General features: G+C 42.5%; 1 protein-coding gene across 4 annotated transcripts; it reads right to left on the bottom strand.

Moving 5' to 3' along the window:
* Window positions 1-3,328: 3,328 nt before the first annotated feature.
* PDP1 (pyruvate dehydrogenase phosphatase catalytic subunit 1) lies at window positions 3,329-12,038 on the bottom strand. 4 transcript variants are annotated; one of them, XM_019925139.3, is made up of 3 exons: window positions 11,887-11,991; window positions 11,073-11,107; window positions 3,329-7,463 (listed from the first exon to the last, which is right to left on the bottom strand). In XM_019925139.3, the coding sequence occupies exons 2-3, from the start codon at window positions 11,101-11,103 to the stop codon at window positions 5,803-5,805; spliced, it is 1,692 nt and encodes a 563-aa protein (XP_019780698.1). In that variant the 5' UTR covers window positions 11,104-11,107; window positions 11,887-11,991; the 3' UTR covers window positions 3,329-5,802. The 4 variants fall into 4 exon arrangements, with proteins under 4 accessions (XP_019780698.1, XP_073650693.1, XP_019780697.2 ...); XM_073794592.1 differs by lacking the exon at window positions 11,887-11,991 and adding an exon at window positions 11,749-11,853; XM_019925138.3 differs by lacking the exon at window positions 11,073-11,107 and having other exon boundaries at window positions 11,887-12,038.
* Window positions 12,039-60,948: the final 48,910 nt, after the last annotated feature.

Here is a 60,948-nt window from a genome sequence, read left to right as displayed (position 1 = left end):
CCTGGGAGGTGCAGCCTGGAGGAGCTTCCAGGCACACAGGGCAGGGCAGAGATGGCTTAGAGAAGGGGTTGAGGGGCCAAACAGAGACTAGCAGCACAAGTATTAAATGAGAAAACACAGAGTATATTTTCCACAGGACCTGGCACACAGTAAGTGCTCGAGAAACAGTAATCGTGGTTACCGTTAGCATTACTAAGGCTGCGAGGTCACTGGACTTTCCCGTTATACCTGAAGCCATCTTTGCCCGTCTAAGCAAGAGCCATAGGTGTGTGACCCCACAGTCATGAGGCTTGGTTTAGTAACATACTCTCTCTGGTCTGCTCAGTCTCACAGCTCTGTTTCTACTGACACCAGGGCTTTAATGCTCTAGTCTCTGTTTTCATCTGGTGAAATTAGGCTTTTTAACTTGTCCCCAGATTTGGAGCAAGAAAAAATAATGTCTAAGCAACGTTCCTTTGAGAAAACTGTCCATCTGGTCAGTTTCCCTTTCCATGTGGTCAAAGACTTTCTTTTTTCCCTCTTATCTAATGAGCCAAGACAAAATGGTCACGCTAATGGAAACTGCCTTGCATTCCAACTGCTGCTGCCCTAGCATAAAATCCATGATTTCATAAGGGCTTAAAAGTGTTTTTTTCAATCCTTTATGTCACCACTATTCAGCTGGCTGCTGTTTTTCCTCTGCTTTGCTTTCATCCCTGTCACTGGTCCAAGGAGTCAGAGGATCTGATGCTCCCTGCCCCCATTACTGCCTCTAATCACACCACTCTCTTCCTTCTCTCGCCTTTTCTTTTTTCTTTCCCTTAGATCTGTCACGTTTCCCATTCTCAGCTTTTATGCTTGAAGGCTCGCCTCTTAGTCAACACTGCCAGCCAATCAAATTGGTCTTGTCCTTCAAGGAGACAGATTGATTCAATCACCGCAGGTGAGATAAAATCTTTGGTTCTTTGACTCTTCTTGGCTGCTGGTGGTGGCTCAGTGCTCCAGGTCTGAGGTTTCTGAAAGGCTGAATAGGATCACTAACCTCCTTGCACTGTAGTAAAATCTGATTGTTTGGGTTGGTTGGGCATGTGATGCAGGCAGGAAGTACGTCAGTGAACTGGGTATGGCTTAGAAGAGAGGAGAGGTGTGACTCTAGGGCAGGGTCTTACGGCTCCCTTGGGGTAGGAAGGTGACGTGAATTACTGAGCTCTTTTGGAGCTGGGTGCCAGGTGCTTCCAAACAACAGCTAAAGTTCTTCGCAGGCCCTCAGAGGGCACGCCTCCCACCGTGTGTACAAAAGGAGCTGGGGAAGAGGGCAAGGGTTAGATGGGGACCAGTTAGCAAAGTTTTACTGGGGGAAATGAACTGACTTTTGGGGTCCGATTGACTCGCTTGACTATTGAGTCTTTGAGGTCTCTCCCAATGAACACAAGAAGCATTCTCCCGTCGAGGCCTAAAGGTGTGATGGACCAATTTGTATAGTGATACTTTTTTTTCTTCTGAATATTCTTTGCAACAGGAAACTAGTTCAATTTTTAGAAATCATTGACTTTTAACTATAAAAATGAAACTAAATTTCAGGAATAAATTATTTCTCTGCATCTAGATTGATGTTAACTTCTGACGAATGAAGAATTTCTTAAAGTTCACTTAGGTTTTTTTTTTTACTTGATGATATGTCTCTAATGTACAATAAAGTGGATGCAGAACATTTTTTATTCAACATTGTGTTGGCTCAGAGAGAGAAACAAAATCCACGGGCCCTGACCTTAAAGAACTGAAAATCTTGATGGACAAACAAGGTAAAGTTAAAAATTAGAACAATTTTAAACCAGATATGTGCATATTTTACGAACCTAAATATTGGCTACATAACTGAGTCTAAATTGTGTGGTCCTTAAAATATGTGCATTGGATAATCGTTATTAATGGCACATGAAATGCATGAATTTCATCATTCTTAATATATTTACTTTGAAGACTTATAATTTGAAAGCTATTTAGAAGACAATACTGTGTATTGTTAGGATTCAATCCAAGGTATAAATTTTGTCATAAGAACCGGGCTGACTGGATTTAATAAGATTAAGCTTGGCTTTCAAAGTAAACTCTGAATGGAACAAAGGAAGTGACCTTCATACTGTAACAAGTTAACTCAGATACCATTAACGTCTTCATTTACCCAGCTTGCCCAGGCCTCAGCTTTTGACGATCTGAAAAATTCTATAGTGAATAGCAATTGTTTTATTTATGATAAAGATCATAATTAAGGTATGTTCACCTACAGACTAAGGATAGCAGTTACCTAGACCCTCTTGCTATACCCAAAGACAGAGCTAACAATAACCCATATTCAGGCACGTGTTTGACTAGTGAGCAGGAAAGCTTGTTCTAGGAAGTATTAATTTCGTTTAATAAAAGCAGAGATGTTCAAGTCAGCTACACCATCCCAGTCCTAACTTAACAGTCAGCATTTAAGCCACTTCCTTCCCCAACCCTAATCACAGCAATGGCCGATGGAGTGATAAAACAGGACCATCAAAAACCGAGGTATTATTTGTCTTTTTCTTATAGGACGGTCATTAGCTCAATCACTTAATGAACTAAATCAACTCAACAAGATTATCAGTGGGAGAGGTACAGAGAGGTCATTAGCAAAGGACCACTCCCTAATCCCTCCAAATTTTTCACCATGAAACATTTTCATCACTTGTTTAAAGGGCATTTTTTAAAAAGTCCTAGCATTAAGGTATGGAACATAAAACTCACCTGTAATCAATCACATCTGCAATGTTAAATCTATACTTCAACCAAATAATATCCCTGGGAATTGCTAACCTAAAAGTTAGCTCTAAAAGGGGAGAGGAAGGGGGCTAATAATGCCCATCAACAATGGATAAATTGTGATATATTCATACTATGGAATGCTACTTGGTAATAAGGAAGAGACTATGAATACACTCAACATAAATGAACCTCAAAAAAATGAACAACCGTCAGATACAAAAGAGTACATATTATATGATTTCATTTGTATGAATTTCTAGAACAAGTAACACCGATCTATGGTGATAGAAGTCAGAACAATAGTTTTGTGGGGAAGGATTAACTGGAAGGTGGCATGAGGGAATTTTCTGCTGGAGTAATGGAAAAGTTCTGTTATCTTTATTGGGGTTGTGGTTACCAAAACTCAAACTACACATTTAAAACCTGTGCATTTTACTGAATGTAAACTATACCCTCGTTTTTTTTTTTTAAGTACTATCTATCTAGAGGATCCTAAAGTTAAGTATAATCTACCCCCACAGAAAGCATCTAATGAATCTTAATTAAAAACCAACACAGGTCATTCAGAAAGCAGATATGAAGATTTAATTCACTGTGGGCATTTCTCTGACCATTCTCTATATTATATATGAACTTTTCACATTTCTTCACGCAGATACAAGACAGTTGTTTTCCCCAAGTACTGTGTACCATACCACCATCCCATTTAACTAGCTAAGGACGTATTATAAATACCATGAGCCACTGACTAAATACAGAAGTTGATACATATGTTAGAAAGTATAAATTAAAAAAAGTTTAAGGCTAAATACCATGAAAGTTTACACATATTCTTTAATTCTAGATATCAAATCACAGTGACAACCAATTATAATAAAATCTCAACTTTTTTTAGATGATAATATTCATATTTCTAACATCCAATCATTTTCATTTTCATTATTTTCATTTCCATACTGTTAACTCCACACTGCATTTTCACTTCTATAGAGAGTAGACAGGCTTTTGGACTGCAGACCAAGTTTCTTGTGTAATAATAAGAATTACTATCTTGATCATGACCATGGGAAACCAAATTTATATATACTGTACTATATAGAGACGAGACTTTACTAAGTATAAGATAATGTGGAACTCTTTAGTGGTGGTGTTCAAGAGAAATTCAAATAGTAGCCTGAAAATTAGTTTTAACTGCTACTGCATTCTACATATATTTCATTAAAAGATGAAGTCTCTGTCAAAACATTTATAAATAAGTATATAGTACAATAGCTTTTCCCCCTCCAAAATACTGCCTGGGAGGAAAGTTCCAAGCTGACTCAAGGGAAAAAAAAAAAAGGAAAAAAAAAAAAGGAAAAAAAATAGACCTCAGAAAACAAACATATGGTCTTCTGAGCTGCAATCTTCCTGAGTCTATTTTCAATTGGAACAAATTTTGCAGCCAATTCTACCTTGCTTCAGTGTCCACAGTCCAGAGGGAGTCCTTGGATATCTAGTTCATATTCTACAGAAATCCGAAAAGACCTAAACACCCCTCAGCTAATTACACAAGGGAAAACTGATCATGTTTTGTATTAAAATCTATGTGAAAATCAAACATAGTCATAGCCATTCTTTTATCAGTGATGCTACAATAAGTGATGAAAATATATGCACAGCTGTACATGGATCACCATTAAACACGGGAACAAAATGCCATTTGATGCATATTAAATAAGCTCCCAAAAAGCCAATTTGAATATATTTATTTTCATTTACTTTGATACAGCATTGGAAGAGACTGCATATAATTATGGCGACTGCTGCAAACAATACTTGATGCTGCTAAGTGTTCCATTAAGCATGAGGCATGCACAATAGTTACCTTTAAAAATTTCTCATGTATATATCTTAACATTCCTATTTATAAGCTGCAATATGTTTAAAGCATTTAGTAATTTTTAAACCAATGATTTTAACTGACCTACATCTAAGTGGGGAAAAACAAAAAACTTCCTCCTCATTTCAGCACCCGAAGGTAATATTAAACCTTACTCCCCAAAATTATATATTTAAATTTATTTTATATGTGTCATCCTTAAAAGTCCAAAAGTGATGAAAATTATTATCACTACTAAATTAGAAGTATGATTTCCCAGCAGCAGTCTACCCAGCACACACAGCATGCCACGCTTCGGGGGATTACATGATAAGAGTGACGTGCTGGTGGCTGCAGATGACAGTAATTGAACATATCAGTCTCTTCTCTTCATTCTGGATCTTTTATTTCAAACTAAATAAAGCTTTTCATTAATATAAACTGAAAAAATTATTTTTCCTTTATTTAACATCAATAAGAGTAGATAAAACTAAATACCTTTATTGTCTTCAAGTGTGTGGCAAGATAGAAAATGTTTCAATCACATTAGGTAATCAGGGGTGGGGAAGGGGGTAGCGTTTGTTTTTCCATTTAAGCAGGATTCCAGTCAAATAAGCACACACACTTACAAATTCAGATTACTTGGTTCTCGGTCCTTTATGGCTTAAAGCACTGGATTTGAAAACTACTTCAGGTTAAAATAAAGTTATATGAATAATGCATAGGCTGTGTATCTAGGAGATCATGCAATAAATAAATGTTCTCATGTACAGTGGAATCTTGGTGATGAAAGGGGTCTGCAGGTGTGAATAACGTTTTTTCGTTTTACCAAGAGAATATGCCCAGCAAGTTCCTTGCTTTGGGCCTATTCAAGATCCTGTTTGTAAGGTCATCCTGATTTTCTCAGGTTGAAAAAAGAAGCCAATGTCATAAGACATCTGCAGTAAGGAACTGACGTGCCTCAACTGCAAGTGCTGTGAGGTCCGAGCTAAGCAGAAGGAGACTCAGGATCCTGCCACCTGGCTACAAAGTCAACTTGGACTACTTGGCTGACTAGAGTATCAAATGGGGAAATGCTTAGAATGACCCACTGGAAATGTTTACTATATTAGTATCTTTTAAAAATCTATCTGCTCTTTAAATCTATTTCATGTGAGAACTGCCAGGGTAAGATCCACTCACGATTCCTGGTTTTGATATGCCCCTACGACATGAGAATTGAACTGAACTACAATGATTGTAATGTCATCCCTGTACATCCTAGCAAGCTCTTCAGGAAGACTAAGCATTTTGGAGAGGCGCTCGTGATCAACAGCCCCAAACTCGTTGTTGCCCACAGCATGGCGAATTAGATGGGTTGCTGCATTCTGATCCTCAAATACCGATGACATCTTGGCTCTCCTTTCTGTTAAAAGGCCATGCATCTGTCCCAGAGTCACCTTATAGCCACCAACAGCTATTGGCTGTTGGTGATGCATGCCTGTTAGGTACTCGCCCACAATCCTAACCACATCCTGCCTATGCATTGTCTCCCACAATCCATCAGTCGCCAATACCAGAAATTTATCCTGTGGCCTTAATCGGTGGTAAGTTACTTCTGGCTCAGCAGTGAGATAAGGAGGTGTGTAATAATTAGGAGGGATAAACTTGGTATATTCGTTGTCATTCAGCTGGTCTGGGCCAGATTCTATCACTCTCTTTTGAAGGTCAATGCTCCATTTGAACTTTACGTCTCCAAAAGCCCTAAAAGGCATCAGTAAGCCAAGCAGCCGATCCTGTTTCACCACACTCTTGGCCTCATTCTTTGGGTGCTCCAATTTCAGGCGTTCCACTTCTCTTTCATTCTGAGCATTGTGGTCATTAGATAGAGTGACTGCTGACCAAGAGCCGTCCTCTTCCTGAACACCCAGCATGGCTCTGCTATCACCAGTATTGGCCACATGAAGGTCAACACCATCCACATGGGCCACACAAGCTGTGGCCCCAGAAAATGCCACTCGAAGCACCAGGTAGTTGAGGAAAGAATTGGGATCACCGACTTGAGCCTCCAAGGAGATGTCATTATCAAGCCTCTTGAAAGCATTAACCAAAGCCTCCTTAACATCAATTTCAGTCGACTCCCCAGTGTTAAGGTCTATAAGCTCTTGCCAGTAAGTCCTCAAGCTGTTGAAATATAATTTGGACGCCTCCTTACTGAAGTAATCATTGGGATGCTTGTGCCACTGGAGAATGGGGAGCAATGCTCGACCGCTCTCCACCGCATTTTCGATCTCTAGCAAAGTCTCATGGGGTAACAGAGAGACAGCAATATAATAAAAGAGTCTTTCACTGACCGCCTGGGAGCAAGCACAGCCTGCATGGCCATCGAAAACCCCCAAAAGCATCCCTCTGGTCTGCAAGCAGGTTGCTGCACTTCTCCGGTCCTCAATGGGTGCATTCGCAGGCAGCTGATTGCTGTCAAATCCAAGGACAGAACTGACATTTTTGCCATCAAATTCTGGCACTTTGAAACTGTATTCATTAGCTTTCAGGATGCTGTTGACTTGTGGAGGTGTAAGGTAAAATTTCTGTGGTGTGGAAGCATATCTCCTTCCTTGGGTGTACTGCCACCAGCTCTCCTTTGGCCTATAAAAGGTAGCATATGCCGGATGGGGTGTGTATCTCAGGCGACTCTGAGGAATGTAAGGGGGTGAGCAGCAGAGATGTCTGTGGTGGCAGTAACATGCAGTGCCATAGATTCTGCTCAGTTCACAGTGACGGATCAGAGGGAAAAACAGTTGAGTTGGTGCTGGCATGGCATCAGAGAACAGCGGCAGGCTGGAACTTCTGACTGGGATTCCTAGACAGCAAAAGTTACATTCTGATTACTTAATCTATTTTTGCTTTCATAACAAATGTTTAGCAGGTGAATCTACAGGCTCCCTGTGCCTCCTAAGGCACTACATTTTACACACATATCATGTACTATTTCTACAGGATATACTCTGTTAAGCACACCTCCCAATCACTTATGGAGCCAGGACTGAACTGTCGTCGAGCTTTACTTTTCTCTCTTCCTTGTATTTCTTTGTGCAGCACAAACTGTGCAGAATGTACAATAGATCTGGCTGGGGAGAGTGGAGGAGACGAAGGTTATATAACATTATGCAGTGGCAGTCTACCTGGCCAATCACCCTTCTCCCTATCCTTAAAAAAGGCCGTGGATCTCCCAAATTGCACAGGGACTTCTCCTATTTATGAAGATCCTGTTTCTAGACCAGTGGTCGATTGTTAGCATTTGATACACATGGCTACTACTATAAAAGTGTTGGGATGCAGCCCCAACCTGTGTGTATTCATGAATTATTTGTAAGTTATATACGTATGCTACTACATTAATATCATGTTCATTATAACCTGTACAATAAAAATTTTACATAATGAATAAAAATAGAAGCTCCAAAATGCCCTCCCTGCATCCTAGTAGATGGTCTTGCAAACAATGTTTCTCCAGACCACTGTGCCAATTTGGCAGGTTTAGGGACATAGGTCTGCCACCAATTCACCACATAGTCCTGGAAAAGCTGGATCACCGCTTTGAGCCTTGCTTTCCTAAGCTGTACGTGAACACATCAGAGCAGATGCTATCTGAGCACGTTTCCTGGACTCTGTGCCTTTATAAAAAGTGTGCATTGAAGTGAGGCTTTGATATTAAATGCAGGGTTCATTTATTTGTTGTTTAATTTTAGTGTATTCTTTGTGATAAAAAAAAAACTAAGTATTCTAGCAGCTCTAAAACTCTGTTAATAACATAAATGGTCGCAGTTCTGGAATTTAATTTACTTGCTACCGTTTTCCTCTGCTTATCAGCCATGAAAGAAAGCTACAGAAATATGATTTTCGTCTACAATGGATCCCAAGTAGAATTCACCCCTAGAAAAATATTTTCTCTTACATTTTATAAAAAAGTTATCTATTTGCACTTGGAAATTAATAAACAGTGAAATAGTAGTCTAATGGTCTAAGGTTTGGCTAAAAAAGGTAGAGCATTATAATCATGAATAAACCAAAATCATGTCACTTACTATGTGACACTGAAAACATTTTGCTGGGCATTTATCTAGAAAATTTAATAAACATGTATCATTAATTCAGGTAATTTTTACAAGAAGAGAATCCCTCTTGTAACATATATTTCCCCTGAATTCTTGAGGTATTGCATCAAAGTATTCATCTGGCCTATAAATAAACAGGCTTTATATTTTAAATAAGAAAACAAATGCAGTAAACAAAAGGGAATAAGGAATATAAAACCATCTGAGTCTGAATATCAACTATTCCTTCCTAAGGTTGAACACATTAAGAAAACATTTTACAAATATCATAGAGAGTGTTAGAATATATTACATTATTTTCACGCACCCTCTTTTGAAACACAGTTAGAAAAAAGATAAGTGGAATGCGGTGAAGGGGGCAGAGAAAACAGAGAATTTGCTTCTGTAATAAGTGCTGTATAAGCCAGTCATATAGAACTCCTTTTGCATGTGATAGAAAGTACCGTTATTTTAACTACAGTATTTAAGAAGGGATTTGTTTACAAAATTGAGGACAAGATTAGGCAATAGAAGGAAATGATTAGAATTTTGGAAATAAAATCAATAACTAAATAAGTATTCTGAAAGGCAGTCATGAAAAACAGAAATTCCAGAAGAACAGGAATCTATCAAGACTAACCACTTAACTAACAGCACTTCAAACTGAATACTTGAAAGTCATCCAAAGGTTAAGTGTACATGACTGAGCCAGGAGATGTGCTCAAATGTGGGGCCACATGACACTGGCTTCTAGATATGAATCATATCTCTTGCTAGGTTTGTATGCAGAAAGCACATTAACTTATTTCATGCTTTGTATAAAGATTTTTTCTGTTATTAAAAATGTAAACAGACACCAATCTTAATGAAAATAAATTTTCTCTGTAACTTTATATACGTTTGCATTTATGCTTACTTTAAAACTTAAGAATCTTAGAGGGAAAAACGTGTATTTCTGTATGGAATGTAGATTGAATCAAAGCACTGTGTGTGTGTGTGTGTGTGTGTGTGTGTGTGTGTGTGTGTGTGTGTTTGGAGGGGGGTTTTCACAGATAGATGCATACCAGGATTTGGCTATATGGTGTCTGATCAAGGAATAACAAGTCTAGGAAACCCACACTTTCCTTAAATTCCTTTGCTTTGACAATCCTCCTGCTTTTGAAATTGACTGCAAAATGAACTATTGTGGCAAAAAGAACCGACTCATGCAGCAGATGCTTTGAATAATACGTAAATTCAAACAGCAAGCACTCTAACATACATTTTTCCTTCAGGCATAAATTCTCAACATTAAAAACAAAAAAGCAGAGAGTGAATTTTATTAACTCTATCTTTCAGTTACTCAGGGGCTTAGCATATGGACTGACTCCCAACATGCCTCCAAAAGTCAAATTCTTAGGGAAGTTACCTACTCTGTGATTAATGAACATTCTATCACCACCAGTACAAGTAACATACTCTCTCCATCAGACCAGTTACTACTAGAAGTCGAAGTACTTTCAAATGCTTTCATAAACCATTAAGGGAGCATTCAAAAAACTCTGTGAGTATCCTTCTGAATATCCTGTGATTCAACAACAAAACCCCATGAAATCAAAACTTCTGTCGACAAACTTGCTAAATTAATGAAGTAGACGGCTCTTGATGAGGCAGGAAGAACCGCAGCAAGGTTCAGTTGTGGTAAACTGAAGCACTGTCAAATTTTCCAGTTATTTCTGGCCACAATTTCACTTAAAAGGTCCTATTCCATGATCCAGACTTAGCCACCTTATATTCAGCATCTTAGTCTTAGGCAGATTTTGCCAATTTTGCCCACGACTAATAAGGAAAGATGAGCTGTAACCAGCAACAGGAAAGAGATCCATCCATTCTTACTGATGTGCTCAACAGAGTTTGTGCCAAGAAATGATTCAACTTCATCAATAAACTCGCAGAAGAAATTAGAGAATGCAATTACTGTACCGACTCCAGAGCTCTTTAGGTTTGCAAAAATTTTGGTGTAAACGAAAAAAAAATGCTATACTAACCATTAAATGTGTCAGAACCCCAGTTTACGTAATTTGATTGCATTAAACACCCTGCATAAAGACTCTCTGCGATTTTTCAGCATTTTTGGTTAATGTCTAGACATTTCACAGCTCCTGTTATCTCTACATGAATGAAGAAACCGGTTGCCTTCGGAAGACACGAAGCCCTAAGCCAGCACTTGTTTGATTAGTTTCCTTTGTCCCTACCTGAAAATTGCACTCACTAAGGCATCAAAGCTATCTATCTCACCTCTTAATTCCACGCCGACCCACCTAAAACCATCCACACACAAAATCAGTCAACATCCTTCCTGGGTACCCAACGCAGGTAGTTAAGTGAATACCTACCAATTCGTCTGGGCCCGGGACACACACACATTCTCCTGTCATCACAACACGGAGCCGACAACATCCACAACCCGCGCGGACAGCAGCAGCGACAGCAGCACCGGCCCATTGAAAGCAAGGCAGAGATGCTCATTAGAGGAGGCGGCGGCAGGGGAGGCGGGAGCGGAGGAGGGGCGAGGTCTCGCCCCAGGCGGGTGAATGGGGCTAGGAGGGGGGAAGAGGATGGAGGAGGAAAAAAGGGGTGGGGAGAAGAAGGAAACCAAACAAACCAACCCACCCCGCGGGAGAGGCAGAGCTACAGTGGAAGCGGCGGGGGCCCCAAGGCCCGCAGAAGAGCGCCCCGGGACCGGCCCGTCCATCCAGCCCGGGAGCGGAGCCCACGGGCGCGCGGCATCCTCCGCCCGCCCACGCCGCACCGGCTTCAGTCCTGAAAACTGAGGGTCGGCCCGCGGCGGCTGACTGTGGGATCACCCTGGACTCGAGGTGTGTAAGGGGAAACCCTCAGGCAGAGACGCCGCGCCACCTGCGTCGCACTTCCCGGGATCCCACCCTCCCGCGGGTCCCCACGGCGCCCCCGGCGCTGACAGCGGGCGCGGCGGGCCCGCCCACCACCCCGAGCCTGCGGCTGCCCCCAGCGCCGCCACGCCCGCTGCGGCCCCGACGCCCTCACGCGCACCTGGCGCTCCGGGGTTAGTCCCTCCGCACGCCCGCGGCCGCCGCTCCCCAAGCGCGCCGGCCGCCCCCTCACAACTTTGGGTTGGTAGAGGAGGATTCCGGAAGGGCCGGCTCGGGGCCCGGAGTAGGGAATACGAACCGGGCACGGCAGGGGAGGAGCCGCTTCTTCTCAACAAGGAGGCGGCCGCGGCGGCGGCACCTCCGGGCGGTCCTTCCACGCAGCCCAGCGCAACTCCCTGTAGCTCGGCCCCTTGCCCCAGCCCGGCCCCCTCAGCGACCCTGCCCCGCAGGGCAGCCACCCTACCCCGCCCACACTTTCGGGCCGGAGCTCTTCCCGCCTTCCGATTGGCTGCGCAGTGGCGAGTGGGCGGAGAGGAGGAGAGCTGGCCGCTGCCCGGCTCGTGGGAGCGGAAGAGCGGCGCGCTCCCCGCCGGCTTTGTGACGTCATGGGGGTCAGACAATCCCTTCCATTCCGCGCGAGGTGCCCATTGGTTCCGCGGGCCCGCCTCACGTGACCGCGCCCGCGCCTGGTTGCCTGGTGGAGGGTGGGGCTGCGCGCGGTTAGTGGGTTGGCGGCGGAACGGGTTGGAGAAAGCGTCTGTCCCGGACCAGCATCCCCAAGCGAGCTGGGCCCCGGGACCGGCTTCTGCCTGCCGGGCAGGCTTCCGCGAATCTCTGGCCTCTGGCGGGGGGCTGGCCGAGCCTACCCCGCGCCTTGCGAGTGGGCCGGGGCTTCGTAGGTTTAGGCTGTTGGGGCGGCTCCCTGCCCAACGGGAAACTGCATTCGCTGCAGTCGCCCCTGCCTGGAATAACAAGGCGTGATAACCTGGGAGTATCTGTGGCCTCATTCATTTGATACTTTGCAGATTTTAGGAGTGTTGCCGTGGATGTTTTCTGTCATTTTCTGGGCACCTCTCAGGGCCCAGGGAGAGAAAGGCGGTCTAAACAGCAGCAAGAGGAAGTTGTGATGAAGGAATTCTTTCCCCTGTAGAGTAGGTGTGTGCTCACGTTTTCTGAAGGACTTTGAAATCAGTATTGACTTACTTGCCCTGAATGGTTACAAGGAAAAGGGTAGAATGCAGTCTGCATTTGTGACGAAGTGGGAAGAGCCCTGGACTCTTGTGTCAGGACTTTCATCCAAGTCATTTCCGCTCCATAAGACTCAGTTTCCCCTTCTGTGAGACGAGTTGTATTTGGGGTGGTATTGGCAGCCTGGGGTTAAAGGGAAAACATGTCAAGGGCTATTTCATTTCCTTCTGTCCACACGTAATCCCCTCTTTATGGGAAATGAGTCACTGATAGTGACTTCTAAAAGCTTCCTCGGAGATGGTATCAGGTAGATCATTGCACTTAACCCGCCTACTGTTAAACAGTTTACTTTGATTTATTAAGCATGTCTGCTTACTAGCCAATAAAGTTCATAAAGTGATGTGAGCTGGATATAAAAACTGTCATGTTAACAGTATTGTGGAGTTTTGTTTTTATTAATTTGCATTATCTGATTTTTATGTAATAAAGGAAAATTTTTATAGACACAAAACAGTGCCAGGAACTGGTTCTTTATAACTCCTACGTCTTTCCAACTGCCTTCTCTATTCTCTAAATAAATTAGAGGGCCTTTTTGCCCAGCACCAGGCTGCCCATGGAACTCTTGTGGCTATCTTTATGTGGCCTTCATCCCATTTTACATGGGTCTTGCCTCACTTCACCCCTCCTTTCTACTTCTCAAATGAGCATCCCATAAGTTCGTAAATATATATATATATATATATATATATATTTTTTTTTTTTTTTTTTTTTTGCGGTACGTGGACCTCTCACTGCTGTGGCCTCTCCCGTTGCGGAGCGCAGGCTCAGTGGCCGTGAGATCCTCCCGGACCGGGGCACGAACCCGCGTCCTCTGCATCGGCAGGCGGACTCTCAACCACTGCGCCACCAGAGAAGCCCAAGTTTGTAAATATTTTTCATTGTCCTTTATTCTATTGAGTATCTGATTTATGTATCTGGTTTTCTGTGGTCTCATAGAGGCAGTATAGGGTGGTATATAGCAAAGTGAGTAAGAGCACAGCTGGAGATAGACTGCCTGAGTTCCAGTCCCAGCTCTGCAGCTTACTGTGTGGCCTTGGGCAACCTCTTCCTGGCTCAGTTCTTTCATAAGTAAGATAGGAATAAAAATAGTAATATTTTAAAACTTTTTAACCTCTCAGGGTTGTATTGAGTTGATACATATCATGTTAAGTACAAGCAGGTAGTAAGGGCTATATAAGTATCAGCTATTATTAGTATTATAGACATGTCCAGATGAGTGTGTTTGTTTTAATTAAGGACTCCTAGCGAGTAGGAAACCCAGACCCTCAAGTGGAATATGTTCTACAGCTAGATACTAAGAAGTCATAATATTAATAGATTGGAGATTCTTAGAACCTTAGGAAATCAGGTTAAAGTAATTTATTTACATGAGGAATGTCACTGCCTCTTAGCCCCTACGTTGCAGACATGGAGACCAGGTAATTGAAGGTAAGTGGATTTTTATTTTGAGAATTTCTGCCTGAGGACTCAGAAATGAAGTTTACACTAGGCTTGCCTGTTGTCTATAAACTTTTTCCTAGTGATTGTGAAAATAGAGTCATGAGACTCCAGAATATATACATCCATATCAATGACTTCTTCAGATCATCTTGGTGGCGTATCTCATTATTCCACACCAACATTGCCATTATTCAGAGCACTTTTTAAATTACCTTTTCAAATTGTTTTTGGATCTGCCCAGGAAACTCCAACTTAGTTTACTATAACTAGCACCTTGGTTTGTACACCAAAGTAGTATTGATTCCCTTCTGCTAATAGTTCTGAATGACCTATTTCTGAAAATACCACCCACTCTCAAAAAATTGGTATTCGCCACCAGTAAATATAGTCAAAAGAATTTGTCATGAGAACTGAAGGCAATGCCAAAGTATTTCTGGAGTCAGAATAAAGGCTCCCCAAAGTAATGGCTTTGAAATAAACTCATTTAGAGGTGTAAGTTTTGTTCTCTAGCTACAAAGTTGTATGATTCAGTGATAAGTATGTTCTAAATAAAGTCATAGTACGTCTGCAGAGGAACCAACTGCTTGTACCACTGGGGGAGATTCTTTAGCGTCTCAATCTTGTCTTTCCTCTGGCCTGGCTTTCTTCCTGTCTCTAGATGGAGCTCCATTTGGCCACCCAGTAAATAGGCTTGCTTCAGAAGTGCTGTTTGTTTATCACATGGCCATCTGGCCAAGGCCAGGGAAGGTCTTTGGGTTTGCTGCTCTGACCCCACGGACTGTTTTAGTCACCAGAACACCTGTTGACACTGTGACATTGGAAGGTAGATAAAAGTAGCACTGAACAACACAGGATTGTTGTAAGGGCAGGCAAGGAGAAAGAAAGGGGCTTCTAAAATAGTATGGTACAAAGGAAGCAATGCACAAAAGTACCTGTTTTGTCTACACAGTGTTTTTTGTGATAACAAAAATGAAAGACAGTTCCTGAATTAGACCATTAACATGTAGTCATTTTCTTGCCCTAGAATAAACCTGGAGATGAGCAAGTGCTCAGCCAGATTGGCCTGGTGTTCTTGTGGGTGGATGATAAAAACCCTTGGGGGTATTGGAGGTTAGCTGTGACCACATGGAGATAGTCCAGTAGAATCTCAGTGATGCCAGCCAGGAAGCTTAAAATAGACCTGCAAGTGGGTCTGAGATGCTGTCAGCCTGATGCCTGGTGAACTACCATGGCCTTTGCCAAAATCAGTGATTAGAGGGAAGAGAGTCTGCTAGACACTCATCTTTAACTCCTCCAGGTCTTGGACAGGAAATCAGCAAGTACTTACTAATTATGTAAGCAATAGGTACCTGTTTTATTACCATCCTGGGGTTGAGAACTGCTTCTTTGAAATTAAATTATTTGGAGTTATGCACTGAGATCAACAAATCATCTGTAAGAAAGAAACAGATCATGTAATGTGGCTCATTTCTTGTGGGCCAGAGGCTGTTATAGGTGCATTCAGTTTTGTCTTATTTAATATTTTAAAAGTAGTCCATTCTCATCAGAATACATGAGGCAGTAGTATGTTTGAGGGAAATATATATATCATCGTTCTCTTACAGAATTAGGGACAAAAATCTCCTGGGAAGGAGGAAGCTTCTGTGCATTAATTTAACATGACAAAGAATATGAAAAGTGGGTATCTAGGGTTGCTTTATTTCAGAAATCCCTGCTTATGGTGCTGTCTTTAAATATTAAGGATGATATGTTTAGGGGAAGGGGTATTCTTCTCCAGCCATCAGATAATCAGGCAGGATTACTTTTTCATTCATTACTTTTTGTAATTCTGTAGATAATTCTCCAGAATACAGAGGGTAAAAGGTGAAGGGTTTCAGGGGAACTGAGACCTTGGGGTGAGTCTAGAGCACTTTACAGCAGGTGCCCGGGCATGAGTGCCCCTGAAGCAGGTCACGCCAATATGCGGACTTCAGCAGAAGCTCCCACACTGTGAACTCAAAAATAGTAGCTGCTGATCTGCACACTTCTTAAAAACTATAATTCTTTGCTTACCTGTACACCTTCACTGTAAGAGTATAAGCTTCCTTAGGGCAGGGATCCTGTCTCTTTTATACACCCATATAAACCCACAGCTTGGCGTACAGTGAGAACTAACAGGTAGTGAGTGCTTACTTTATACTATCCCCTGTTCTAAATGCATTGTCTCATTATATCCTCATAACTCTCATATGAGGTAGGTGTCACCATTATATCCATTTCACAGGAGAGGAAACTTGAGTCTCACTGAGGGTGATTGGCACTACTTACGTAAGTAGGAAGTAGTACAATCATCTGCCTTGCATTTTAGCTTGCGTTCTAAAGCACTATGTTATAGTGACCACTGCACACAATAGGTGATCAATAATGAACTCGTTTCAAGTAGAGACAAAAGTAGCATGTTGCAACAGTGAATTGTGATAATTGAGGAACTACAGAAAGTTTCACATTTTCATTATAGATTTGAGGATAAACTATATCCTTATAATTGCAAAATTTCCACCCTTGTTATTGTATCTGTAACCAGCAATAAATTTTGCACAGATAAGTGTATCACCACTGAATGGCCATTCTTGTCAGAGCACTGAAGTGTTTGGTTATGTTTTTTCAGGAAAAACAATTGTAGTTTCGAGGTAGGAGATAGATGGGCCCCAGGCTGAGCAGCTACAACTGGCCCCTGCTAACACCTTGAGATAAGACACTTGCGGGAGCATCAGGCTCTGACTGGGTGAAAGACAGAGTGACCACATTTTTCACATTCTTGTGGTCAAAGGGATTTCCTAGCCCACACAGGCATAGAGAAGGTCCTCAGGGTTCAAAGGAAGGAGGGGTGTCAACCCATAGTATGTCCTGCCAAGCTCCCAGAAACCTTCACACTGGAATCCATCTGGATCGAGAGATTCATGTACCAGGGAGGGCCCTGAGTCCAGCCAAGTATGGACACAAGTGAGATGATTGGCCAGAGACACTCTGGAAGGCTGTATCCACATAAGCAACCTAAGCCGTCCCCATTCTGTGCCTCACTCCAAGTCCACCTGTATGATCTTCCACGTGTACTTTGCTTCTAATAAATGCTTTATCTCCTTCACAATCTGTCTCTGCTGAATTCTTTCTTCAAAGAAGACAAGGACCAAGGTCCTGCTTCAAGCCACTGCACCCCTTACCCCAAGATATCAGCTATAAAACCATGTTTTCCTTGGAAACTAGATATTATAAATATTTGTAGATGAATACCTAATGTGTTCAATTCACATCCTAGTAATAAACTATAGTGGACATGTGATATGAAGTGAACAATTTAATCTATTTAAAGCTATATGTTCAGTTTACAATATTTTACATTTAAGCATATCAACAGGAGAGGGAAAAGTTCACGGAGAGAAAGAAGACAGAGGAAGAATGTTAATAAGAGCTATCGAATTATGTATCCAGTTTCTGCTAGGAATAATGGACTCGGGAAGTCTAATCAGAATATTTAGGGGACTTCCCTGGTGTCCCACTGGGTAAGACTCCACGCTCCCAATGCAAAGGGCCTGGGTTTGATCCCTGGTCAGGAAACTAGATCCCACGTGCCACAACTAAGAGTTCGCATGCTGCAACTAAAGATCCCACACCAGCAACGAAGACCCCGCATGCTGCAGCTGAGACCTGGCACAGCCAAATAAATAAATATTAAGAAAAAATGTTTAGGGAGTTACTAAGGTACAATATCTGGGTTGTGATTTTATCCCTTCTGAAGGCATTGTGGTTTTGTAAAACAAGCATAAGTTGGAGCCAGAGACACCAGAGTTCAAATCCTAGCTCTGCTTCTTACTAGCTGGCTAATCTTTCCAAATTTACCCAATAGCTTCAACACTTTTAAAATCTAAAGAGCGTTATAAGGATTAATGATAATCTAAAGGAAAATGCCAAATGATGGCTGGCAAATAGCACAAAATAGTAGCACCTGAATGAATTTCCTATTGCTGTTGTAACAAATTACCACAAATTTAGTGGATTAAAATGGCACACATAGCTTACAGTTCTGGAAGTCAGAAGACTAAAATGGGCCTCTGTTGGCTAAAATCAAGGTGTCAGCAGAGCTGCATTCCCTTCTGGAGGCTTTAGGTGAGAATCTGTTTTCTTGCGTCAGCCAGCGATGAAATGCTACTGCAGTTCCTTGACCCATGGCTCCTTTCTCCATCTTCAAAGGGAGAGAGTAACATCTTCAGATCACTCTCACTGTGATCTCTGTTGCCTTCTTGTGATTACATTGGGCCTGCTGGGTGAGAATCCAGGATAATCTCTTTACTTTAAAGTCAGTTCATCAACAACCATAAACCCATCTGCATACTTAATCACCCCCGTGCCATGTAGCATAGCATATTCACAGATTCTGGGGATTGTGGTGTGGACATCTTTTCGAAAGGGGTGTTGCTCTGCATACCATAGGGCTTTTCTCCCTTAACACTTGTTCATTCATTCACATACTTATTAAAGGAAAATATGAATAATAAAAGTATCCTTACCCCCCCCCAAGAATCCTTCTGTTTAGGTAGAGAGCTTAGATTTATACATAAAAAAATTAACTGATAATACAAGATAGTATGAACAAGCCCCAATATGAGCCATTCAAGAGGAGAGATCACTTAGATGAATGAGGGAGAAAAAAAGAATCACTGAAAACTTTGATTTTCTACAATAAATAGTAAGGGTGCCCCCTTCCCTCCACAGAAGGTAAACGTGATCTTAATTTGCATTAAGGTAAGAACTAAGGAGGGGATAGCCTCCCTCCATTTTACCTTGGTGAATCCCCAACAAACTTTGAAGGGTATAAAAAATCTTCAGTGGAGCCAGAGGAGGGCAGCCAACAGGGTGAAGAGCCTAGAATCAGAACATGTAAGAAATTTAGGGATATTTATGGTATGGTCTTCAAATACCTAAGTGACAGACATACGAAAAGAAATCTAGATTTATCTTTGAAACCTCTGGAGTTTGAAAAAACTAGAGTAAATATGTAGAAGTTAGATTTACACTCAGTGTGCTAACTTGATTTGGTTATAGTTTTCTGAAATGGAATGAGCTGAGTTTCCTGTCCCTGGAGGTATTCAAGTAGAATCTAGACAAGTGTCAAAGAATGTGCTCCCAAAGCACTTTGTTCAGGTCTTGAACATTGTACTTACATTGTAATCATTTGCATTCCAGTCTCCCTGTGCAAACTGTGACCTCTTTGGGGGCTGAATCTATCATATTCATTTTTACCTGGCTTAGAAGTTACCAAATGAATGTTGGGTTGGTGAATAGGTGATGCATGAATGAGGCTGAGGGTTGGACAGAGTAACCTTTGGAGTCCTTCCAACTCAGACTCTCAGTTCTCAGCTAGGATTTCAACTAGGTTTAAAGGATGGAATTGGCTGCAGAAAGGGAGTGGTGGTGTTGCGTTCTGGATTTCACAGTACAGAAAAGGCCCAGAGACAAGAGGGAGCAAATGTGAGTGGAAGAGCTATGTTGGGTGAAGAACAGGAATGAGAGTTGGGGCAGGCGTTTGGGTTCTTTAATATCAAAGATGTCAGATTTTCTCATGCTGCAGTCTGGACCCAGGCTGACACTTGACTAAATCCTGATGAAAGAAGAGAGAAAAAGTGCTCTTACAATCCTATTCATTTTGGTTCTACTGGGAAAGACTGGAGACTTACTATGGACTGAAATGTCCCCCACCATTCTTTTTTTTTATTTTTTTAACACCTTTATTGGAATATAATTGCTTTACAATGGTGTGTTAGTTTCTGCTGTATTACAAAGTGAATCAGCTATACATATACATACATCCACCTATCTCCTCCCTCTCGTGTCTCCCTCCGTAACCCCCAATGTGAAGGGTTAGGATGTGGGGCCTTTGGGAGGTGATTAGGTTTAGATGAGATCATGAGGATGGTGCCCTCATGAATGGGGGTGGGGGGTTAGTTCCCTTATAAAAAGAGACACCAGGGAGATTTCTCTCTCTCTCTTCCCCTCTCTCTCCCTCTACCATGTTAGGAGACATGGAGAAGGGGGCCATCTACAAGCCAGGAAAAAGCACCCTCACCAGGAAACAGAATCAGCCAGTACCTTGCTTTTGGATTTCCCAGCCTCCAAAACTGTGAGAAATTAGTGTCTTTTGTTTAAGCTGCCGAGTCTATGGTATTTTGTTATGGCAGCCCGAGCTGACCAATACAGGGCTATTGCCTAAATATGACAGTAAAGAATTAAAACTCAGAGCTAGGCAGTGGCAGCAAGAATATAAAGAAGGGGACAGATGGGAAGAGACATTACTGAAAACATTAAGACTTGGTGGTGAGGTCAATAAGAAAGTGTTTAAAGGGGAGGGTATCAAAGAGGCCCAAAGCTTTGAGCATGAGTGACCATGAGGGTGGACATTTATGTCCACTGCGTTTCTTATTGCAATGTAAGGAATATGAGAAACTATTTGGAATATCCAGGATTTTCCACAGCTGTTTCCATTAAGTTTGTGGGGGAAAAAGGACTATTTTTAATATTGATGAGGACGGAAAGTCAAGAGTATTAGGCTGTGAAAGGAAAATCTTTTTTAGAGATGAGCTGTAGTACTGGTAAAACTCTGCCCTGAATGGCAGTAGTAACAGCAGACACTGTTGTATAAGCCCCACTATGGGCTGGTATGATACGAGACATAGTGTCATCATCCCATTTCCTTAAATTACCCCTGAGTGTGAAGGCCTGAGCCTGTACCCCATACAGTGTCTGCTTTAGGGAGTGCCCAAGGAAAATTCTCATCCATGTTAGCACTAAGTATAATTATATGTTTCTTCAATAATTGGATTTTCTTGGGCTTTCCTGGTGGCGCAGTGGTTGAGAGTCTGCCTGACGATGCAGGGGATGCGGGTTCGTGCCTCGGTCCAGGAAGATCCCACATGCCGCGGAGCAGCTGGGCCTGTGAGCCATGGCCGCTGAGCCTGCGCGTCCGGAGCCTGTGCTCTGCAACGGGAGAGGCCACAACAGTGAGAGGCCCACGTACTGCAAAAAAAAAAAAAAAAAAAGGGGGTTTCTTTTTAAAGTTTTTGGACTCTGAGCTAACATTTGACCTTATGTGTGTGTGGTGCACTTGTAGGGGTGGGGTAGGAGGAGGCTGGAGGAATTATGCTAAGTTTCAGAGTCAGATTGTGGCCCAGTTTTAACATGTGTGTAATGTATTATTATTATTATTTTTTTTTTTTTTTGCGCCACCAGGGAAGCCCGTAATGTATTATTTTTTAACCTCTTTCCCATTTCTTATTTTTCCCCTATCGTTGTTTTTCTATCCTCCCTCCTCTTTTAATCTATGCTTCCTTATATTTTATGCATCCCTGAAAGTAGTCTTAAATTTGTTCTGGAACAAAGGAAATTAAGTATAAATATATTTCTATTTATATCAGTCCCCATTTTATAGATGAAGAAGCAGAGGCTCAATTAATTTATCTAACTTACCCAAGATCACAGTGGGTGTATTAGTTACCTATTGCTGAGTAACAAATCACCTCCAAAATTAGCAGCTTAAACCAACAAACACATATTTTCTCACTTGGTTCCTGAGGGCCAGGAATCTGGGGGCGGCTTAGCTGGGTGGCTCTAGCTCAGTGGCTGCTAAGGTTGCAGTCAAGCTGTCTGCTGGGGCTGTAGTCATCTGAAAGCTTGACTGGGGCTGGAGACTGCTTCCAATTCACTCACATGGCTGTTCACGGAACATTTCAGTTTCTTGCCTCACAGGCCTCTCTTTAGGGCTGCTCACAACATAGGAGCTGGCTTTTCCAGAGCCAGTGATCTGAGAGAGACAAAGAGAGAGACTTCGAGGCAGAAGCTGCAGAGTCTTTTATGACTTAATCTCAGAAGTGACGTACAATCACTTCTGTATCCTATTGGTCACACAAACCAACGCTGGTAAAGTTTGGAAAGGAGTCCACAGGGCATGAGTCCCAGGGGTGGGATCCTTGGGGCCTGCCAGCCTCAGTGAGGAAATAATGTAGCTGTGCCTGCATGATGTTGCTTCTACAAAAGCACTGGATTCAGATATGCTCAAGTTTGGCCCCCAGAGCTGTTTTCATTTCTTTAGCCTGAAGAATAGGTGAATGAGCACAGCAAGCTGTGAGGCTCTGGGTTTCAGTTTTCTTCCTCTGATCCCGCTTACAGTTGCCAATGCTGCCACAATTTTATCCATAAAGCTTCGTGTAGCTTCATAACTATTTAATCACTGCTAAAGGTAAATTTAAATTTGATCCATGGGACAACACTAAATGATTTAACTGTTGGGTACCGCTAAGAAGTGAAAAGTAATAGCTAACATAACAGTGTATAGGCTGACAGCCTCTGAATTTGTCAATTGTTTCTTAAGAGACAGTCTAGGAAACAATTGATTATCATTTTAATTCCTTCCCCTTTTTATGTTCATTGCTTCATGGAGATATATGTGTATAAAGGATAGAAGTTTTTGGTGATTCCGCCCCCCATAAGGTGATTCCACCCCTCATTTGTCAATGTAATGAGAAAATCCATAAAGATATTTTTATGGAATATATTTTTACTGCATTGCTGATCTGTGGCCAAATTATGTCAGGGTAATAAATTAGGACATGTTGTTTTCCTGAATTTAGGAAACTGCCGGGTCAGTGTTCAGTATTCAGACCACAGATCCATGACTCACCAATAAACCACCTGCATAAATGAACACAGTGGATCTCATCTGCTGCTGGCTATTACCCTACCTCTTGATTCTTACTCTGTTCTGCATCAGGAAATTCCATTTTCATTTGAGGTATGTATAAATCAATGTCACTCTCCATGTTTAAACACGACCCTAAACCAATTTCTTAGCCGAGATTGTTTTTCAGAACAATGGTGTTGACTAATTATTTAAACTTCAATTAAAATTTGCAAGCCATAGCTGTGTGCCAATGGTATTTGATGTTGTTATAACTTCCTTTACATACCTCTAGGACCTCCCTCCAGGGCCTGTTGTGGTATGCCAGTTTGCAAATAAGATGGTCAGTTTTGTCTAGGGAGAGAATTTTCTCTTTACATTTGACTGACTTATGTACAAATTAATTTGATAAGTTCTCTTAGAGTGCTTACTGTGTTCTAGGTTTTGTGCCATGTTCTGTACGTGGATAAAAGGGTAAGACACAATCTTTGTGCCTTTAAAAACTTGTGGTCTAGCTGCTAGATAAATATTAACAGGAATAATTATGAGGGCTTCCCTGGTGGCGCAGTGGTTGGGAGTCCGCCTGCCGACGCAGGGGACATGGGTTCATGCCCCGGTCCGGGAGGATCCCACGTGCTGCGGAGCGGCTGGGCCCGTGAGCCATGGCCGCTGAGCCTGCGCGTCCGGAGCCTGTGCTCCGCAACGGGAGAGGCCACAACAGTGAGAGGCCCACGTACTGCAAAAAAAAAAAAAAAAAAAAGGAATAATTATGAAACAGTGTGATATAGCAGAAGTATTCACAAAATGCTTGAGGAGAAAGAAGGGGATTAGTTCCACCCAGTGGTGGAGGGAGATGATAATCAGGAAAGACCTCTTTTAGATCAGTGGCGGCCAAATGTTGCTCCCAGGACCAGTGCCAGTCTCTGATAGAATTTTCACTGACTTGTGGCAGAGTGAGAATAAAACTAAATTCCATAAGCTAACTTTAAGATTAAAACAAATTCTTTATTTTGCAATTATGTACTGACATTCTTTCTCCTGTTATGTTGTCCTTTGCTTTATGAAGTCATGGTGGTAATATGTATTATTATTTGTTTTCTTTCATTGCAAATTGAAACTTGGCAACCTTGGATCATCCAAAGTTTCATGTGTTCATTCATTTATTGGTCCTTGAAATCCAAAAGGTTAGGAGCCCTTGTTATGGATGGTTATATCTGTGCTGGGGTTGGAAGAAAGATACACTCATATAAAGGCATTCCTGCTGTTTGCTTGTCAGTGGTTTAACCACATCTACATTAAGGGGAAATTAATTTGTGAGAAAGAAAAAAAATACTCTTGCTTTTTATTTTTTAATTTTATTTATTTATTATTTATTTATTTATTTTGCGGTACGCGGGCCTCTCACCGCTGTGGCCTCTCCCGTTGCGGAGCACAGGCTCCGGACGCGCAGGCTCAGCGGCCATGGCTCACGGGCCCAGCCGCTCCGCGGCACGTGGGATCTTCCCGGACTGGGGCACGAACCCGTGTCCCCTGCATCGGCAGGCGGACTCTCAACCACTGCGCCACCAGGGAAGCCCCACTTGCTTTTTAAAACTGGTTTTGAATGTTTTTCTAGTATGTGTCTGGGGGAGTGCAGGGGGAGGGTAGGTGTAAGAGAAAAACACTGTGCCTGCACTGGTGCAGAATTTGAACTGTAGCATTGGAAAGCCGCTGTTGCCAACATGAATACTAGTTTTAGAAGGATTCCCACCCCCGTCTCACCCCCACCCACATAAAATCTTAAGAAGTTTAGATAAAATTAAGCTTGATGATTGTAAACCTTCTACTTCTTTCCAGGTGTTGGATTAAAAAATAACCTTTATATATACGGGCCCTTTATTTCCCCTAATTTTTCACCAGGGGACAGGAGAAAGAGTGAGCCATTGTATCTGTGTGTCTGAGCAGGTCAGTGGCAGTAGCATATTTAACGTGTCACATTTTCAGTCTGCCTTGTTCATCTCACCTACAGTAGAAAAGCTTTTCATCTATTTGCAAATGGATGCCTCTCAGGAGTTGAGCTATATCCATAATTTTAGAGAATGTTTCATCTTTGAAGAGGGATTCAAAGAGAATGACAAAGATGATAAAAGGGCTGAATATCAAAAGATATTAGATTTAAAAAGAACACTTGTGGGGATTCCCCTACGTGAACTCTGGGGCAGTGATCTTACAGGAACTTATCTGCCCTTAGTTCCTCCCAGCATAAATACTTTAAGAAATGGTCAAAGATTTCCTTGAAAATTTGCAAGACAACACTTGCAAATAACAAGCTCTTCTTATACTGTGCGTTTGGAAGCAGCCCCGTGTGTGGTGAAGTAAGAACCTCTGAAGTCAGAGGATTCAAATTCTTGCCCACTCCTTACTACTGTCAAGTCACAACCTTGCTAAGCTTTAGTTTCCGCCTCTCTACAATGGGAATAATAGTCTTACTGCGTAGGGCTGTTGTTGTAAGCATGAAACAAGCACAAACTACTACTATTCTTATATTTAAATTTTTATTATTGCTATTTCTCCTGGAAGGAGAGCCTCTCTCCTGGCCCTTCTCTCCTTCTCTGCTCTGCACTGTCTTCCATCTCTGAGTCTGGAGGGTCTTGATTCAAGTGAACATGTGTACTGGTTGATTCTTTCAGCTTCCTTGAAACCTCCATCTGCACATGAACAATGACAACAAAATAATGTTTATAGGGCAGATCATTTATTTTGCTTAACTGTCATATATTAAAGCAAATGAATCAAAATTGTATGTCACAATATTTCTAGACAAAATCAAGTACAGAAAAAAATGTGGGTTGTTTTGTTTTGTTTTGTTTTTTGCGATACGCAGGCCTCTCACTGTTGTGGCCTCTCCCATTGCAGAGCACAGGCTCCGGACGTGCAGGCTCAGTGGCCATGGCCCACGGGCCCAGCCGCTCCACGGCATGTGGGGTCCTCCTGGACTGGGGAACGAACCCGTGTCCCCTGTATCGGCAGGCGGACTCCCAACCACTGCGCTACCAGGGAAGCCCAGAAAAAATGTTATTTAAGCAAATTATACACTCTATTAACAATCCACAGGCATCGCTCTCCCCATGACCTTTAGCAACTCAGCAATGGAATATTGGAAGAATATAAACACACTAGTGATGATGAGATGATGGAATATTCCATGTCCTTCCTGGTTCCTGCTTTGCAAAGAGAGAGAGAGAGAGAGAGAGAGAGAGAGAGAGAGAGGGAAACATGGCCTCAAGGGATAGAATTGTGATGTGGTCTGGCACACAGAGGTGTGCTGTCCACCCTGAAATGACCAGCTAAGCTGTTGGAGATTAAGATAGAGAAGTTAAGAAGGGCCCTTTACACACACTCCCAAGCAGCAAATTTTGTAATTAAGTTAAAAGATGGTGAAGAGGTCATGAGGTTACATCTCTTGCTTAGAAATGTTGAACTGACCTAACCTTGAAGAGTACTGAGTCATTCCTTCATTCAACCAATAATTGTTGGACACCCAATGTGCACCAGACACTGTTCTGGACACTGGAGGGCAAACAGGACCAAGCCCCTGTTCTCATGGAACTTGCAATCCAGTGGGGAAATCAATGTGTTAGGGGAAACACTGACTGAAGCTGCCCACCCTGGCCAGCACCACAGTAACCATTTGCATGAGTTATTTTACAACAGGAGGTCCTGGTAAGCACATGGAACTAACAAGCCACCACCAACCAGAAGAATTCGGGAAAGGTCAAAAGGAGACGCCAGCCCGTATGTCCTACCAACCTCCCAGAATCCTCCTCGCTGGAATCCAGCTTGGCTGAGCCATGCGTGCACCACCAGGAAGGACCCTGAGTCAGAATGATCGGCCAGAGACTAACACAGAAATTAATCCCATCACCATAAAACCTGGGACTGTGAGCCACGTGGCACAGCAGTCCTCCTGGGTTCCCTTTCCCTCCTGCTCTCCACGCGGGTGCTCCTTCCCACTAAAGTCTCTTGCTTTGTCAGCACATGTGTCTTCTCCGACAATTCATTTCCGACTGTTAGACAAGAGCCCACTCTTGGGCCCTGGAAGGCGTCCCCCTTCCTGCAACAAATACAGAAAAAACTCCACAGGAATTCACAGCAGAACCAAACTTCCGGTGGCATAGGAAGGCCCTGAGGGTGGCCTTGGTGACTGATGGGTCATAATCACCCTGCTTAATGTTCACTCAGAGATTTAGGTGTGTTTTCGTGTTATTATACTAATTACCAAGGCAGTAATTTGCAATTAAAGCCACAAGGGGTTTTGACCTCTCAGAAATGATTGACATGGCTTTGGAGATCTATTTTTGTCCTGCTTTCTCAAGTTCATGTTCTTTGTGGTAGCCAACAAGGAAAATACCGCGCTGCCACAAGTGTAATTTTATAAGCTCTATGTTATCCGTGACACTTGGGCTGTCGTGATGCTGACATGCTGAGAAGCAAACCTTTGATTTACCTAATGTAATTTTGTGCTTTAAGCATTGGGGTTATCTACCTAGGGCTTTACTCTTTGATATAGTTAACTTTTTTTGGTATGCCTTCTTAAGTTTCAATGTAAATTTTAATGAGTCAGAAATCTTGCCTGAGACCAAAACCTCGATAATATTATATGTGCTGGTGAAGCCATGAGAGTGACCTTCAGATTTCTGTGGGCAGGTGGTTTGTAAAGGAGGAGGGTTAGTTTTAACCTTAGCCCCCCTAGAACCCTTATGGAAAACATGTGGTAAATCAAGTAGGGCGTGTTAGGTGTTGCATTTCAGCTGTGCAGTGATATCTAATACCAAGTCAGCATTTGTTGTTTACTCTGGATGTACTGTATTAAGTAGTTAAGAACAAGCCTTCTCTCATATATCCCCCGCAGATAATTCATTAATTACAACAGGAAAAAAATGGTAACTTTACAGTGGGGAGACCTGACAGGTACCACCATCACCAGCGAACCCGACATCCTCAGCGATGGCGTTGTTGACCGCCATGAAGTTCTGCCAGAGATGCCATGGGAAGTGCACAGCCTCACCTGGGTAATATTCCTACCAAGGAATGGTTAACCTGAATCTAATCATGAGGAAACAAGCAGACAAAACCAGATTGTGGGACACTCTGTTAGGCAATTGGCTCTGACTCTTCAAAATTGTAATGTTGGAAAAGATAAAAAAAAAAGTGGGTAAATGCTCCCAATTAAAAGAGAAAGAGACCTGGCAGCTGGAGGATAAGATGGTGAAGGAAACTGAAGGAAAGGACAGTAGAGGGAAGGGGAGGGGAGGAAGGAAAAAACTATCTATAAAAGATATTTGGGGGGAAGTTGGAGAAATTTGAATATAATCTTTATTTGATTATCCTTTTGGTGTTAAATTCCTTGAATCTGATCATTATGAAGGAGAATGTCTTTGCTCTTAGGAGATACATGATGAAACATTTTAGATGTGAAATGTCCTGAGGTCTGCAAACTTTCAAGTGCTCAACACAAAAGTAAACATAGAAAGAATAAGAGAGAAATAAACATGGCAAAATGTTAATTGGTGAGTGTAGGTGTAGGGAATATGTGTGTTCGTTGTGTTATTCTTTCAATGTATCTGTCTAAAGTTTTTCAAAACAAAAAGGGGGAGACAAGGGAAGTCTATTTGAGGGAAATTATTATAGAAATCTGGAACAAAAACAAGAAGTAAGAAAACATACACGCATACAACTTAGCTGTGGTGCCTCAGAGGAATAAAGCCCAGGATGGGGGACAGACCCTGGAGTAGGAGTCACAAAGGTTGTGTTCTGGTGTGTCCTCGGCCATCACCCTCCCTGGGATCATGGGCAGTTTGCCTAACTCTGTATTCATTTCCTAGGTCTGCTGTAACAAGTGCCACAAACTACACGGCTTGAAAAAAACAGAAATGTATTGTCTCACAGTTCTGGAGGCTGAAGTCTGAAATCAAAGTGTTGGCAGGGTCAGGCTCCCTCTGAAATCCAGAGGGAAGCATCCTTCCTCTCCTCTTGCTCGGTTCTGGGGGGTTGCCAGCAGTCCTAGGCGCTCTCAGCTCGCAGCTGCAGCCCTTCAATCTCTTCCACCATCTGTTACGTGGTGTTCCTCCCTCGTGTGTCTGTCCCGGTATCCCTCCTCCTCTAGTAAGGACAGCAGTTGTATTGGATTAGGGTCACCCTAGTGACCTCATCTGAAGCTTGATTACATCTGCAGAGACTCTGTTTCCAAATAAGTTTGCATTCACAAGCGCTGGGGTTAAGGCTTCAACAAATCTTTTCAGGGGATACAATTCAACCCATAACACTCTCCATCCTTGTTTCTCCAACTCCCAACAGGTGTGGGGTATGTGGTGGAGCTGGTCAACCAGAAAGCACTCTGAGGTCCCTTCAGCTCAGAGTCTGAGGCTCCAAGTGTCCACCATTCTAAGTGCAGAATTAGTCATCCTTGGACAACTAAGGAGCCCAAGAGAGAATGATTAGAAGGAAGTTCCAGGTCATTATAAAACAGATAAGAAACATGGTCTTTGGAAACATGATTCATGTACATTCTTGGTATAGCAGGCTATTTTGCTCGTCACAGTCACCTTTCTGGTTTTCATTTTTATTTGTTGAATGATTGTTGGTTAAAAGTTTTCTAAGCTGAATTCCCATCCTGTTACCCATAAAATTACATAAAATGAGTTGCTAGAGTTAAAAAAAACATAACTTTCACATCACAACTGATTTTAGATGTTGGCTAGGCTGCCAGCTGGAGCAGATTAACAAGGAAAATCAAGACTCCTCTCTCTGTCTTTGTCCTTCAGGCTAAAAAAAGGCAAGATAAGAAGAGAGGACGCTCTGTAATGAATAAGGGTGTTCGTGCCTCCTGCTGGGTCAGCCCTGGGTATCTGGAGGAGGAGACCCTTTGAGGCCCTGGGGGTGGGTTCTGGCTGGGAGGAGAATTGCAAGTGGAGGGGTGGGGGCAGCATAAATGGAGATGAGAACTGTCTACACTCTCTCCTGATGTTCCTGTCCTTCAAAGAGAAAACTGTGTCACAGCCCGGGAAGGGGAAAGCACTGATCACTGAGTTGAAAGAGGACATTTTCCCAGAGTTCTAGGCCCACAGTCCTCAGTGTGACATGTGTACAGAGATGCATCTGCCTCCCTCTTGCGTCTCCCTCCACATGACCTAGGGTGGACACCAGATATGTAAACAAGGACAGGGCAGTGTCCCATCTGGAAATCTCTGACTCGTGTGCCAAAAACCTCAGCAAAATGGAATCTTCTCCAAAATTAAATAGTGCTATTTTTTTCCTGGCTTTCAGAAATTATTTAGTTAAACAATGGGTAATTTAATTATAATGTTATTATGAAAGCCCGTCCTGTCACCTGCTGCCAACGCAAGGTAAAAACACTGGGAATTCACACTGTGTTGTTATTATTCTGGTCTTTCTTTGCCACTCCTTCAGCAATGGGAGTTATGGATTTGTCAGCATTTCCATTATTACCTCTTATTTTCAAGGCTTCTGTCTTAGTTGCTGAAATTGCATTGTACTGGATGGAAGCCTAGAGGTAATTTCCTTTAGTGTTATAGCAGCTGCATTCTTTCATGGTTGTGTGTGACTGTGCAAGTGATTTCAATATCTTTTTATTAAAAAATTAATTCATGCATAAGTCTCAATTCTTTTTTTTTAATGCATATAGCTCTTATACAAGATTGAGGTATGAATCATATGAAGTAACCATTTACGAACAGTCCACAACTCAAGAAAGGCATTGCCTTGGCAGTAACAAAACAAGGTGTGGCAAGGAAGTAATGAGATCAGTGTGGTGATTATTAGTCATAGTTCTTTATGGTCATACATTGTGTATCTCTGAGATTTACAATGTAAAACAGAAGGAAAAGCAGATATGGTCTTTAAATTGTGAATTTAAATGATATAAATTATGCTTGTATAGACATTGGGATCTTCTCATCAAATCTTAGAATTTTAGTATCTGAAAAAGACCCTAGATCTTCTTTTATCCATCAGTTATGAATACCTATTCTGTCAATTCCACATTCCCTCTTCTGCCCTTCCAGCAATAGATCAGTTATCTATTGCTGTGTAACAAACAATCCCAATACTTGGTTTTTGGTTAAGGAAACAGTCACTGAGTAGTTCACAATTCTGGGTGTTGGCAATTTAAACTGAGCTCAGCTAGGTGGTTCTTCTGCTAGTCCTGCCTGGGTTCACTCCTGTGGCTACAGTCAGCGGGCGGTTCAGCCAGAAGCTGATTGAATGTGGACGGCCTCATCACGTGTCTCGTGGTTGGCTATGGTGCAGAGGCAACTGTGCCATGTGTCTGCAGCACCCAACAGGCTACCCCAGGCTTTTCACTGGCCACTGGGTTCCAAAAGCAGCAAAAGAGAGCAGATCCCAATTCACAAACTCTTTTCAAGCCTCTGTTTGTATCACCCTTGCTAGTGTGTCATTAGCCAAAGCAAACCACATGACCAGGCTCAAGTGCAAAGAGGTGAAGAGATAGGACTCCATCTCTCTATGGAAGGGACAACATAAATGGAAGTAGGCATCCATTTGTTTTTTATTTGGAAACTGGGGTGCCATCCTGATAGCTTCAGCTGAGATCTCCCTAGTATTCAATCTCACCTGAGAAGAAACAGGAGGGGAGGTAGTTATGGGCTGCTGTGCATAGGACCAAAAAACCTCCTAATGGAAGTGACAATTCATCCTAAAGAGAGAGGAGAGTCCAAGATTGTCCAAAGTCATTAAGTCAGTGATGGGGGTGGCTACACCTCAGCACAGCCCTTATCTGTCCCTCAGATGGCCCAATCCTGCCCCCATGATCTGTACACAAGACCTGGAGAAGAGGCTGCAATTAAAAGAACAAAACAGAGTTTCAGTGAAGTTTCTAGGGAAGAAGTGGGGATTTAGAGGGTGAAGGGAGTTTCCTCATTTGGGTCTCCTCTGGGGATGGGGTGCGGGGTGTTGGGCTGAACCCAGTCTGCTTCTGGACCAGAGGTGATGTGGGAGAGGAAACTGGCCTGGGACAGGCAACCAGGCGATTGACACAGGCTTCGATGGAATGTGCAGGAGAAACTCACAGCCTTAGCAGGTCAAATCGGGAGAGAGGATTTATTCCCAAGAGCACATAAGACACCCTCTCCCAGATGAACTGGAGGACACTGAGGGAACTCAATACTTATACTCAAGTATAAGTCACAGCTCCTGTGTTTAAGCCAGTGTGTGAGTATGTATGTGTTACTCTGTGATGATGTGTAAGCCATAACTTATATAAGCAACCGTGCTAGAGAAGGGGATCTGGGAGCCCTCGATCAGAGAGAGACTTCAGGGAAGGGATAAGACTGAAGATAAATCTGCAAATATGGGAGGACTCAGGAGAGGATTAAGATGGAGAATATTCCAAAGAGTAATCAAAGTAATCTACCAATGAGGGTAGTTAATACTTTACCGAAAACCCAGCTCTTTTACTAAAAGCTATTTTGTCTTAGATCACCGTGGTGGAGACATGAGAGAAATTGTAGGATCAGAGGAATTTGGGAGGAAGTCTGTCCCCTGATGCCCTTAGAATCTCAATATTTAGAATCACTATGGAAATCAAATTACTTTAGCAATGGCATTGATGAACTACTGCCAGAGTATAAATGAGTGGGGCGTGTGTGTGTGTGTATGTGTATATGTGTGTATGCATTTAGAATCTCAGTCTTTATTGGCTGCAAGGCTTAAAACACTCAGGCCCAGTGCCAGGGCTCAGATCTTGTTGAAAGCAGCAATGTCAACGCTCAGCACGTAAGGGGGCAAGAGGAAGCAGAAAGAACATAGAAGTCTTAGATAAAATGATGAGTAACATATAGCTCATTTATTAATATGTATTTATTTATACGCTATCTTTTGCAGAAGAAAGGTAGGGTGACTTAAATGAATACATTCATATATTATATATTACATACATATAACTTGAGGGCATACATTTCAAACAAGGATGAAATAACTTGCATAAGTTTTTTTCTGCATTACTATATTTATAGCTTTGCACTTGTGGGGAAAATTGAATGGTATACTTCCATACTCCGACCTATGTAAAAGAAAAACAGGTGTCTGTTGTGCAAGTTGGGTCCCTTCTGAGTCACCACCTACTGTGCATCAAGTTTGGAATGAATTCTACAACCTCACCTGGTTTGGGTTAAGGAATAGGCTTTATTGGGGAAAGGGAAAACCTAAAGGCAGATTACACAGAAAGAGAGTACTGGGTTCCCTACTTCCCACAGTCCCACAGAGAGATAGGCAAGCGTGCTTGGCAGGAAATATGGTGTGGGTTTATGTTCCAGTAGAGGAACAGTATCCCTCCTTATTCTGCCTTTTCTATAAAGCAAGTATAAGCTGCCTTGTCAGTGGGAGAATACTCAGGCAGCTTGATCCAGTCTGGATTGGGAGGCCCAGCTGTTTACAGGGGCTGCTGGGAAAGCCAGCAGGCAAGGTCCATAGGATGCTGTAGGCGAAGGAAACTACCAGTCCCATGGGAAGCCAAGCTTGGGTGTAGCACTTCTACTGGGAGAAGGAGGTCTCTGGTGCCTGCTAGCTCATTGGTCAGGCAACCAGAGTCAGCTGCCATGGTCATTTTCAGACTGTTTTGCTCATCACACTATAGTTAGTGAGAAGTCTGCAACCAGGAAGCCTAAAACTTGCTATGGTGGCCTTACAAAATTCTCTTCACCTGTCTGACCCTAATTAGAGGTTCTAGTACTTAGCCTACTCTGTTGGTTGTTAGGGAATCAAATGAGATTGACCAGAAGAGAAACAACTAAAATGGGAGGCTGGCAATATAGCCAGCAACATTTTTCAGCACTCTGCTTTTAGAATTAAAAGGTAAATCATACAAGTGAATGTTCATAACTTATCCAAAGTATGCCTTCCAAATTATAAATTCAGCCCGTTCTTCCAAGCCTCAACGTATTAGAACTCAGTATAATAAAATAATTGATGCTTAGAATAGTGAGCTGGGGGCATTTCAACATCCCCAGTCATCAAAAAGAAGGAATACGGACCAAAGCACAGGAGAGAAAAATTAGCTAATACGTAAATCAAAACCCAAAATAATAATAATCATAATAACAATAACGGATGGTTGTGGCAGACACTGGTGGCCAATCACCCACCAGGCAGCCCCTTCTTCCTTGCTAGAACCCCCATTTTGCTTTAGCTTTCACAGGGCACCTCCACAGCCTATGAGTAGATCCTTGTTATCCTAAGTCAATCATGGTGCTTCCACAGGCTTGCGATGCGATTCTGGTCAGAGTTGTGAGAGAAGGTCTTCAGGGGACTCATGGGAAAGGGTCTCCTTGTCCTCGAAGAAGGGTGGCTGCTGAGAGGTGTGAAGTGTGTGCTGCCTTCAGAATTGCTGCCAAAGTCCCGTCCTCCAAACCCTGTCTCCAATGATGCTGCCTGCCCTTACGGGGTCTCCCGGATTGCTCCCTCTCTCCCCGTCAGAATGACTCTCTCCTCCAGGGCGCCCCATCATGCCGGACCCTAGGACACATTCCAGCTTGCACTATGTAAACTCTGTGGTGATGGAAAGACCATGGGCTCTGGAGCCCTGCTACCTGGGGGTGCCCCCAGGTCCCTGGCTACCTATTTGGATGCCTGTAACCTACTATTCCATAATTATCCTGTTACTGACTTTCCCCATGTGACTGGGCCCCACCTCAGGCCCATGTCTAATCACCACAGTCTCCTCAGCACCTAAAATGTTCATGGCACCAGAAGCAGCCAGAAAAGTTTTCCTGAAGGAGTCAGAGAGGGAACTAATTTATCCCAGTTGCTTTTATTCCAAATGATGCAACCTTGAGAAAGTGATATAACCTGTCTGTGACTTTATTTCCTTACCTATAAATTGAGGTGATAACATCTGTTTGTAAAGGTTATTGAGATAATGTATTTTTTTTTTTTAGAAACTGTAAATACTGGGGAGAAGGAAGGAAAATGAGGGAAGATCCGTGTCACATGAGTGGGGAGGACTACGTCAAGTAATAATGATACTATTAATAAGAGCTAGAACCTTTTTAATAGCTGTCACATATGTTATACCGTTGTCTCATTAACTACTTCCAACTCTTTGAGGAAGGCATTACTGCACCCATCATAAAGATAACAAAACTGAAACTCAGGGAGTAAAGTACTAACCAGGTGGCAGAGCTGAGATTCAAAGCATGCCTTAGAGGCTAAGCATTAGCATTTCGGTGCCCATCTCAGGGACAAGCTGGTAGCTGGCTCCAGAGAGGCATCAGGCTGAAGACCTGGTCCAGGCTGTCCTCATTTAACACCTATTCTTAATAACTTAGAAGAGAGCAGGCACAGCGTGTGCTTCAAAGACCAGAGACGGAAACCAGAGCTGACGTCCAAAGGAGCTGGTGCAGAGTGGGAGGGAGGAACTGGGATTCGGTTTGGGGAAGTACAAACCAAACTAGCCACAGGGAACTAATCCACAGCAAAGGTAGAGAGGCCAGGAGAGAAAGGACAGCTGAGAGGCTGAAAAGCACCTGGGCAGACTGATGGACGGGAACGGAGATGCTGCTCTGTAACGTGATGAGGCCACAGTGAGGCCAATTCTATTCTAGGCAGCACTCACTGGAGCTATGAAGGACAGGGGAGGCCTGCTCCGTGCTTCTTGTTTATAGAGGTGAGTCCCTATCACAGGTCCAGTGTGTGTGTGTGTGTGTGTGTGTGTGTGTGGTACACACACACTTTAATACTGACCCTTGTGACCCCCATGAAACACACACATATCCACACACACACTTTGACATTGACCCCCATTAAAGACACACAAACGCATTTTGATACTGAGCTCCGTCATACCCCATGAACCTTTTAAACTTTCTTCCTTTCCAGGCTTTGTCCATGTATTTCCTAGTGTCTCTAAGAGAAGTTGCATCTGTAGAATGCGGGGTAGAGTTCAGAGTGGATGGGGAGGCAAGAGTGAGTAAGTGAAGGAAGCAGCGCTCAAGCACGCTGAGGGGCTGGTCCCAAGTTCCAGAAGCTCTGCCTTCAGTCGGAAGCTCTGAGCCTTCTTCTAGCCCGTGCAGAGGCAATGCTGCTTAGTGGTGAAAGGCAGGAGCCAGCACCTTTCACCACCTACGTAAATGTAGGACTGTCAAATGATTCACATTCCAAAATGCGCAAAATTCACCCACAGAGAGTGACACTCAGTTCAAAAGCACAGTCATTTAGGACATTTAATGGAGACGTTTATCTACCTATTATAAAGGAAAAACAGCATGTAAACCTTTTATTAATTGAATAAATCAAATACTACAAGAACAATTCAGTTTCATGTATCAAGAGAAAGGTCAGTCTTGGCCTGTTCATAATTTTGCTTAGTCAGTTCTGCAGGTAGAAGACAATGGCATACATTATAAGGCATTGATAAGGATTATAATGGTATCTCTTGATAGAGAAGGAGGGTGTGGTCTCCCCTCCTCTCACCCCTTACATTCGTCCAGCAGACCTGCTTGAGAAGCTGATCTGGTAGATCCTTTTTTGAGAACTTTGCTTAGTTTTATCTGACAGAGAGTCATACAACCTCTCTGGATATCAGCTCCTTTATTTCAGCAATGGGAATATTCATAGCATCTCTATCTGCCTTGTATAGTTGTTGTGGGGATGAAAGGGCATAATGTATGACAAAGGGCTTTGCAGAGGCACTAAGCCGTACAGATGCAAGGGGTAATTTTTGTGCTGTTACGGCTGTCTGTCCTCAACTGGCATCGGTCTGGAGAATTTTATTGCCCCAGGTGAAAACTTCTTTGTTTCCAAGTTAAAGTGGTTAAATATCATCAAGGACTTGTGGGATAAAAGCATCCATCTTCCGCTCTCACTGGCAATGGAACAGTATCTCTTGGAGACGAGTCTGAATGTTATCTGTGTACCCACTATTACTAAAAACTTTTCTAGACATAATGTCCTTGGATTTGAAAACCATTACCTAAAAAACTCTTTTTCCTCTGCAGTTCTGCAGAGCTATTGTGCACCCACACAGATCTGGCCAGCATGGAGCTCAGACACAAGAGCTCCATGGAATTTCAGACACAAGACTCGCTTGTGGTTGAAGAATATTTCCGGAAACATGCAGGGACTTCAGGGGATGGAGCTGAGAGGACTTCACTATAAAGACAGGTTTATTCATAGAGTCATAAATACTAAATTTGGAAAGTTGTCTAGGCCAGACTCTTCATTTTAAGATGAGAAAATATGGCTCAAAATAGGTTACAGGCTAAGCAGTTACTTTGGGAAAACTTAGTTTTTTCTGATTTCCAGCCCAATGTTCTTTCCATTACATCATTAATAATATGAACAACATCAAAAACCACCACAACAGCTACCATTTATTGAATAATGAGTATGTGTTAGATATTGTGTTATTTATATACATTCACCCATTTAACTCCTGCAATAAACCGATGAGGCAGACATTGTTCCCATTTTACAGATGAGGAAAATGAAGCTCAGAAATACTAACTACTTGCCCAAGGTCAGGGTACTGACATTTATGTAAGTCCACAGTATAGAGAGCAAGAAGGGGTATATGTGTCAAGGATCGGTGCTGTTGTTTACATACGACAGAGTGTCTACAATTTTTTTTAAATTTAGAGATGAAAATTACATCTTACCCCAAATATCAAGGGCCCTGGAAAATATACTCTGAATTGAACTGTCACATAAAACTTACCCTGAAGTGCAGCCTGACTTTCCATTGACAGGGATTAACTAGAAATGAGGGTGTGGCACCTGCCCGTTCTTCCGCATGCCAGGCTTTTAGAATTCAGACACGAGATGAGTCATAAGAGAAATGTGCAGGCTTTTGGCCACAATGGAAATACTCATTTTCCCAATTGCTCGGCAGCAAAACATTGAGGCCAATTCTTTTTGTGTGCTAGGAATGTTAAAAGCATTTTTCAGTCTTAGCGTTGCTTTTAAAATCATTAAACCAACTTCTGTTGCCCCTGCTGTGGTTTCATTCTAAAGATCTACACTCAGGCTCTTTCTCCTCCTGCTTTATGGGAATTATGATGAGAAACTCACTAGGCCTACAATCGTCAGTTGCCACAATAAATTTGCCTGCTCCCTAATGTTGATTTCATATTTTTCCAACTTTCATTAAAAAGCATAACTCCTCTATAGTCTTCCCTCACTCTGGCACAGGTTATAGAACTGGAATTTTAAAACTCCAAGTATGTATTTAATTATAACTCAAAAGATCAAAGAACACTTTTCAGAAATTCTGTCTTCCCTAAAATGTTAACTTTACATTCAACAATGCTATGAACGAAGGTCCTAAAAACACCAGAATGAGTTCTTGAGATTTCTCCAGTACAAAATAAAAGCCTAATAATAAGAGCCAAGGCTCTTTAAGCCCAAATAGACACTGGATGAAACTTGATAAAAATAAAAGAAGAAAATCTTATGAAAACAATTCTGTAGTTGATTATTAGCTGTTATTGGAACACAGTGTAAAACAATGATGGGAAAGAAGTTCATGATTATTCACTTAACAGGACATTTAAAGAGAAGAATGAGCTGTGATAACTGGGATCTCCACCGTCACACTTCCTTTGTCTCTTCTATCCTTTTATCCATATGTTCATATATCTATTCATGCCCAGCCTTTCAGCACTTAGGGACTCGCGTCCCTACTACATGCTAGACCCTCAGAAACCAAAACTTAAACTGTCATGGTCTGTGCCCTTGAGAAGCCCTGTTAATTGGCAGAAATGGACGCTACGTGAACCCCTACAGTATGTTGTAATAGCTGCCACGATGGAGACAGGTACAAAATGGAATGGGGCTCAGGCTGTGTACCCTTGGGCAATCAGGGATAGATTTACTGAGAAGGTGACATCTGGGTGCTAATCAGTGGTTAACCAGCCAGGCGGAAAAAGGGAAAGGGGCCCTCCAGACAATGGGAACAGTGGGTGCAAGAGACACAAATGTCTGAAAGACCATGATTAGTTTAAACGGTGGTATTGGTACTGGGGAAAGAGAGGAAGGAAGGCTGAACCAGTAGGATGGGGTTAGAGTTTGAAGGACTTTTTACTCTAGAGGAGGAATTGGGAGCTATAGGTAACTAGGAGGTAGAGAATATCAAGAGAAGGCCTGGCTTGCTCAGATATATGTTAGAAAGATAACTTGGCTAGAAATACCGAGTAACTGGAAAGGAGAGAAGCCTGGAACAGAGACCAACGAAGATGACAGGGTTACAGGACTACCCCAGTGTTAGCCAGGGTGCTTCAGAAAAATAGACCCAATCGGATATGTGCATGTGTGTGCATGCGTGTGTAAAGAGACTTCTTATAAGGAACTGCCTCACATGATTATGTTGAGTATCAAGGCCTGGGAACTAGGACAGCCAGTGATGTAAGTCCCAGTTTAAAGGCAAGAGAAGACCAATGTCCCAGCTTGTAGACAGTCGGGCAGGGAGAGAATTCTTTCTTCCTCTGCCTTTTCTTCTCTTCAGGCCTTCAGTAGTTTGGATGAGGCCCACCCACCAAAGGGAGGGGGATACGCTTCCCTCGGGTCTACCAATTCAAATGTTAATCTCGTCCAGAAACACCCAAACAGACACATTCAGAAATAATAGTTAACCACATATTTGGACACCCCATGGCCCAGTCAAGTTGACACAGAAAATTAACCATCACACCGAGCCAACTCCCCATTCACTAGTCCCCTGGCCCCTCCAAAACCCTGTCCCATCAACTTCCAGAATGATCTTCCCCAGAAGCCAATCTGGCTCTGGCACTGCCCTGCATGAAATCCTCCACAGCTTTCCCTGCCTTCAGGCTAGCTCTAGGCAGGGGCAGGTCCGTGTTGATGATCCTGCCTTTCTAGTCCCCGTAGCTCAATTTCTCCTCCTCCTCCACCCTAATCACACTCTCTGGATTGCTCCAGAATGAGCTATGTGCACTGTCCTCCTGTCCACTGGCATCACCCTATACCTGAATACCTTTAGCCTGGCCTCCCTCTCTCTTCTCCCTCCCCTGGCTAACTCCTGGTTAATCTCTGAGACTCATTTTAGGCCATTCTTCTTTTCTAGAAAGCCTTCCCTGACTTTGCCTCCCTCCTGATCTAGGTTAAGAACCATGCCCCTATGTTCCAAAGCATCCTATTGCATGCCCCTATTTGACTCTTGTCCCACTGTAATGTGATAGTGACAGAAACTGCTCATCATTATTGAATACCCACCATTTGCCAGGCTCCATGCTAGGTGCTTTGTATGCACTACCTCATATAATCCTTGTAACAATCTTTGGTGATAAGTATTAGGATGAACCCCATTAAGCCGATGAGAAAACTGAAGCTCAGAGAGGTCAAGTAAATTGCCCAAGGCTGCAACTAGTAAGTAGGAGAGACAATCCAAAGCCTGGTAGTTGGACTCATAAACCTGGGCTCTTGACCACTGCACTACACTGCTTGAGTTTCTTTGCCCTAGACCATGTGCATTTTAATGATAGGAATGCTCCTTGTCATTGTATCCACATTACCTAGCACAATGCCTGGCATATAGAAGAAAAAAAAAAGTTTGTCGAATGAATGCAAATGCATGAATGCGAGGTGAAGGTAAGGAGAAAAAGGGAGATGAGAAGTTGTGCAGAGCAATTGTGGAGAACTCCTTTGTGGATTTTAGCTAAGTGGAGAGAAAGAGAGAAAAAGAACAAATAGGGTAATAGCCAGAGGGATACACAAAGTGGAGGAATGTGTGTGTGAGTGTGTGTGTGTAGATGGAAGGGACTTAATCACATTTCTAGGCTGAAGAAAAGGAGCCAATGAAAATGGAAAGACTGAAGACATAGAAGTGAAAGCGATCCCTTGACAGAGCATGTTCCCAGAGCTCTCGTGAAGAGATGAGATCGAGTGAGAGCTTGGGTGAAGTGAGTCAGCCTTTGGGGATCATATGCACACTCTAAGTTCAAATTTTTACCCCATAATGATATTTCTCGAAGGATGTCTCTCCTTGAGGCTTCCATTTAGAAAGCGTTTTAAAAATATTTGCTATGGGGACTTCCCTGGTGGTCCAGTGGTTGAGAATCCGCCTTCCAATGCAGGGGATGTGGGTTTGATCCCTGGTTGGAGAAATAAGATCCCACATGCTGTGGGGTAACTAAGCCCGCACAGCAACTACTGAGCCTGCACGCTTCAGGGCCCACGCGCGCCTCAACTATTGAGCCCGCATGCCACAACTACTGAGCTCTGGAGCCCACATGCCACAACTAGAGAGAAGCCTGCACACTGCAGCGAAGAGCCCACATGGCACAGCTAAGACCCGACACAGCCAAATAAATAAAAGAAATAAATTTTTTAAAATATTTGTTATGAAGGCTTAAATGAATAAAATAAAATCATATGAATCTAATTATCTTGTTTTACCCACATTTGCAGCTGCTCTAAAGGTCAAGTCTGAAACATGCTAAGTAACAAGACTAGGCAGGGCACAGAACATGAGAAATGAAGAGGCCCAAGGAAAAAGATAGTCCAAAGCATTCACTGTGCAGAGGAAACAGAGGCCCAGAGAGGACAGGTAAGTGACCTGGGACTACACAGCTACTGAAGGCCAGCAGAGTCGTACCTGGGCGCTGAATCTTCAGACTCTTACGCGGGGGCTCGTGAACCTCACCTTTAATCACTTGGCATCATGAGCTGCACACAAACGGGGAGTCAGGCAGACCAGAGACAACACTTCCCTTTGCAAACTACCTTGAAAGGCTATTATGAGGATTAAGAGATAGTGAGTGTGAAGCACCGCGTGTGTTATCCGACATATATTAGGTGTTCAAAAGGTGTCTGTCAACGGTGTGACTCTGCACTGAATCTCCCCAGCAAAGGTGTGTGATTGTGCAAGCGTGTTCGCCTGCATCAAGCCAACAGTTACCCAGGCTGGTTCCATCGCATTCCACTCAGACGCAAAGGAAAGGATCTTTGATTACTTTAAAAGTAAGTGTAGGGGCTTCCCTGATGGCGCAGTGGTTGGGAGTCCGCCTGCCGATGCAGGGGACACGGGTTCGTGCCCCGGTCCGGCAAGATCCCACATGCCGCGGAGCGGCTGGGCCCGTGAGCCATGGCCGCTGAGCCTGCGCGTCCGGAGCCTATGCTCCGCAACGGGAGAGGCCACAACAGTGAGAGGCCTGCGTACTGCAAAAAAAAGCAGTCGTAGATATAGTGAGTGCAACCTGAAATAGAAACGTTTCAATGCTCCTTCTGGGAACGTCTGAGTTTGCTGACAAAATCCATTATCTGCCCATCTGCAGGACCCGGGCTCAGATCTGAAGATGGGTATTTCACCAAGTGCAGGCTGAGGCCCTCTGCCCTGGGCCTGGCAAATTCACCAGATTCAGAAACATTCCGCTGCCCTGTGCTCCCCGTTCCTACGTCCCCAGCTTGTAGGAGGCCTTGGATAGGCAGGCTGGCTGGTTCTGCACACCTCACTCACTGTGCTCTCCACCACAGGCCTCCTGCAGCCTCCCCAGTGGGGCAGGAAGAGAGGCCGCTGCGAGGGGGCCAGAGGAATACCCTTGCTGGGAGGCCAAGCAGAAGAGGCTGGGGCTTTGCTAACTTTAGAGGTTTAGGCATATGTTTTTTCAGACCCCTTGGGCCCTAACATCGAGAGCTCTAAGGACCGCCTGTGTTCCCTTCGGCTCCCACGGCCGCTCTCTTTTCGCTGTCCTCACTATACTCCCTCCCCGCTCACGCCCTGCCGGCAGGCCGAGGGAGCCTCGTATGAGCCGCTGGACTGGACTCCACTGTGTGGTACAGGACGTGCTCCAGGCTCCCATCCTCCGCCTGCTTCAAACCTTCTCTTGTCCAGGACTTCCCACCCTCAGCCCTGTTGACATCACTTCCCAGATTCTTCTTTCTTTCTGGATTTCATTTAGCAGCATCTTTGGACCCACTCCCTCAGCACCATGCTGACAGCCTAAGGGCAACAGAAGGCCTGCTCTTGGCCAGACTTCAGGGGAGGGGCTTCAGATAAGGTCTAGGTTCTGTTCTGCGGCAGACATTGCTTTGCCTTCAGCCCAGCCCAGCCGCACCTTGACCTTAAAGTTCCGGTATTTGCATCTCTGTGCCTAAGGGCCTTTGCCCTCAGCTTTGCTCAGAAAGGCCACAGCCCCCAGAGCAGTTCTCAGTGAAGACTGATGGGAGGTGGTATACAGATGCCCAGTTCCCTCCTCCCCCAAGGGGTGGGGTTCCGAGGAGTGTGTTCCACACCATGGTTTCCCCAGGGGTCAAGGTCTAGTCACCCCCTAGGGTAGCTGGCTTAATAGCCCACACATTACTGGCTGCTCTCTCTTCTCTATCACGTTCCCATTCCCCTGCCGGTGGTCCCTGTGTCTACCAAATAAATGACTTGCCCTCAAATCTCTGTCTCAGAGTCCACTTCTGGAAGAAGCCCAACTAAGACATTTTCAAAATTCTTTCCTTGGTGGAGACTTGAAAACAGATCAGACTAGAGAGTTAGGTGCAAGCGAATAACATTTAAGGAGGTCTTCCCTCTCAGCGTCCTGCAAGTGGTGACCATGCACTCGAGTGGCCCCGAAAGGGAGGGCCTCCTTAAATGTGAGCCCTGGGCAGCTCACTGGTCTCACCATAGTTCTGGTCCTGCTTGGGAAGGTACAGGAAGTGGCATCCAGGACTAACTCCTATTGTCTATAACACTCTCACCAGTCTAGAGTTCTTTAATCATCTCATATCCAGGTGTTTGTTGTTTATAGAAGTATATTCCATTTTAAAATATAATCTCTGAGATGGGCTGTGATGATTTGAACTGTTGCTACATTACTCAGTATGGACCATATGTTTAAAAAGCCAACACTACTGAGGCAGGAGATAGATGATCTCCAGGCTAGACATTTACTACTGGCCTCCTCTTCACACTTCCTGCGGGGAGAAGAAGATGGGCTCCAGGCCAGACGTTCATTATCAGCCCCCTGTTTACATTTCCGGAAGCAAGAGACAAACGGGCTCCAAGACTACATATTTATGACTGGACTCCCGTCTATATTTTGAGATCTGTGCTTCGTTATAAAAACCAGCAACAGAAATAGGGTAGATAACCGGACATCGGACATTTTTATGGCAGGGACAGAGTGGGACTAAACCCTGTTAAAAGATCAAGAGGTCATACATTTCCCATCCTTGGGGCAAGGGAAACATTGCACATGTGCAGAAGGCTCCTTGGGGGTCAAAAAGGAGGGGGCGCCACCCCATAATATGTGATGCTAAGACCGTCCCATAGGCCTCTGGGCTGTAATCCATCCTGGAAAAAAGTTGCGCACACATGTTGGGGACGGTCCTAAGATAGGTCAGGTGTGGAAAAAGAAACCAGATAATTGGCCAAAGGTAAACAAAGACTCGGAAGACCTGCCCTACATAAATGACTTAACCGCCTCTTTACTGCACACACACCTCCTCCTTCGGGAGGACGCCCACACCCCTTCTCTCCGGGTGTGCGTCACTGCCTTGCTTCTACCTTAACTAAACAAATTGTTTCTCTGTGTACTCTCCCAGTTGTTGTTCTGCTATGTCTCTAATAATAAACTTTGTACCTGTTTTCACAGTTTTGCCTCCGTGAGAAATGCATCTTTCACTAGGGGCGAGAGCCAGGGGGTGTGGTGACTAGGATTCTGGTTTTCATCCAGGATACCCAGGTTCAGTTCCTGGGCGGGGAATTAAGATCTCACTTCACTCCACCATTCACTGTTGCCTCTCCGAGACCACTATTACCTTCATTCACATGTTTTCTCATTCATTTTCATAAATATTTAAGGAATATCTACTACGGGTAACAAAGATATAGTGATGCGGAAGATGCCCTGGGAACACAGACATGAAAACCATTCCCACCCCTGATTCAAGGGCCATGTCATTATCAGCATTATTATTTTAAAACACACATTTGGCCACGTACCCATGGATTTAGTCCTTCCCGTGACTTGCATTTCTTTAGGGAGGTGTCAGTGATGATAGAACCCGATCCTGGGCCCTTTCCAGATGTATTTCCAGTCATCCTCTCTACTTCCCACGTATTCTAGCCACGTGGGACTATTGGCGGGGCTCTTTTTGTAACTTTGCCTGGTCCCGCTGGAATGCGGCTTTATCCTTCCAGATTCAGGAGAAATGGCACTACTTCCAGGAAACTTTTTGGATTCTTCCTGAAGAATTAATTGCTATTTTAACTGTCCTGGTAACGCTTCTGCACCTCTATTATAGTATTTACCGTATTTCACAGTTTAAATTTTACACATGTGCTTCCAGAGCTAGACTGTAGGTGCCCTCAAAGCAGGGCCTTCTCTTCTCTGATTACCCTCTCACACCTTGTACGGAGACCCTCTCAGAGCCGGTGCTAAATAAACGTGAAGGGACCCGTGATTCCTTTGGGAACTGAAAATCTATTAGGATAAACCATCCACAAAATTATTTTGTGAGTCAGGCAATCCTCATTCATTTTCTAAATAAATATTTTAAGAAGAACTTGTGCATAAAGATTTACATTCCTCAGCAGGAACACAGTTCATACGGATTCCTAAGAAGTATTAATTAGGAATCGGTTCAGGTGTAAAAAACAAAACAAAACAAAAAATCCCCGAGTAACTGAGGTTTAAAGAAGACAGAAGTTTATTTTTCACGCATGTAGAAGGGTCCAGAGGCAGGATCCAGGGCTGATGTGGTCAAACCATGACCCTCAAGGACTCAGGCTCATTTAACCTTGCTTTTTTGCCATCCGCCATGGCCATCACATCTGTTTTTCAGCCGGTTTGAAGGAGAAAGAGCCAGAGCAGGACATAACTGCTCCACCCTGACCCCACCTAACCCCTGACCATTTCTGAAAGTTGCACAACACCTCCACTTGTATTTCATTGGTCAGAACTTAGTCACATGACCATACCTAGCATCAAGGGCAGCTGGAAAATGTAGTCTTTATTCTGAGGTGGCCAGAATATTATGAATATTAAGTACCAGAAGAGTAAGTGTTCCATTACTAAGGAAGAATGGCAGAAATGGATTTGAGGCGGACAATTAGCAGGCTCTGCTATACCCAACTTACATGTCCTGGACCTTGTTTACTTAAGCAAATATAAGCTACTGTCAAACATGTTATACCTAGTACCATTTATACAGCTAGTCCACCAAAATAATATATTTCGTATGAAAAAATGTACTCTGGTCCTCTAGAATAGACTTGGCATTTAGTAAATAATAATAACTAAGAAAGACCACCTGAGAGGGTGGGGAGCGGGTGAATGGATGAAGGGGGTCAAAAGGTACAGATTTCCATGTATGAAATGAATGAGTCATGGAGATGTAATGTACAACATGGTGACTATAGTTAATATTGTATCATTGTATGTAATATTGTATTGCATATTTGAAAGTACCTAGGAGAGTGGATCTTGAAAGCTCTCGTCATGAGAAAAAAATTTTGTAACTAGGTATGTTGATGGATGTTAATTGGAGTTACTGTACTGTTAAGAAAAAAATGTTGCCTGCCATTCCAGTTCTACAAGGATCAAGCCGTTAGCCACTGCAGTAGTCCACCGACAGTGTACCCTGAAGGGCAGTCACGATGGAGAAAAACAGGAAACATTCTTTGCTTTGGATATACGTGCCCCGAGAATTCCCTGGTGGTCCAGTGGTTAGGACTTTGCACTTCCACTGCTGGGGGCAAGGTTCAATCCCTGGTCGGGGAACAAAATCCTGAAAGCTGTGAGATGTGGCCAAAAAAAAAGAGAAAGCCATGGATATACTTGCCCCTAGATAGTTAAGATGCCTATCTAAGGAAAAATTTCAAATGACCACAGATTCTTACATCTTCCTATATAGAAAAGCACTAAAATCATTAACTCGAGATGTCTGTTCTTAGTAATTAGCAGTATTCTTTTGATGCTTGACTACATGCTTTGCCCAGCAAAAAAAATTTCACATGTATCCTGGCTTCTCCTTTGCCACTTTGAAATAGTTCCTCAGAGCTTTCTGAGAGGCTGCCTCCTGGGCTGTAGACCTCAGTAATGTACTCAAATAAAACTTAACTCACAACTTTTATGTCGTGCAATTTTCTTTCCTTTGACAGTGGTGATATTTTGCAATATAGAACAGATATCAAATTGTTACGTTGTATACCTGAAACTAATATAATGTATGTCAACTATAGCTCAATATTAGAAAAAAGTTGAGACAAACAAACAAACAAAAAAGAAGGATCACCTGAAATTGCTTTGGACACTGCATTTTCCTGATTAACCTGAAATACATCCTCCATAAAGATCAGTTTTGTTACTCAGAAGGTAGAACTTGATATACATGTTCCACTGAAATGAAGCACTTGGAGCTATGTTACCAGTGATTTTGTTGTTGTTTTTAGTGGCATTAGATCAGAATTTTAGGTCAAAACAGTGAGGCCGCAATAAGCCAGCAACCTCAAGTTGGGTGGGAGTTATGAATTCCCTCCTCCAGCCTCTGTTTCTCCCATAGGGAAGAATAATACCTTCCTTCCAAAGATTTTATGACAATTCAATGAAAAAAGTACATATGTGAAAGGCCTTTCAATTCTGGTTTTTTTTCTTTTTTTAATGTTAATCCCAAACTCCTAATTTATCCCTGCCCCCTCAATTTTCAAAATACACCACAGTTTTAAGACTTTTAGGCAGTGAGCAGATATCAAACCATTTGATGTAAAAGATAAAGTAAAACGCAATAGCGGTTGTGCTAGAGCTAACAGAGATTTAAAAATAGAAGGACTGCCCACAGATTGTTTGAATCTCAGGGTTGGACAACCTGTGCAGAGCAGACACACCTCCACATGCTGGGCCAGCAGCCAGAGTTCCCAGGCATTCTACCCCACTCCACTCCTCCTGGAGATGATCTGCATCATCTCCCACCCTGGAGGGAAGAGGAGGGAAAGCCAGCAGGGGCTGGGCCATTGGCATCTAGCTGACTGACCCGGAGACCCATGTGGATCATGGAAACTGAGGCTGGGACTGGAAAGTTCCAGCCCTGGCTGACCTGTCAAGTCATAGAATCCTAGAGAAAGCCTCAGGCCCCAAATTAGGAAGTGCATGTATAAGTAAAGGAGGCACACACCAAGACCTGGGAATCGAAGAGAGACAAAATCAAAGCAAAAGCAGATGGAGAACAAGAACCTGGGAAGATAAGTGGGAGAGGCTGATTCTGAGGAATCTCCTCAAATAGCCTGAGGGCCTACAGAGTACCTAGAAGAGACCTGGCTTACAGAACCACCTGGCCAATGTGAAAAATGCCTCAAAGGAAACATTGACCTACCTTGAGACCCCCTCCCTTTCCCATAATTCTATTACTGAAAGCAGGACTTGCTGCTACAATGGAACCTCTTTTTACGGATGCTGGTGGTTTTCAGTCTATGTTTGATTTACATACTGCACAAATGCATCCCAGAGGTGGGGGAACAAAGGGGACCTGAAATCTAGCCCACACGTCCTTCACCAGGCCATATTCAGGTGTGGAGCTGCGTCTGCCCAGAGGGAAGAAGAGGCTCATCCTTTGCTCAAGGGCACTGTTATGGACTGAATTGTGTCCCCGCACCCCACAATTCATATGCTGAAGGCCTAACTATCAATGTGATGTTAGAAGGAGATGGAGGTTATGAGGGTGGAACCCTCATGACGGCATTACTGCCCCGCTAAGGAGAGACCCCAGAGAGCTTGCTTCCTCATTCTCTAGCCACACTCCCCAAGGAAAGGCCATGTGAGGACACAATGTGAAGGCAGCTGTCTCCAACTCAAGGAGAGAGCTCTCACCAGACACTAATCCTGCTGGCACTATGATCTCAGATTTCCAGCCTCCAGAACTGTGAAAAATCAATTTCTGTTTAAGCTACTCAGTCTGTGGTATTTTGTTATGGCAATTGGAGTTGACTAAGACAGGCACCTGCAGGTCTGCTTCCATCACAAAGCCACAATACAGGACGACGGGAGACCTGGCCTCACCCTTGCATGCTGCAGTGCCAACAAACTGTGATTCCATTTCATTTATAAGACATTTAACTAAATTTTAAAGTATATTCCCCAAATGCACTCAAGTGTATTATGTATTTTTATTTTTATAAATTTTAAATTTATTTGAAGACCATCAAACCACATTATTCTATCTGGGGATAGAATAAAGATTCTTGCCATCTCTAAGCACATATCTGAACTCTTTATCAAGGTGTCTTATATTTTTGACAGTTATAGCTCTGCACTGGACTTGTACTAAATTCAGACCTGCATGTAATTGAGCAAATGACCTGGGAGCGGTCTGCTGGGGCTAGAAAAAGGACCCCATAAGGCTAAGATGGGTCACCGTGTCTCAGTATTTTGGGATGAGAAGGGAGGCAGTGTGGTGGATGGTGATCTGACCCGTCTTTTTCTCAGGCTTTCATGAAGGTGAGGACCTCAGACTATATAACCAATTCCATTTTACATTTAACTCATGCAGGAATCTTTCATCGCCCTGAACCCACACCCTCTGTATTAGTTTGTGAGGGCTGCAATAACAAAGAAGCACAGACCTAAGCAACAGACATACATTGTCTCACGGCTCTGGAGAGCCTAGAGATTGCAAAATCAAGGTGGCTACAGGGTTTGTTCCTTTCTTCTAAGGGCTGTGAAGGAATGGTCCATTCCCGGCTTCTCTCCTGTCTTCTAGACGGCTGTCTTCTCTTCACATCACCTTCCCTCTACGTGTACCTGTCTCTGTCCAAATTTCCCTTCTTTATAAGGAAGCCAGTCACACTGGATTAGGGCCCACCCTAACACCTCATGTTAACTCAATTACCCCTGTAAAGACCCTGTCTCCAAATAAGTTCACATTCTGAGGTACTAGGGGTTAGGACTGCAACATATCTTTTAGGGGGTACACAATTCAAGCCCGGGCACTCACCAAGGGATCTTCTAGAGACAATTTGGCTTCCCTGAAGTTTCTCCTACGTAGAGAGAATATGGGTAGCGAGTAGTTGGAGCTCTTCTCCCTGTCAGTAAGTGACTTGTGTTGGGGACAGAAACTAAAACTCCCTGCCAACCCATAAAACCTGTCCACAATAGTAGAGGAGAAAAGGAACATTTTTATCATTGAATAAGCATTCAACCAAGATGTGATGCACATCACAGGCAATCTGCTAAGAGATTGCAAAGACGGTAAGACATCTCACCTTGTATAGTTAAGCAGATACAACTTATTATTTACATATTTTAAACAATAACTAGTCCTAAAGTAGGAGGACTAGGTAGTACCATTTGTCACACATAGTAATTGCCACTTGGTAATCGCAGTGACCATTTATGTTAGCTATTGGCTTTATCCCAAGGAGAAATAAATGACTTATATCCTTTTCTCTCCAGTTTTATTGAGATATAATTGACATATAATATTGTGTTAGTTTAAGGTGTATGACAAAGTGATACATGTGTATATTGTAAAGTGATTACTGAAATAGGTTTAGTTAACATCTATCACCACACACAGTTGCAAATCTTTTTCTTGTGATGAGACCTTTCAAGACCTACCCTTTCAGCAACTTTCAAATATACAACACAGTACTGCTAGTTATAGTCACCATGCTCTACATTACATCCCCAGGACTTATTTAGCTTATAAAACTTCTCATATCCTTGTGACAAGAGGTAGGTTTGCAAGTCAGAGCCAGGTGCACCACCAGAATTAGGCTCCTAGCCTCCCACAGAAACTGGCTGCATTATCCTTCTTGACAAACACATTTCAGAGATGACTCCTAGGTTCCTGAGAAAAGTATTCCTGGGTCTTAAATCTGGTAAGAGGCTTATTTAACTTTTAAAAAGTTTACGCTCATCTCAGAGGGACAGAGAAAGAATTTATAATTAAGTTTTCTAAAGTAAATGCTGAAAGAAAAGGGGGAGGGGATGTGGGTCTCCCTTTTTGTACCGCGGAATTTTTTTTTTCTTTTTTGATTCATATTTACCCTTGTACTTGGCATTCTTATTTATACACCAACTCTTTCTGAGTTTTATTAATGTCATTCAGAATGCCCAAGCCTAGTTCACCATGAAAGCACAGGACAAACTGAGTTGCTGAAGATAAAAATGTAAGGGGAAGATATTGAACAGAGTTGATTCTACCTTGTGAGATCCTGAGTGGCCAGTTGGGTTTCCTAATGATCCCTCTATCTAATAGCTCTCTGACTCCAATAGTAGTTAGACATTTTAGATATTAAATATTTTTTTTAACATAGTAAATCCAGAACTAATCCAAAACTTAGTTTTTTGTTTTGTTTTTGTTTTTTTTTTGTGTTTTTTTTTTTTGCGGTACACGGGCCTCTCACTGTTGTGGCCTCTCCCGTTGCGGAGCACAGGCTCCGGACACACAGGCTCAGCGGCCATGGCTCACGGGCCCAGCCGCTCCGCAGCATGTGGGAACCTCCCAGACCGGGGAATGAACCCGTGTCCCCTGCATCGGCAGGCGGACCCTCAACCACTGCGCCACCAGGGAAGCCCCAAAATTTAGTTTTGTTCATAGGACTCATTTTCTCTCTCTCCTCTCTCTTTCTCTCCATACCAAGAAAGTTTGCAAAGTCCAGTGGGAGACTAGAGCTTAACCATGTGGAAAAGTCTGGGAAGCAGTGTAAACCACATGCCTCAGAATTATCCGACCAAAGAGTGAGAGAGCTGGACTATGTATACACCACCTCCCATCAGTCACTCACTGGTGGAGAGGGCTACTCCTAGATGTTAATTCCTGGGTACTTCTGGCTTCAGGGGAAAAAAGGCCCTGGAAGTTTCCATAAGAAGCCATTAGGTGCAAAGATGTAGATGTCAGTAGTTGGAAGTCTGCCATTATGTGGCAGACCATCATATCATAGAAATGTTAGCATTTGAAGAATGCCAGCAATCACTGACAACTACACTATATAGAGGCTTTGTATATATCATGGTAAAAAAATGGCTCAACATCTTGTATTTATGGAGCATATATTCTATTGAAGGGAGACTAACAATAAACAAAAAAATACAATAAATAAGTAGATTATATAGTATTTTAGAGGTTGATGAGTATAGGATAAGAGAATGGAAGTGTTGGATGGGAGAATGGCAGGTTGTAGTATTAAATATGGTGGTCAGTGTAGGCATCTTTGAAAGGGTGACATTTGAACTGAGTCTTAAAGGAAAAGAGTGAATTAGCCATGCAGATACCTGGGGAGAGCATTCCTGTCCAAGGAAGAGCCATTGCAAAGGCCTTAAGGCAGGAGCATACCTGGTGTGGTCAAGGAACGGCATGGCCCATGTGGCTGGAGTGGAATGAGCAAGGAGAGTGATAGATGAGGCAAGAGAGGTAAAGGGGCCACATCCTGTGGGGTCTTGGGGGCCACTGCTTTTACTCTGGGTGAAATGGGAACCCACTGAAGGATTTTCAGGAAAGGAGTGACAGATCCAGAGTAGACCAGCAAGCAGTAAGGATGGAGCCCATTTAGGGAGCTGTTGAAATGCTCCACCTAGAGAAGATTATGACTTTGCCCAGTTGGAAGCAGGAGAGATGATGGAAAGTGGTCAGATCTTTTTGACCTTTTGGGTAGCATCAAAAGGATTGGCTGAGGAGCTGGATGTGTGAGGGGAGGGGGATAAAGTCTAGTCAAAGACGACGTAGAGTTTGGGATTGTAAGGACAGTGTCACTACCAACTGAGACACTGAAGAAGGTGGCCCTTTATACATTAAACATCCTTGATACATTAAGGAAATTTGCTCTTTGCCTCTCCTCCATTTTTGTGTCTTTTGACTTTGTTTTTGCTATTTAAAAGTTTTCATTCTGTTATAATTAAGTTTAAATCTTTTCTTTTTTTTCTGAGTTTTCTGTCTTGCTTGGAAAGGTTTTCCACAAATCTTGTATTTATAAAATAATACTTGCATGTTTTATTTAGAATTTGTATGGCTTTATTTTATTAGCTTTAAATCATTAATCCATCTAGAATTTGTTTAAGAATCCAATGTTGATGGGTTTTATTTTCAGATGACCACCTAGTTGTTTCAAGGATTTTATTAAATAATGTTTTCCTCACTGATTTGAAATGCCCTCTTACCATATTCCAAAATTCCTTTGTCTTGGGGTCTATTTCTGATCTCTATTCTGTCCCATGGATTAGTCCATTCAAACTGCTTTAATTAGGATAGTGTTATAATATGTTTTAGAAACTGATACAGGTCATTCTTCCCTTATAACTCCTCATTCTTCCCTTATAACATTTTAATATTTTTCCATATATATTTAAGAATCCGTTTGCTTTCCACCAGCAAAAGTGTATTGATGGTTTTAGTGGAATAAGGTAAAATGTATAGGTGAATTTAGGGAGTAATGTTATCTTTATAATATTTTTTTCCTACACAAGTCTTTGTTATGTTTTTTCATTTATTCAAGTATATTTTACGTTTTACAGCAACATTTTAAAGTTTTATGTTGAACTCATCCATTTCTCAAGTCTGTCATTAGTCATAGTATCCTTTTGTGTTAGTATAAAATGAGATATTTCATTCCATTATATTTTTCAACTTATCTGTATATAACAAAACTATTGATTTATTATGATGTTGATTTTGCTGCCACTCATCTTACTGAATACCTTCACTGTTTAATAGTTTTTCAATTAATTTTCTTGGATTTTCCAGGCAAGTCAATCATATTGCTTGCAAATAACAATAATTTTTCTCATTCTTTCCACATTTTTTACACTTTTATTTAAACTTTTCTTCTAATTGCAACAGTTAGTGCCTTCAAAATAATGATAAATAAAAGACTAGTAGACGTTTTGTCTTAGCTTTACCTTAAAGAATGTCTTGCATTTCACCATATTAAACTCAATGTTGTTTTTAGATCTGATTGTTTTAAATTAATGATTATTTAAAATTTTTATAGGCATTAATAAGTTACTCTTCTAAACTAGTCATTTGAATTTACACTCTTATCAAGAAAGTATGAGAATTTTTTTTCTTACAATTTCACCAACCTGTAAAAAGATATTTTATATCTTTGCCAATATGATAGACAAATAGTGATTATTTTTATTTGTTTTTCATTACTGCAGTTAAGATTCTTTTTTAGGAACATATTTATTGGATAAAGCTTTTTCTTCCTTTTATTTCAACTCCCTACATACTCCTTGGACCACATTTCTATTGGATTGTTTTTTTTTTGATCAAATTTTAGAAGTTTAAAAAATATATTATGGGCACTATTCTTGTGTCATATATTTTGCAAACACTATTTTCCCTGTTTGTCTTTTTTTGTTTCCATTTTTATTGTGGCTTTTTTCTATACTGAAATTTTAATATTTAAGCAAACTGGTAAATCTTCTTTCATAGTTTCTTTTCTTTAAAAACTATGAGATTAGTCAATATCTGAAGTTCTCAGATTTAAAGTCCTTTCTCCCAGTCCAGCCCTGGCCTAGACAGGGGTATTAATCTGGATTTACACTCAGTAAGTGATTCCATTATCCGAGCCTCCGCTTCCAACAACGTTCTTTGAATCAATGAAACTCAAATGTACTTTTTTCACCTTGAATTACCCACATTAAAAGAATTCAGTATTAAGTTACTGAAGGTGTAACAGCATTTAAAGAAGAATTTCTGGGCCATGACTGATGTGATTAGGAAAACATTCAGGCAATACCGGAAAATACAAAAGAATAAGCAATAATAAAACTTGGCAGATCACTCACTGAATTGCCATTAATCGCCTTGCACTTTACTTGAAACCCGGCAGAACAGGCCCTTCCTAACAAGCCTTTCATTCCTCTACTTCCCACAATAGCTAGATCCTCAATGTTTTTCAATCTTGCTTTGTAAAAATCATCTTTTATTCTCCTTCACAATCCATTTCTAATTCTACTTGCTTTTTTCAGCTTTCCCTAATGTTCACTGTCTTTGCTGGGCTTCTGGTGCACTATTGCCTTTATTTTCAGTCTAAAATTCCTAACAGTTAGAACGTGGAGGTGAGGGAAGGATGACATGAGCAGCCTTGAGAAGCTTTGAGCTTCCCGGATTGAAAGTGTTCCAGAGAAGAGGAACACCTGTCAGGAAATAGTGGGGCAGGGATTCTAATACTGAGTGGAGTTTAGATTACACGATCTGCAATATTCTTCTCAGAACAAAGATATTGTTTCCAAAGAAGACGTACCAATGACCAACAAGCACATGAAAAGATGCTCAACATCGCTAATCATCAGAGAAATGCAAATCAAAACCATAATGAGATATCACCTCACGCCTGTCAGACTGGCTATTATCAAAAAGTCTACGTATAATAAATGTTGGCGAGGATGTGGAGAAAAGGAAACCCTCGTACATGGTTGGTGGGAATCTAAATTTGTGTAGCTACTATGGAAAACAGTATGGAGGTTCCTTAAAAGCCTAAGAATAGAAGTATTATATGGTCCAGCAATCCACTCCTGGGTATACATCCAGAAAAAAATGAAAACACTAATTTGAGAAGAAACATGAACCCTAATGCTCATAGCAGCATTACTTACAATTGTCAAGATATGGAAGCAACCTGTGTCCATCAACTTATATAGTGGAATACTACCCAGCCATAATACTACTCAGAATAAAAATTTGCCATTTGCAACAACATGGATGGACCTGGAGGGTATTATGCTCAGTGCAACAAGTCAGACAGATAAAGATAAATACTGTACGTTATATAGAGGCCAAACTAGTGGTTACCAGTGTGGAGCAGGAAGGAAGGAGGGGCAAGATAGGGGTAGAGGGAATTCCCTGGCGGTCCAGTGGTTAGGACACTGTGCTTTTGCTGCAGGGGACACTGGTTCAATCCCTGGTCGGGGAACTGAGATCCTGCATGCTGCTTGGCACAACTAAAATAAAATAGTTACAAAGATATATTGTACAGCACAGGAAATATAGCTGTATATAATAATTTTAAATGGACTATAATCTATAAAAAATTGAATTGTGTGTTGTACACCTGAAACTAATGTAATATTGTAAATCAACTACATTTCAGTAAAAAACAAACAAAAATACATTGTCTCCAATAAGCTTTAGCACATGCACACACTCAGATTCAAAAGACTCAAAAACTATTCTGTAGAAGAGAGGAGTGTCTAGGTTAGAAAAATTCTTTATTACCTTATAATTTTGGCTCATTGTTTTGACCAGACCACTTTTAATTTCTAAATTTATCCAGTGTCAGATAGATGGCTTTGCTACATTTAAAAAGTCTAATGATAGAAGGAAGGAAAGAAAGAAAAGAAGTAAGGAGGAAAGGAAGGAAGGGAGGGAGGAAAATGAAAGAAAGAAAGAAAGAAAGAAAAAAGGAAGGAAGGAAGGAAGAAAGAAAGAAAGACAGAAAGAAAGAAAGAAAGAAAGAAAGAAAGAAAGAAAGAAAGAAAGAAAGAAAGAAAGAAAGAAAAAAAGAAAGAAAGAAAGAAAGAAATGATGACACCAGGTCTAGGCCCACAAGGAGCTGTTTGGCTAAGTCAGTTAAGGCAGCAAAAGCCATGGCCCCGGAGTTCATGACGGACAGTGAGAAGACTGGCTCTCTTTCATTCAACTTGGTTTTAACTCAGAAGCAAATAGATCTTCCATCCCTTCCACACTCAAGGCGTCCTGAGGAAAGAGCAGGGGTTCTGTAACACGGTGTGTTGAGAAAGGCAGCCTCACTCCTTGGCTGGCTTTCAGTTATTGGGGCGTGCAGCAAGTTAGGTGGACCCACTGAGGATATTATCTTGATGTGACTAAAGGAGTCCCAACAGAATGGATAAGTGGCTTAAAATGATTCCTGCAAACAACTGGTATGAGCTCAAGGGAACACCAAAGAAACGGCAGGGCTGGTGCTCCTCCAACTCGGAGAACAAGCTCTTTGTCAGCCACATTGAGCTAAAAACAGAATCAAATCTGACGAGAAGTTGGTCAAACAGAGTTAAAATTATCAAAAAGGCTATTTGAAATATGGATTTACGTCCACAACCATTAACAATGTGAAGAGCTGTAAGGAAGTATTATGCCTCAAGATATTAGCCTATGAAAATATGAAGCCATCATGACTGTCAACACATTTAAAAGGTGAGCATTCAGAACATTATTAATAATGGTATAATTATAATGAGAGCAAAGGAGGTGAATAACGTTAATAAAATAAAGTGTAAGATCCATTTCAATGTAGTCAATACATAATCTTTATCTCATCATTTTTTAATTTCTGTTTTTTATGCCTGTTGTAATAGTACATGTATAGAACTGCACACATGTATAGAAATATACCTGAATAGAAACATATGACATATTACTGATGGGGTGCCCAGTGCGATATAGGACAGGACAGTGGATTGCACCCAAGTGACCACCCCAATAATCAGACACTTGATCTCACATGTATCCACTGACAGGAGAAAAAAATTATTAAGCTTAGAACTATGAGTCTAAAAAAAAACAAAAAACCAAACAAACAAACAAAAAAAACCTATTAGTCTGGGAGATAATGAGATCTATCACTCGAGCTGTTCACACTTAGGGTAAATAGATAGTTATTTGATTATGTTGTAGAGAGATTCAAGTAACCTTTGGAGAATTAGATTAGATGACTTTTAAAGACCTTTTAATCCTAAATTCTATATTCTCATGATTCTTCTGTTTCCAATGTATTTTGGGTCAACTTCTTTCAACAAGTTTATCTTACTCTGCCTTTTATTATATTGATTTATGTATGTGTTTGTCTTATGTATGTCTTTGTCCCTTCTGGTAGCTTAAATTTTTTGAGGGCAGAGTTTACTTTGTATTACTGGTTGTATCCCCAAATTACCTGAAACCATGTTTTGCAAATTGGAGGCATTCAATAAATGCTTGCTAATTTAAAGAGTGAAGTGTTATCAACTTTAATAAAGCAAAAAATATTGTCTATTTGTGGGATAAAATAAATCAAAATCCAAATAAAACAGTAGAGTAAGTTGTTCAGAGGTCTCAGATCATTTTTGATATTGAATACAGATCAATTTCAGTATTGAATGAACCATCATTTATCAAAATGTTGTCCTTGTGCAGAGAGGGTAGGGGCTGCCTCATCACAACAGGTTGTGGCATTGCATGACGTTTTGCTCGCCCAGTGATTATCAATCTATACGTATTTATTGAGCAGTTATCCTGTGTCAAGAGCTGTGTTGTACACTGTGAGTATTATAGTAAATATTAATATGGTTTCTATTGTCAAAGAGCCCAGAATTCAATTCAGGAGACAAAGGAGAAGGCATGTTCATGAAGCAGAGAATGCTGAAATACAAGATATTACGATGCTATAAATTGGTTTCAACTGAACTCTCTGTTGCTCAGGGACAGGAGGGTCCCTGTGGGCTGGAATGATTGGGGAAGGCTTCTTGGGATAGAATGGCTTTGAGCAGGACTTTGAAAGCACCAGCTGCTCTGGTGTCTGGCGAGAACAGTATCCCCCATCAAGGATCAGCCCTTTTTTAGTGATCCATTTGGACATTTGCTGTTAGAATTCTGGGGTAAAATTCAGGCCACAAATCAGAGAGTTTCTTTGTAATCAGAAACATTGATAATATGCTTTGTTGCCATCATAAAGCCCCCAACTCAGTGTTTTTATCTATAACTGTGACAAATTATGGTCGACCTGGTGTTGAAAATCCCTTCCAGCTGTAAAATATCTGTAATTTCATGAGAAAAGAAAATCTCCAGAGAGAAAGACGGATCCAGGGCACTTGGCCTTGCAGATGGTCTGTCTAGGTATAGCCCGAAGAAAGCAACAAAGCCCTAGGGATACGTGGAGAACACAGCTGGGTGAGGAAACGAAAGCACTATGCTTCGTCTCCGTGCTGCGGGCGACTCCAGCACGGATGGCCCTGCTGAGGCTGCTTAGCAGGCCTGTCCTTGTGAACATGGACCTGGTTCCCACCTGTCTTCGTGGAAGCGGCAGTCCTGCAGCCACAAAGAGAACTGATTTGGTTTCATCCTTCATCAACTCCATCTTGGCTGCTAAGAAGAGCTCAGAGACTCTCAAATGACAGTTCTAGAGAAATGCTTTGCCATTAATGGGTCAAGAGAGAAAGTGACTGTGAGCACAACACGTAGGACAAGCAGACCTCAGTAAAGCTGTAACATCTTTTCTATCTGCTGTAACCGAGGATGAGGATGGCTACATAAGAAGCCAACTATCAGAGACATTTGTGTATTGCTTTTCATTTTTTCACTTAACAAATACTGATTGAGCAAAATGTACTCATTTATGTAACTGTTCATCAACTCAGTAATTCAACAACTTTATATGGACGCTCTAACACATCAGGCATCGCGCAATATGTTTGCAGTGTGGAGACCAATACCGCCCTGTCCTGCCCCCTAGAAGATGGCGGTTTTCGGAAACGCAGGAGAGGAGGCAGCAGTTCCAATCTACTGTGACAAGTGGATGCCAAGGTAACCCAGAGAGCAGATACTGGTGGCTCATGGTTGGGAATCAGGGAAAACGTCAGGAATGTGAAGCCTTGGTTAAATCTGCAAAGTCTGAGAGGTGGGATGGGAGAAGAGAACCCAGGAAAAAGGATCAGCTGAGGCAAAGGCACAGGGGTGAATATGGTGCGTTCTATGAAATTCATTTACTTCACAAATATTTATTGAGCCTCTCTTATGTGCCCGGCACTGGGTTGAAGTATGGAACACAACAGACAAAGTCCCTTCTCTTTATGGAGCTAATATTCTAGCAGGGCAGACAAATGAGAAATAATAAACATAACAAATAAGTATGCAGCATGTTAGAAAGTGAGACGTACACAAAAAAGGAAAGAAAGAAAAAGCCGAGCAGGGTAGTGCGGGTGTGGAACACCCAGGATAGTTTGATGCTTCTAAAGGGCAGGTGCAAGCAGGAGGTAGCTGGGAACCACCTTGAGCTGCTTCTCTTCTTAACTTCCCGGTTGCTCCTTCCCCGTCCATCTTCCAAACTTTTTCTGGAGTGAACTTCCTGAAATTGATCTTATCAGTCCTCTGATTAGATCGTTCACTGGCTGCTCACTGATTTCAGTTTCAGTTCTGAACCCCTTAGCAGGGCACGTGTGGTCTAACCTCTGCTCACCTCAAGTCACTTCTCCTGGGGCTGTGGATGTCTATTGACTGCCTCCCCATCACCAATTTTCCCCTTCATACTTCCTCTCTGCCCAGCTTCAAGTAGAAGCCGATTCACTTATTCTATACCTTGAGTAGAGTAACTAGTTGTGGGGGTATCAGATCTAAAGAGACCCAATGAGGCTTGTGCCTGGAATCTGGGCATTTTTCCTGCTCTGGACCACGTCGTATATAGACATGAGACCTGGAACTGGGCTAGACATTTTAGCAAAACCCTCCGAAAGATAAGTTGAAAGATGGAGGTTAGAAGAAAGGGACTAGTAGAGAGCCTGAGCCAGAGTCCCAGAGACATAGATGACATATGAGCCCTACCTCACTGGTAATTGACGCAGCCTCATCACCACCTGGCGATGGGTTAGAAATGCAACTTCTCAGCCCCCATCCCAGACCTACTGAATCAGAAAGTACAGGGTGGAGTTCAGCAATCTGCGTTTTAACAAGTCCTGTAAGAGATTCTGATGCTCTTTAACGTTTGAGAAATACTGACCTACAGCAGTTACTTAAGCCTATAAATCTGCTTTCTAGTTTAAGTCAGTTTGAGTTGGATTTTCCGTTACTTGTGTCACTTGCACAGTCCTACTGAACCAGTAGGACTCAGGTGGTGTGAAAACAAATGCAACTTCATTTGTGTCCCTCACTGCCCCTGTAAACCTGTTCAGTGTGGGCAGTCCTCTTACCACTAGGTGAAAATTTGGGCAGGCCCCATAACTTTTCCATTCCTTTTTTCCCCTGTATTTTGTCTATTGTGGCAAAATATACTTAATCATAAAATATACATTAAATTTACCATTTTAACTATTT

Source organism: Tursiops truncatus, chromosome 17 (assembly GCF_011762595.2).
Source record: "Tursiops truncatus isolate mTurTru1 chromosome 17, mTurTru1.mat.Y, whole genome shotgun sequence".
NCBI lineage: Eukaryota > Metazoa > Chordata > Mammalia > Artiodactyla > Delphinidae > Tursiops > Tursiops truncatus.
Note: the sequence above shows the minus strand (reverse complement) of the source record. Positions and strands in the feature narration are given on the sequence as shown.

Bases quoted from the DNA above. Each gene is read 5' to 3' on its own strand.
- PDP1 (XM_019925139.3), bottom strand. From the start codon at position 11,103: ATGTGTGTGTGTCCCGGGCCCAGACGAATTG. The intron at 7,464-11,072 runs GTAGGTATTCAC...TTTGCTGTCTAG, and splicing joins TCCCGGGCCCAGACGAATTG to GAATCCCAGTCAGAAGTTCC.